The sequence below is a fragment of the Lynx canadensis genome, chromosome D1, assembly GCF_007474595.2.
Source record: "Lynx canadensis isolate LIC74 chromosome D1, mLynCan4.pri.v2, whole genome shotgun sequence".
In the NCBI taxonomy this organism is placed as follows: Eukaryota; Metazoa; Chordata; class Mammalia; order Carnivora; family Felidae; genus Lynx; species Lynx canadensis.
In genome coordinates this window covers 71,274,225-71,346,313 of record NC_044312.2, presented here as the reverse complement: position 1 = coordinate 71,346,313, position 72,089 = coordinate 71,274,225, and the positions used below count along the sequence as shown (strand labels likewise).

Below are 72,089 nucleotides of genomic sequence, written 5' to 3'. Positions count from 1 at the left end.
AGGCCACGGCGGCAATCAAGGTGTTGGAGCCACAGTGGGTGGGGACTACATCACTGGCTGTGGCCCACAGAGACCCCACTTAGATTCTCGCAGACATAGCAGAAACATTAGCCTGGGTACATTGTTTGTGATCCGGGCAAGGGTATCCTCAGTCCCCAAAAGCCTTTGCGTTGCATAGAACTCACCTGGCTTCTGACATGTCTCCTTCCCTTCCAACTTTGTGCCTCTGTGTTGAGGAAAACTAGCTTCCAAGATGCGTCCATATCGGGTTTCCTCCCGCTTAACTCCTGGTGCTGCCCCCACCGTGAGGGAGTAAGTTCACGACTGGGGAATTGGGGGTCTAACACTCCCTCTTCTGGGGATAACTGGGTGGCTTACTCAGTTAACCCTCTGACTTCGACTCAGGTCATGTTGTCCAGGCTCACAAGTTCGAGCCCAGGTGGGGCTCTGTGCTGACAGCTTGGTTACCGGAGCCTGCTTCCCATTCTGTGTGTGTCTCTTACACTCTGCCCCTCCCCTGCTCATCCTCCCTCCCCCTCTCTCAAAAATAAACAAACATTAAAGAATTATAAACAAACAAACAAACCTCGCTCTCCTCACAGCAGACTGGCAGGTTCTCCCTTCTATTGTGAACTACAAAGCTATTCTTTTCTGAGTCCATCCTGATTTACCAAGTAAAGTCAAGGAAGTTTGGACCTTTGTGTGTGTGCAGGTTGCTTAATTTATGTCCAACTATCTCTGAAACCTCTCCCAACTTAAGGCTAATGTGTAAGTCGCCAAGGAAAATACTGATTTTAAAATAGTCATTTGACTATTTTGCCCTTGATTTTGGAATCTTATTTCATAACTTGCTGTGAGGAGGATGTGTTGGGCTCCGTCCGCATCAGGACTTGAGTGCCCCAGTCTTGGCCTCATAGCCACGACCTCAGCTGGGGGAACGGTAGCAATATCTCCTCCTTGCTGTCAGTTCCTGAATACACAGGCTCTTGGCTGGACACTGGGCCCAGCTCCAGGTCCCACAAGATCATCTCCCACAAAGCCCTGAACACTGCTGCTGGCGGGCTGGGTGAACAAACCACAGAAGTGCACTCCCAAGGAAGTTTAGAAGATCAATGGCCAACAACTTCCTGATCATCTTCTGAGCCAGTTCCAGCCCTCTACACACAAACAGGGGGTACCCCTAGCAAAGAATGGTGAGCAGAGCAAAGGACAGGGCTCTGGATGGTGGATCCCAGGCTCAGTGAGTGCATGCCAGAGGCTACACACAGACAACCACTGCTGACCCAGTCTAGGACCTTGGCTCAGCAGTTGAGGTCCTGAGCTTTCCACCTGGAGGTGCGGGGCCAAACTGGTGAGGGTGGAATAGCAGATACTGTGTGGCAGGAGGGTTGGGCTCTGCCACTTGAGGCAGTCATAGGGGACTTCTCTCAGGTGCCACATACTTTGACAGAAATGATTTCCACTCCAAGACTCAAGGTTTATAACATAAGAACCCTATGAAATCATTTGTAAATACATGTATTCGTGGACCACATTTTGCTGATGAGAGAACCAGCCATAACCTTCGTCCAGTGCAGTGGTGACGAATGGATAAGAAATGACTACTCTAAGTAGCTGATACATGGCCACCTCACTTTGCAGGCTCAGGACTTTGCCTCTGGCTGCCGTGTGTGCCGTGAGCCTTCAAAGCCAACATTCATTTCTCACTCTGAAATCGTTTGTGGCTACAAACCAGAGGCTGGTGGTATGTGACAGGAATCAGGGTCTGTACCCAGAAGATGCTAGGGTGGCTTCCAGCAATTTCCAGCTTTACTTTAAAGGCCGGTCTCTCCACATGAAAAAATGCTCCACATCACTCATCATCAGGGAAATACAAATCAAAACCACAATGAGATACCACCTCACACCTGTCAGAATGGCTAATATTAACAACTCAGCAAACAACAGATGTTGGCGAGGATGTGGAGAAAGGGGAACCCTTTTGCACTGTTGGTGGGAATGCAAACTGGTGCAGCCACTCTGGAAAACAGGATGGAGGTTCCTCAAAAAATTAAAAATAGAACTACCCTACAACCCAGAAATTGCACTGCTAGGTCTTTATCTAAGGGATACAGCTGTGCTGTTTCAAAGGGGCACATGCACCCCAATGTTTATAGCAGCACTGTCAACAATAACCAAAGTATGGAAAGAACCCAAATGTCCATCGATGGATGAATGGATAAAGAAGATGTGGTACATATATATACAATGGAGTATTACTTGGCAATCAAAAAGAATGAAATCTTGCCATTTGCAACTATGCGGATAGAACTAGAGTGTATTATTATGCTAAGTGAAATTAGTCAGAGAAAGACAAATATCATATGACTTCACTCATTTGTGGAATTTAAGATACAAAACAGATGAACATAAGGGAAAGCAAAGATAATATAAAAACAAGGAGAGGGACAAAACATAAGAGACTCTTAAATATGGAGAACAAACAGGATTATTAGAGGGGTTGTGGGATGGGGGATGGGCTAAATGGGAAAGGGGCATTAAGGAATCTACTCCTGAAATCATGGTTGCACTATATGCTAACTAACTGGGATGTAAATTAAAAAAATAAATAAAAATTTTTAAAAATAATAAAGGTTGGTCTCTCTGCACATATATCAGTGGAACAGAGCAGAGAATTTTGGTAGGTGTTGCATAGAAACTGCAGCTTGCTTTGGGTAATATGGATTTTTTAACAATATTAATTCTTCCAAGCCATAGACATGGAATATATTTCTATTTATTTGTATCTTCTTTAATTTATTTCATTAGTGTCCTATAGTTTTGAGAGTACCGATATTTAACCTTGGTTGAATTTGTTCCTAGGTGTTTTATCCTTTTGGATGCAATTGTAACCATTGGTTTCTTGATTTCTCTTTTTGAACTTTACTGAATTCATTTATTAATTCTAAAAGATAATTTGTTCGAGTCCTTAGTATTTTCTTCATTTAATAATATCCAGTCACCTGCAGATGGTCACTTTTATGTTTTTGTTTCCAATTTAGATGCTTTATATTGCTTTTTGTTGTCTGAGTGCTCTAGATAGAACTTCCAATACTATGTTGAATAAGAGTGATGATAGTGGGCATCTTGGCTTGTTCCTGCTTTTAAAGGAAACACTTTTAGCTTCTCATCATTGAGTATTAATGTTAGCTGTGGGCTTGTCACATAGGACCTTTATTATTTTGAGAAATATTCCCTCTCTACACACTTTGTCGAGAGTTTTTATCATAAATGGATGTTGAATTTTGTCAAATGCTTTTTCTGCATGTATTGAGTTGATCATATTATCTTTATCTTTCATTTTGTTAATGTGGTATATCAAAATGACTGATTGGCTGACCCATCCTTGCATATCTGCAATAAAGCCTACTTGATCATGATATGATCCTTTTAATGTATCATTGAATTTGGTTTGCTAATATTTTATTGAAGATTTTTATATCTATGTTCATCAGGGTATTGGCCTGTCATTTTATTTTTTTGTAATGCCCTTATGTGGTTTTCGTGTTTTGGTAAAACTGGCCTTATAAAATGAGTTTGGAAGTCTTCCTTCAGCTTCATTTTTTTTGGAAGGGCTTGAGATGGATTGGTATTAATTCTTTTTTGGAATGTTTGGTAGAATTTGCCAGTGTAGTTTTCTAGTCTTGGACTTATGTTTGTGGGGAGGCTTTTGATTATTGATCCCATCTCCTTTTCAGAAGTCAGTCTGTTCAGATTTTCTGTTTCTTCCTGACTCAGTCTTGGTAGGTTGTATGTTTCTAGGAATTTATCCATTTCTTCTAGGTTGTCCTATTTTGGTAGAAAGTTGTTCATGGTAGTCTCTTACAGTCCTTTGTATTTATCAGTGTAGTATCATCAATTTCATTTCTGATTTTATTTATTTGAGTTCTGTCTCTTTTTTCCTTGGTGGGTCTAGCTAAAAGTTTGTTGATTTTGCTTGTCTTTTCAAAAAATCAGCTCTTAGTTTTATTCATCTGTTTACCTGTTTTTTTTAGGCCCTCTTTCATTTATTTCTACTCTGATCTCTGCTATGTCCTTCCTTCTACTAACTTTGGGCGTTGTTTGTTCTTTTTCTAGTTTCATGAGGTGTAATGACGGTTTACTTGAGTTTTTCTTGTTTCTTGATTCAGGTATTTATCACTCTGACCTTCCTTCTTAGAACTGCTTTTGCTGCATCCCATACATTTTGATATGTTGTAGTGTGATATTCATTTGTATTAATGTATTTTATGATTTCTCTTTTGATTTTTGTCTTTGACCCATTGGTTGTTCAGTAGCATGTTGTTTAACCTCCACATATTGGTGAATATTTCAGTTTTCTTCCGGTAATTGATTTCTCATTTTATACCATTGTGTTCAGAAAAGATGCTGATATAGATAAAGGGTTGTATCCAAAATCTTTAAAGAACTTACCAAACTCAACACCCAAAAACAAATAATCCAGTGAAGAAATGAGCAGGAGACATGAATAGACACTTCTCCAAAGAAGACGTCCCGATGGCCAACCGACACATGAAAAAATGCTCAACATCACTCATCATCAGGGAAATACAAAACAAAACCACAATGAGATACCACCTCACACCTGTCAGAATGGCTAACATTAACAACTCGGGCAACAACAGATGTTGGTGAGGATGAAGAGAAAGAGGATCTCTTTTGCATTGCTGATGGGAATGCAGACTGGTGCAGCCACTCTGGAAAACAGGATGGAGGTTCCTCAAAAAATTAAAAATAGAAATACCCTCCAACCCAGCAATTACATTACTAGGTATTTATCCAGGGGATACAGGTATGCTGTTTTGAAGGGGCACATGCACCCCAATGTTTATAGCAGCACTATCAACAATAGCCAAAGTTTGGAAAGAGCCCAAATGTTCATCAATGGATGAAGAGATAAAGAAGATGTGGTGTGTATACACACACACACACACACACACACACACACACACACACAATGGAGTATTACTCGGCAATCAAGAAGAATGAAATTTTGCCATTTGCAACTGTGTGGATTGAACTAGAGGGTATTATGCTAAGCGAAATTAGAGAAAGACAAATATCATATGACTTCACTCATATGAGGACTTTAAAATAGAAAACAGATGAACACAAGGGAAGGGAAGCAAAAATAATATAAAAGCAGGGAGGGGGACAAAACATAAGAGACTCTTAAATATGAAGAAAAACCAGGGTTACTGGAGGGGTTATGGGAGGGGGAATGGGCAGAATGGGTGGGGGGCATTTGGGGGTCTACTCCTGAAATCATTGTCGCACTGTATGCTGGCTAACTTGGATGTAAATTGGGTGGGTAAGTAAGTAAGTAAATAAATAAATAAATAAATAGAAAGAAAGAAAGAAAGAAAGGAAAAAAAGAAAGATGCTGATATGAGTTGAATCTTCTTACATTTGTTAAGACTTAACACTGTTGGCTTAACATAGGACTCATCCTGGGAATATTCTATGTGCACTTGAGAAGAATGTGTATTCCATTGCTTCTTCTGCTTTCACAGGGAATGTTCTTGCATAGAACATTCTGTAGATGTCTGTTAGATCTGGCTGGCTTCTTGAGTTGTTTAAATCCTCTATTTCTAGTCTTTTGTCTGGTTTTCTATCCACTGTTTTCAGTTTGGAATTGAAGTTTCCAACTATTATCATGGAACTGTCTATTTCTACCATTAATTCTGTCAGTTTTTGCTTCTATATTTTGCTAATCTATTACTACGTATATAAATAATTATTATATCTTCTTCCTGCGTTGAGGTTTTATTACCATATAATGTCTTTCTTTGTCTTATAACTTTTTAAGTTTAAAGTCTACTTTATCTGATATTAGTGTAGCCATCCCTACGCCCTCTTGCTTACTATTTGCATGGAATGTCTTTCCACCCTTTTACTTGTAACACATTTGTGTCTTTGGATCTAAAGTGAGTACTTTTAACACATTTATGTCTTTGGATCTAAAGTTAGTCTCCTGTAGCTAGCATATAGGTCAATCGTGTGTTTTCATCCATTCTGTTAATCTCAGCTTTTGATTGGAAAATTCAGTCCATTTACATTTAATATATTAAGTCTGATAAGAACAGACTTACATCTGTCATTTTGCTATTTTTTCCTATATGCCTTATAGCTTTTCTTTCATTTCCTGCATTACTGTCTTCTTTTAGTTTTAGTTGATTTTGTAGTATATATTTAAATACCTTTCTCATTTTCTTTCTTTTTTTTTTATCTATAGTTATTTTCTCTGTGGTTATCCTGGAGATTCTATTTAACAGCCCCTGGGTGGCTCAGTTGGTTAAGTGTCAGACTTCAGCTCAGGTCATGATCTCGTGGTTCAGTCTGTGGGTTCGAGCCCCACATCGGGCTCCATGCTAACAATTCAGAGCCTGGAGCCTGCTTCAGATTCTCTGTCTCCCTCTCTCTCTCTGCCCCTTCCTTGCTCATGCTCACTCGCTCTCGCACACTCTCTCTCTCTCTTTCTCAAAAATAAATAAACATTTAAAAAATTTTTGAAAAGCAGTTAACTTTGTTGCTCCTATATAATTCATGCATGATATAGACTCAACAACAACCACAGCAGCAGCACCATGACAACAACTGTAGGAGCAGGAACATCATAAATCCATTTTTTTCAGCCTGGGGGAGATTTAGAGCTGTCCAATTAGCTGGATTGTTTCCACTGAAAATTGATTGTACTGGGTTCCACATGTAAGGAGCTTGGAAAGTCATAGTAACAAATAAAAAGGTGAACAGATTGAAAAATCATCAGCTGTTGTAGGATCCTAAAGAGAGGTGAGGACAAAGGTGAGAACCCTGCCCAGGAGTAATGGCTTACCCGAGTGGAGAGTCACAAGGGGCAAGTCAGCAAGAACCAGTGCCAGGAACTAGAGATGGGGTGGGATAACCTGAATTGTGACAAATGGCTGGACAATTGTGAGAGCTAAAAATTCCAGGGGGACCTGGTCCTGGTGGGGTGGAGGGGTGTTCCACAATTCTGTGAGATTTACCTCTAAGAGCTCCACTAGGTTCTCACAGTAAGTATCAAAGAAAATCCCCTTGTGATTCTGTAGAGGAGGAGAAAGGAACCCTTTTGAAATATACTTATTTCTTAATAAGGTCTGTCCTCAGCAGAGACTAATTAATAGACCCTAAACTGCTGGGGTATTATCAGAGCCTAACTGACCAGAGGAAGAGAAATACGCAAGTCCAGTCAGCTCAAGCCTTCTACATGGTAGAAAGGAAATCCCAATTTTAGCTGATTCTAACAACCAAAACCAAAACACTGAGAACATGTGAAGTTTATAATGAGAAGCACAGGCCCACTAAAAGTCTGAGCCCTCGCTGTAGGACTGTAGAATGCTTCTTCTCCCCCTCTGTTCCTAATTGCCACCATTTGGAAGAAACCAACATGTCCTTTGGAAGGTGAATGGATAAATCAACTGTGGTACATCCAGACAACGGAATAGTATTCAGTGGTAAAAAGAAATGAGCTATGAAGCCATGAAAAGAGATGAGAGAAACTTAAATGCATATTCCTAATTGAAAGAAGCCAATCTGAAAAGGCCACATACTATATGGTTCCATTGATGGGACATTCTGGAAACAGTAAGACTATGGAGATAGCCAAAATATCAAAGGAGTTTTATTAGAGCAGTGAAAGTACCCTTTATGGTGCTATAATGATGGATATATATTATGATACCTTTGTCCAAATCCATACAATGTACAAAAGCAAGAGTGAACCCTGTTAACCTTAAAGATAAAACTTTTAGTTATTTTGGCAAGAAAAATGGGTTTATTTGGGAATAACAGAGAATTACAATTCTGGACATGCAACGTATGGCAACATAAACAGCAAGTCCAACAGAGGAGAGGAAAGTTATTTTATGAAAAAGGAAAAATTTGAGAGGGCTTGTTTTGAAGGAAAGTCCATTAGAGAAAAGCAAGAGTTCAGGTTTTTCATTGGCTGAGTTGCAGGGGTAGTTGATTTCTTATAGGAGAGGCAATGTACATCTTTTTATTGGATCTGTAATTGATGATTCTTTCCTCTTGAGGATTTTTCTGTTGGAGTCTATAATTGACAGTCCTTCCTATAATTGACCTTGAGTGGTATGGCTCCCCCTTCTGGTCTCCGAACTCTACTTTACTGATGTTTCCCTTTATTAATTTTCACAACCCTAAAACAAACTATGGACTTTGGGCATTATGCTCTGTCAATGTTGGTTCATCAGCTGTAACAGCAATATATCACTCTGGTGGGGGCTCTGGATAATGCATGGGTGGGGTCAGGGGTATGTGGGAAATCTCTGTCCCTTCCACTCAATTTTACTGTGAAATTAAAACTACTCTAAAAAGATAAAGTGCTTAAAGAAAATTGTATTATGTAAAGAAGGAGAGAAACCGAAGCTTTCCATCATCGAGTTTACTGAAGAATACAGGAAGAGAATCAATTGCTTCTGAATCATTTCCTTAAGGCATTTTCAGAGGGCAGTAAAGCCCCTACTGTGCGAGGGATGGCAGCAGTGGCTGCCAAGGAGAGGCAGGAAGTGTACCCTGGGGAGGATGGGGTTTCCTGAAAACTTTAATCAGGTGGATTGCTATGAACATTGGAGGAGGGGGACATCAATGTTTAATTAGTAAGCTTGATATAAAATTATCTTAAAGATGTTGCATGAACAATGAGCATGAAAACTGATATGACAATCATACTGAAATAAAAAGCAAGAAACTGAGTTCCAGCTGTATGTCAGGCACTATGTATATGTTATCTCTCTTATTCTCAAGAGTTAATAAGATGGGTATTATTGTCTTTTTTTATAGGAGAGGAAATAGTAAGAGAATTTGGCTTGAATTAATTATATTTTCCAGGTGCCACTGAGACTGAGATGCCAGGACATGGCTTATCTCTTGCAACATCAGGTAAGAGCTCTGGTCCTCTGGACACAGCCACTGAATCAGAGCAGGATGTGGAATGTCTGCCTGCTGCAGGGTCAACATATTTGTAGTGAGAAGCTCCATGGCCAGGCAGGAATCACTTACAGTTCCTGGGTCAACATTGGGGATATTGGCAATTTAGCTGCAGGAAAATAAAGGTTAATGCTGCCGCTTAAGCTAAGTCAACTGCTAAAAAATAAAACCCAAATCAGATACATAATAACATTCATGAAATAATTCTAAATGCTTCAAAGTCCAAACAAACAAAAATCCAATAATTTCCTATAGTTTTCATTATTTGTTGTTTAACCTTGCCTGAAATTGGGATTGATTGTGTAGAGTGTTTTGTTTGAACAGTGGATGCAGTGGGTGTGGGCAGGGGGTAGTGGAAAGAATGCTGGGAATCAGGAGGTGGGATGCTAATTCCCACCCCTAACCCAAATGGTGTGACTTTGAGACAATCATTTGGACCACTATTTACACGTTGGTCAGACTTATCTATTGGATTGGGAGAATTTGAAGTTACCTTCTAATTCTAACATTCTACAAATGTGGTGTAAACTTTATGCTGTCTTTGCGGTAATTCTCTGTGACAAGGTACTCACTGCTTGGCTTCCTCCATTTGCCCTGGCGGATGTTGTTGGTTCGTGGCCTCCTTCTTCCGTGTTCCAAATCAGCAATGGCTAGTTGAGTCCTTCTCACACTGCATCAGCACTCTTACCTCCTTTTCTCCTTCCCTCTTCCACCTGGAAGGACTCTTGTGATTTTACTGGGCTCATCCGGATAGTCCAGAGTAATCTCTCCATCTCAATGTCCTCAGTGGTAATCATGTCTTCAAAGTACCTTCTGCTATGTGAACTAACATATTCTCAGTTTCCAGGGATTAGGATGAGGATATCTACACAGATGTGTGAAGGGTGGGTGGGTCGTTATTCTGTCTACCACAATTAGAGAAGACTGGGCTGATGGGCAAGGACTAGAAGTCTTAGATGCATAGAGAAAGAAGCTGCTGTGGGCTGGAGCCAGGAAGTGGCTAAATAAGTTACAGAGTCCCTGATAAGGGTGTGCGTTTATTAGGGCATGGGACAAGGAGTGAGGAGATAAGATAACTCCTCTTTATATCACGGCTCTCTTCTATGCCTCCTCTGTTGCAAAGGAAGCCATCCTAAATATGACCTGTATGGCTGTCTGCATTCATTCGCTAGTGAGGTTGTGTCTGGAAATCACAAAAAGGGAAGCTATCGAGGAAATTGGTGCCAGTTTGGTGCAACTCCAATAGAGGTGGGAAATGGAAAACTTTGCCATTATAGAACTCTAGGCCTTGATAGGTAATTATGATGCTACCAAATAAACCCTAAATTTGGGACATAGACTTAGATAACCTCTGCTAGGCTTTTTTGACAATAAACAAACAGCAAGACTATTGACTGAACACTGGATTAAAACCCACCTGAGGAAAAAAAAAAAAAAACCTCTTTAAAAAAAAAAAAACAAAAACCTGTATTCAGTACTTAAATGCTTCACTGAGGTCGGGCAGGCAGTAGGGAGTGTTAAAATGTGTGGGGTGCACAAGAACCCCAAGACATTCTACCATCCAAGCTTGGGGAAGCTCTCTAATGTGTCCCTGCTCCCAGGAGAAAATGTGATTAATTATTCACACTCTGGTATCAGGACTTGCAGAGCTTTGATGTATGATTCTCTGTCCCCTCGGTAGAACATATCAACTGCCATTAAGAGCCTAGAATCAAGGAAATGATGTCCATGAATTTTAAGCTAGACAAGGAATGAGAAAGACATTTACAGCAGAAGGGAGGAATGGGATTTTGTGCTCATGGACCTTCCTGGACTCTCATAGTAGGAAAATAAGAAAATCCAGCTGACTTTCCTGCACAGTGGAGTCGACTTGCACCCAGGACTGTTCTCCCATCCCCACAGGCATCTTCTTTGCTGTAGGCCCTAGGAAAGGTTCCTTCCAAGGCCTGGAGACGATGTTTAGGGTGTCCTCAACTGCCAGGGAAAGAACTGAGTGTGGTAGAGGAGGACCAGGTCACTCTGAGAGGTGGATGGACTGAGCTGGTGACATCAAGGAATTACTCTGGCTGGGTTCCTCTTTGATGGTTAAAATTCTCCGTTGGCTCAAACTCACAGGTACAGAATGGCTCTCCTCTCCTGGCTGAAAACACTGTTCCATGGAAAAGAGGGATAGAAATAGGAACCTTTCCACTGAACCAGAAAACTCCTTGTAGAGATGACTCCCTTAGAGCACTGAATGTTCAGGAACCATAAAGTGCATTTAAGGGGATTTCGTCTCTAAGTGCAGTTGTCTGGGATTGGGAAGAGTCTGGCTTTGGGGTCTTAGGCAACTGGAGTTGAATCTTGGCTCTATATTTCACCTACTGTCCTTGAGCAGATGATACTCCCCTGGAGCCATTGTTTCTCACCATGTAAAATGGGGATAGTAATAACTACCTTGGCAAGAGTAAAGGTATTTTATATTAAAGACCAGACACGTTGCTTGGCATAGGGCAGATACTTAAGAGTGGTGACTATTATTATTACTATTATTATTATTATTATTATTATTAAAGCTTGTCTAACCACATCAACTCAATATGATAAATTAAATGACATCAGGAAATTTAAGAGAAGGGCAATGTGTAAGTCTTTAATTCTCAAAATCAACTGGCAAAACCACAACAGAAGGAATCTGCCTTCTCCAAACCTCTCAGATGCATGCCTGGCCATGTTGCAGGCTCACTGTCCAGCAAGATTAATGACCATTTGTCTTAAACACCTGGCACATTGCCTGGCATGAAAGAGGCACTCAAAAGTAGTGGCTATTATGGTCATTATAACAAAAGCTAACCCCTTCAAGTGCAAAATTATATCAACTTACATGGAAAACTAGATAAAATGCATCGCATACTCCTATACCTTCTTAAAAAAATATACTGAGTGTAATTTTATTCCTTTATTTATTTTGTATACATTATCATAAGAACATCATTTAATGTGTTGGGCACTAACATCTGCTTTCAGGGACTATAAGACATGTAGGGCTAATAGCCCCAAACTAGATAATATATTGCTATCTTTATTTGATGTTGGTCTAAAATTAATATAATTTTTCTTTATAATTATATATATATTATTTTTCTTTATAATTAATATAATTATTCTTTTTCTTCTCAAAAGGTTGTTAACTATCACTTTTTGCCTTTGTCATTATAACTGTCTTTTGTAAAATCCACTCACTCCTGTGTTCATTGGTATGCAGTGAAATGAACAGCAAAATAACCAAAACCAAGCTTTGCTGAATGCTGTAGGAACACAGAGCTGATAGGCATTGAGTAAGAACTTGTAAATACTGGTCGCTAACTATAAAAAGGGGTTTTGGACATCTACACAGTTAAACTGTACTGAAGAGAACAGAAACAGAGCTTGCCAGAATTATGTGTAAACACAGAGCAAAAAGATGCTGAGTAAGAATTTACAAACAATGGTCAGGAACTTTATGTCCTGCTGTAACAACAGCTTCAGCCAACTAACCTGTGCTCAGGAAAACAACAGAAAGTACCAAACAGGTTAGAGGTGCGTGTGTGAATTAAGAGCCTAGACATTGAGTGAGAACTTAGTTGCGGTCAAGGTGGCAGTCATGAATTGTGACAGCTGTTTCAGTTATCCAGAGGTGATTTTCTTGGTCTCTTCTCAGCTTTGTCTGATTTAAGGGAGGTCTGCAGGCAAGGGACACCTGATGAGTGGGTGTTTTTGCAGTTTCTTTCATGAGGCACAATCATGGCGAAGACGCAAGTCCACCATGTGGGATGAGCCCAGCCATCCAGGCTGTAATCCTCTGAGGGGTGTGTCCCTGGATAATTGGGCTCCGAGGGCACAAGTAGAAATGGTTGTCATTTCCAAGCAAGTATGTAATTGGTTTTTGAGGCTGGTGAAAGTTGGATCAGCTTTCAAATGTTCTGATTAAAGTCAGACTTTGGCCTCAAAGCCAAAGATCCCCGAAGACATTAAAGGCCCTTGGAAACCCCTCAGCCCTGGGCCAGTTGTCTTCGGCACATGTTTAAGCAGTAGTCAGACACACTTAAGCAACCAGTGCCTAACTTCTCTTCAACCCCAAGAAGTGCCATCCACAGAACTTCTAGTTAAAATGATAATGTAGGATAGGCTCCTCAAGGAGCCCTAGTGTTGAGCAGGGACCACTGGTTAGATAATGGTTGGTTTCTCCTTGTCATTGCTTTGCCTTTTGGTAAAGCTGGGAAGGGCTTGTGTCCTTTGCCTCAGAAGCCTCAGGAGTTTTCACTGGCCAAAATGCTACTAAGAAATCCTTTCTGCTGTCTCTATAGGAGACAGAGATTTTAGGTTACTTCAGGTGATGAGGCAGAATAGGGGAAGGTTATTGAGAAAGTTTATTCTTACTTTGTTTGATGCAATTATAATTCAAAAGATATATAAGCACCATTAAAGCAAGAATGCTTTCTATCTTGTTTACACTTGTATTCCTTGTGCTCAGAATGGAGTATATGCTCAAAAAACTTTTGAATGAAGTAATGAATTTCTACTGAGATTGAAGGATATAAGAAGTCCATGTAAAAATTCTCAAAACATTCTGGGAAACCCTGCTTAATTCATTATAGGATTGGAGTAGGAAGGGGCTAAAAGCTTTCTTGAGCTTCTAAGAGGTCCTGACAAATGCTAAACTTTTACAGTTCAGTCTTTGGAGAACTCATCCTTATGGTAAGTCATTGAAGTATCCATCCAGTTTTTGAAGTTTTTGTAAACAGTTAAAGAAACAAAATTGATTCTAGGAGTCAGTTATTTCTGTATGAAAACAGAAGGTTCGGGGCGCCTGGGTGGCGCAGTCGGTTAAGCGTCCGACTTCAGCCAGGTCACGATCTCGCGGTCCGTGAGTTCGAGCCCCGCGTCGGGCTCTGGGCTGACGGCTCAGAGCCTGGAGCATGTTTCCGATTCTGTGTCTCCCTCTCTCTCTGCCCCTCCCCCGTTCATGCTCTGTCTCTCTCTGTCCCCAAAATAAAAATAAACGTTGAAAAAAAAAATTTTTTTTTAAAAATAAAAAAAAAACAGAAGGTTCAACAACCAAACATTAATGCTGTAGTTCAGTGGCAATAAACTTTGATATTTAAAGGAAATGCAAATATGAAAACATCAAGTATTCCATAATTGTATTCTATTTTTAATTCTAATAAAAATATGGAAATGGTGTTTCATCTGATTCACCACAAAAGATATTACAATAATCTAATATGATAATTGCAAAAGAATGAATCAGAATCTTGGCTTCCGTTAGTGAACAGATATTATGTAGTAGGTATTCCAAAAGAAGAAGAAGAAAAAAAGCCAGGAGAAAAAATCTGTTGACAGAGAGAGTGACATCAGAAGTTTAAATACATGCTAAAAATTGAAATTTAAAAAGAATCCCTGAGTTTTACCCTAAAGCTATGTTTTCTAGAAATCTTATTGCATTAACATTATCTGAGTATTTGTTTTTTTTTTTTAATTTTTTTTTTTTCAACGTTTATTTATTTTTGGGACAGAGAGAGAGCATGAACGGGGGAGGGGCAGAGAGAGAGGGAGACACAGAATCGGAAACAGGCTCCAGGCTCTGAGCCATCAGCCCAGAGCCCGACGCGGGGCTCGAACTCACGGACCGCCAGATCGTGACCTGGCTGAAGTCGGACGCTTAACCGACTGTGCCACCCAGGCGCCCCCTGAGTATTTGTTAAAGACACATTCCCAGGCCCCACCCTATGCCAAATCAATCTGAATTTCCAGAAGTCAACTCTGAGCATTGAATAGTTACTATACTCTCCAGGTGATTTTGATGCAGAGCTAGTTTTGGAAATGAACACTAGACTGTCAGTCTTCACAATATAGCTTTCTTTTTTTTTTCTTTGTTTTTTCTTTTCATTGATCAAGATCAGCTTCTTTCTGGACACATTCTGTAATTTGTTTTATATTAGCAAAATTTCTGTGCTTCCTTTTATCTCCTAACTTCTTATCTTCTTATGGCATTTAATCAATGTGTTATGGAATTATGAAATTGAATTGGTAGAAGAATAGAGAAAAGGCAGCACAATATTTTAGTTCTCTCCACATTGTATCTTTAGATTTTGCTTTGTTCAAGTATTCTGTCACACAGAACAATAGACAGAGTTATATTCAAATGTAAATCTGTATTAACTCCCATCTCTGACATGAAAGATCCTAGGATACAGTTTTTTGGGGGAGGATATCTCCACTCATTTAGATTGAGCCTGAAGAGTTTTCTTATAAGCTTGACATGTAAATCATGACCCAAGCTTTAGACAGGTTTTTTTTTTTGTTGTTATTTTTTTTCAGTATATGAAATTTATTGTCAAATTGGTTTCCATACAATACCCAGTGCTCATCCCAAAAGGTGCCCTCCTCAATACCCATCACCCACCCTCCCCTGCCTCCCACCCCCCCCATCAGCCCTCAGTTTGTTCTCAGTTTTTAAGAGTCTCTTATGCTTTGGCTCTCTCCCACTCTGTTAAGTTTCTCAGGATCCACATAAGAGTGAAACCATATGGTATCTGTCTTTCTCTGTATGGCTTATTTCACTTAGCATCACACTCTCCAGTTCCATCCACGTTGCTACAAAGGGCCATATTTCATTCTTTCTCATTGCCACGTAGTACTCCATTGTGTATATAACCCACAATTTCTTTATCCATTCATCAGTTGATGGGCATTTAGGCTCTTTCCATAATTTGGCTGTTGTTGAGAGTGCTGCTATAAACATTGGGGTACAAGTGCCCCTATGCATCAGTACTCCTGTATCCCTTGGGTAAATTCCTAGCAGTGCTACTGCTGGGTCATAGGGTAGGTCTATTTTTAATTTTTTGAGGAACCTCCACACTGTTTTCCAGAGTGGCTGCACCAGTTTGCATTCCCACCAACAGTGCAAGAGGGTTCCCGTTTCTCCACATCCTCTCCAGCATCTATAGTCTCCTGATTTGTTCATTTTGGCCACTCTGACTGGTGTGAGGTGATATCTGAGTGTGGTTTTGATTTGTATTTCCCTGATGAGGAGTGATGTTGAGCATCTTTTCATGTGCCTGTTGGCCATCTGGATTAGACAGGTTTAATTAACATTGAGAACCTAGACTTAGGACAAGATTTTGGTTCAAATCCCAGCTGTGACACTGTGATTTTAGAAAAAAATCGCTTAATTTTTAATTAATTTTAATTACGATTTAGAAAAGTTGCCTTCACTTCTCCACATTAGATTTCATCATCAAGTGAAGATACAGTGTCTCATATGGAATAATAGTAATAATAATAGCTAATAATCATTAGGTACTATATTAAATGGAAGGTAAGTAGGAAAACAAAATAGTGTCTCATCCATTAAAGAAATATTGCTGATCATGTAACTGCCACAGTTTTTAAATTTAATAGGGAGTAAATTGAGTGTTACATCTGCAGAAAGAAAGACAAACTGATGATTCTAGTCAAATATATTTTTAAATTTTTTATTTTTCAAAAAAAGGTTAAGTTTATTGATTTATTTTGATAGAGAGTATGTGTGAACAGTAGAGGGGCAGAGAGAGGGGGAGAGAGAAAATCCCAAGCAGACTCCTCACTGTCAACACAGAACCTGACATGGGACTTGATCCCACGAACCATGAGATCATGACCTGAGCCAAAATCAAGAGTCAGACACTTAACTGACTGAGCCACCTCGGTCCCCCAGTTCTAGTAAAATATCTTTTCAGAATCATATCAAAGGAAAGGTAACAAAACTTGGATATCCTTGTTTCAAAAATCAACAATACCATTTTATTAAACATCTATGTGGAGTTGAAGAAGTTATCTCTTGACTGGCAGATTGTATTTTCCAGCAGTGCCTGCAATATTATTTCCCATCCCACCTGCTTTAAAGAAAAAACAAAAACAAACAAACAAAAAAACACCTTGCTATATTCCCATTAGGAGATGGAGTTTATTTCCCTTCCTCTTAAACTGGATAGACCTTTATGACTAGCTCAATGAATACAGGTCAGCAGGTGGCACAGAAAGACACTTCTGACGCCATGTTGTAAAAGGCAGTCCAGTTTTCTCCTAGGTCTGACTCTTAGGATTTCTGCCTTTGGAATTTCTCATTGCATGAGAAAACCAAGGCCACACGGAGAGACCCATGCAGAGGGAAACCCAGGATTCCCAGCCTTCAACCCCAGCTATGCTCCCAACTGACAGCCACCAAAAACCAGTTGATTAAGCCAACTTAGAAACGTGTCCTCTTGCACTCAGTCAAGGCACCCCAGCAGATGCCAAGCCCTGCCCAAACTGTACCTTTCTAAGCTAACAGAATAGTTGTTTTGTTTTAATTCACTACGTTTTGGAGTGGTTTTTTATGAACCAAAAGATTTTCAGAAGAGTACATTACTGAATTCTTTAGAACTTTAGTATTGATATAAATGTTTACTATTGATATAAATCAATACTACATGTCAGCATTTATTTAATGACCATGTGAGTTATTAGGGTGGAGAAACAGGCATCCAATTCAACTAAAAAAATATTATTCAAAGCAGTGCTAGGATTCCTGCTCGGATTTGTATATTTATAGAATCTGTATATTGTAAGAATGCTTTTCCTCCCTCTCTTTTTATTAGATGTTGAATAAATGAATGAAAGAATGAATACTGAAGATAGCCTAGTGTATGATTCTATTTGGGGTAAAGATTAGGAGTAATGAAGAGATTAGGGAATTACTCACAAAACTCTGATAATAGATGAGTTGTTTGAGATTTAAGCCAATCACAAGATGTAGCATATCTAGCACCCAGATCTTGTTTTTTTTTTTTTGCCTTTATCAGTTTCTGGTCTTCCTTCAATCCTCATCATTAAGGCTACTTTCTCTAGGAAGCTTTTGAACCCTGAAGATGGTCAAATCTGCTTGCTATATGTCCTATAGCTCCATGCAGCTTCCTTCTGTAATGCTCATCACACCTGGCTTAAGGTGCTTTCAACATGAGGCCATGTCTTTCTGGGTTGCTTCTCCACCACCAGCACACAGTATTGTAGCCACTACACTGGGGCTATTCATTGGTTTTAATTACAAGAAATTGCTCTAGGACACATTGTGTTTGTGTTTCTCATTGGTTTTAGCATTTTACTTTTTTTGGCCATGAGTTTCTTTCATTTAGCATTATTAGATGGTTAGAGATTTTATAAATTCCCTATCTACTCCTCCAGAGTAAGTACAACCAGTGGGAGAATGGGGCTTACTCACAAATATAAAATTATATTATCTGATTAAGTAATAGAATAAAAAAATGACAACTAACCTGATTCTCTTAAGTGTCTCTGTGGACACGTGCTTGGAGAACACATGTGTTTATTATCCCTTCTTTTATCTTACCCCACCTCCCTTCTCTCTTTGCCTAATTCCTATCTGTTTTTTGTATCTCAGCAGGGCTATCACTTCAGACAATTTGCACTTAGGCTGTGTAAATGAAAACTTCATTCTCAGTGTCAAGTACAGTGGTGTCTAACACATGATAGGAGATCAGTAAATGTTGTTGAATTAATGAATGACCGAATGAACAAAGGAATATTGGAAAGATTTGATGTAGGATCTTATTCAGGGGAAAGATCAGGAAACCAGGAGGGAATCAATCCCAAAACTATTTTATGTTTTTTGACATTTAAGCTGGTCAAAAGAGGCAGCACACCTAGCACTCAGAAACTGGTTTCTAAATACCATTCTCCAATAAAATGAAGGAGGAATCCTTGGAGAAATGACTGATTCTAGGACTGGGACAGGGCAAATACGGATGAGTCTGGAGCATCATGTAGTGTCAGAGAGTAAGGAAGTACTCATGTGGCCATAAGTGTGGGCTGAACTAAGTGACTCTCATATAACAGAAAGAGTATGGAAAGGGAAAGAAGAAACTTCACAGATAATACCTTAACCAAGCACTTATGATTAATATCACAAGGAATACATATTTTGTTATCTTGGCCTCTCTGACACGATCAATGAAAAGGGTACCACTTCAGGGATATTCTTCCTCCAAGATCCCTAACCTCTATCTAATTGTGAGAGAACAGCTAACTTAGTTTGGGGGGCAGTGTAAGAAATACCTGGCCAGTGTATTTGAAAGTATCCAGGTCATGAGAACAAGGAAATACAGAGAAGCTGTTAAAAAATCAGAAGAGACCAAGGAGAACTAATAACGAAATGCAGTGTAGTGTCCTGAACCAGAAAAGATATTAGTGGAGAAAACTGGTAAAATCTGAATAATTTTATACTTTAATTTTATTGCAATAATGTTAAATTTCTTAATTTTGGCAAATGGACTGTGGTTATAAAATTGATAACGCCAGGAGAAAACAGGATAGGGTATATGGGAACTGTTTGTACAACTTTGCAAATTTTCTGTATATCTAAATTTATTTCAAAATTTAGTTAAAAAAAAAAGATTCCAACTAAGCTTGGCTGCAGTGTCCATTTAGAAGGAGAATGGGCGGTGGGGAGGAAGGAGGCTGGTCTGATTTGAAGTCTGTGAAATCTTTCTCCTCCAGCAGTGCATATATAATGCTACCCTTATCTGCATAGTGTTTTAAATTGTATAGAAGGATTTCACACCCTTAGACTCACTTGTCCCTTTCCATCTAGAGAAAGGATAGTCCAGGAAAATGCTTAAGTTCATAGGGGACTAAAGTGAGCTTCTCGTCAAGACCTTACGTTAAAATGAGTAATCTCACATTTAATGCTTGGGATTTGGCATCTGTAGAGACCAAAGTGTGGACTCTGAAAGAAACTGATCTGGAAGAAGACTGTGACATCATTAATTAATACACACTAAGGAAAGAATCTGACAAGGGTGGCAAACAAGTCCAGAAAATGGATACGAAAACATTATGAATGTGTCAGCATGTTTGCAGGAGGCACCAGAGGGATGTATATATATATATATATATATATATATATATATATATATATATACACACATATATGTATATACGTATACATGTATATGGAAGTTGTCAGTGAAGACACACGTATATACATATATATATATATGTATATATATGCCTAAGCTGTGTCTCATAAAGCTGGTCAGTGGGACGTTCCTTTGGTAGAGATGATGCTTCAAGCTATTATAGTTCCTTGGCTGGATCTGTTCTGTCTCAACAAGTAATTAAGGCACAAAGAAAGGAAATTGATTACCCATGTAGTCAGTCCTGTGGTAGATAATTTAAAACCGTTATGTTTTTGAATTCTCTCAAAACATTATGAAGTAGACATTACTGCCCCCAGTTACAGATCTGTACAGAAGAAACAAGCCTGGTTACATAGTAAGTAGCAGAGCTGGGATTCAAATCCAGGTGTGGCTCATGCTCTGGCCCATTTCATTCCAGCCCCACTTGGTAAGTACACAGGGAGATGCCTCTCAGCCCCACTGTGCTCTTTAGCCATCCAACCTGATGGTAGGATGTTGGGAACTCCTGGCAAAAACTGGATGACTGCTCTGGGATTGCATTATGGAGCACTCATTGTTTAAAGGCAGAAACCCCATTTACTTTTTGAAGACAACAAGCTGTGTATTGAATGGACAAGCACTGTTGAGTGGCCTCCCCAATATCCATTTCCCCTTCTCTTGTTAATTCCCCTGATATTCACCATTAATGCCAACCCTACCCAGCCCAAGCCCTCTTGGCTAAAGCTGACCCCACCCCTGGCCTTGAAGGCAGGACATGTGATTCAAATTAATGTGACCCTGCTGTCTGGCCCCAGAGTTTGGTGGAGGGATGGGCATGCTGGCAAAATTGGGTCAAAGAGCATGAGGATTCATTTGCTGGGAGCCTCTAGGAAATATGCCTCTTAGCTCTTCTGAGAGGATTTTAGAGAAATTCTTTCCTTTCTTCTGTGACAGGAAAGAAGAAACATGTAGCACAGGGTATGGATGTGGAAGCATCGCAGCAGATCACTTTGCCATAGTGAAGGGGAGTCAGCCCTTGGGGAAAGTTGTGTGTGGATCAGACAAGTGGGAATAAACCAAACATTGTTGTTCCCACATTCCTAATGAGCTAATCAATCTCTTTTATGACTTAATCCAGTTTGTGTTATTTTTTTTCCCTCATTTTTAAATCTTATTTACAACCGAAATCGTCTTCACTGACAACTTCCAAATTAAATTTTATGTTCGTTAGCCAGTAAGTAGGGTAACCATATAATTTCCTGTAAAACCGTAACTTTTTTCAGAGACTATGAGCTATTAATAATTATAGAGGTGCAACAGGTGTGAACTGGGACCATCGTGGACAAACTGAGATGTGTGGTCCCTCTACCCCTGAGGTATATGCTGCTTGCAGTTCTGTCTAGGAATAAGCCGTGAGACTTTTTGCAGTTGATTCTATATCTCTGGGTACCAGTTTTTCAATATGTGAAATGAAATGCGACATTCCATGAGCGTACGTGGTTTGTCTCTAGTCTGTAATATTCTGAGCTCAGTGCTGGAGTGGGATTCTCAAGGATGGAATGTTCCTTAGGGCAGAGATAGTAATACTAACAACAATAATAGTAGCCAGTATTACTTAGCTATTGATGCAGAAATGCTGCATATCTAACAGCCACAAAAATCTCAGTGGTTTACATTAACATTTATCGTTCTTGCTGATGACTCTGCAGGTTTGGTTGATCTCAGCTGTGCTTGCTTGGCCAGGCTGAACTGCAGACTTTGCCTTGGGCTCAGAATGCTCCATCTGTGTGCATTCTTGTACACAAGCAGAAAGAGCAATGAACACTTGGCACATGCTCTTTTAACCATACAGGATGGACGTTCCAAGATGCTAGGATAAACCAAGAACATTTAAAACCTTAGGTCTGACATCTGTTACTCACATTCTTTTGGCTATAGTGAGTCGTATTGCTGACCAAGCTCAGTAATATTGGAGCAAGGCCATACACTTTACTCCAAGAAGGAGACACTGAAAAATCACATAGTTAAGGACTTAATTATATAAATCCATTAATAGGGTAGAAATGAAGATTTGGTTACAATAATCCAACCTAAAATCTACCATGCATTGGACACTGAGTGACCAGGCACTTAAAATACATTGTATCATTAATCTTCACAACACTTTCATGGGACACATGTTAATATTTGCTTGTTGGAGGAGTGTTTCCCTAGTGTGTGCCTGTTGGGCTAAACACAGTGGTTCCTTTGTAAGAGTTCTGATATTTAGTTACCTGGAAAGCAGGCAAAGCAGCTGGAGGACTCTGTTAGGCATGAAGAGGTAGCTGGAGTTGTTTCTTAAACTCATGTAAGCAAGATGTACATTTGATCCCAGAGCAGCCAGTGAACAGGAGAGCCTTGGTTTAGGTTAGAAGAGAACTTCCAGTATGGACGCTCCCTCTCCTTCTCCAATTCCCTGACCTCATCAACCGTGGGCCTCACCTTTCAGTATTACTTCCTATATGTCAGTATTAAACCTTGTCCCTTCCTGTCCCCCTAGCACAGGCACAAACGCTATGGCAGCTACACAGGCTTAGCACACTGAATGTTTCCACACTGGATTTTGCTATTCTACCATTTTCATAAAACTATTACATGAATATTCAGGAACCACCAATGAACAAAATTAAAACTGTAAAAGACTGTAATATACAAAAATCGTAAGAGACTACATTTGATGTCTAAGTGTTCTAATGACAGGATTATGAGCAACAAGGAAAAGTTGAATGGGGGGAAAACTGGGACAAGAGTGACTTCCAGTCAATGTTCAGTTCCCTCCACTTCTTACAGATTCCTAAGACCATTTTGATGTCATAAACTTGGAGCCCTAAACTGAGTCTTTTGCCAAGCAAGTATCTTTTAAAGGAATGAATAAAACCTTTTTCTTCCTATTTAACAAATAATGCCTTCCAACAATTATAAATATCATGACACATAATTCTATTTCATTTAATTCTTGCTGAATATTTACTGTAAGCCAGTCAAGAAGCTAAATGCAAGTGACAACCTTGGGTCAGGGTTATACACAGTCCAGTGTAGAAATAGCACATATATACAGATATAACCTTAATGAGATGTTGACAGTGCTTTATTTGACTTATGAACAAATTTTACGAAACATGGAAGAGAGAGGAATTAATTCTTGTAGAGGCAGGAGCAGAAAGAGTAGGGGTGCCATTCAATCTCAGCCTTGAAAACTAAGAACAGTAAAAAGGACAATTTGGGACGAGTTTCAGAATTTAAAATATCACAGAGAAATAAAAACACAAACCATCTCCCTCAGAGCCCCCATGCCCTGCTTAGCTGCCTCAGGTACTGTCCTGGGATAACGAGGTTTACAAGTTAAAACGTCTCTCCCCAAAAGGTATGTTGAAGTTTTAACCCCTACCATCTCAGAATGACTATATTTGGAAATACGGTCTTAGCAGAAGTAATCGGGTTTAACTGAAGTCATTAGTGTGGTGTCCTTATAGAAAGGGGGATTTGGACACAGGCAGACATGCTCAGGGAAGACGGTGGGAAGGGACTCAGGGAGAACCCATGGGAACAAGGAGGATTGATGAGTGACGCATCTGTAACACAAGGAAGGAACAGCGAAGAAGCCGGCAAACCAGAAGTTAGAGGCAAGGGAGGGTTCCCCTACGGCTTTCAGAGGGGGCATGGCACTGCTGACACACTGATTTTGGGGTCTAGTCCCCAGAACTGGGAGACGACAAGCTGCTGTTGTTTTAAGATGCCCAGTTTGTGGTACTTTCTTAGGGCAGCCCTAGGAAACTAACACAGGGAGTTAAGAAGTTGCTGTCAGTTAGGGTTCTGGACTGCCCACCCCTATCTCAAACACACTGGCTTTCGTTTTATGCTTCTGCTCCGGGTTCTGTGTGAGAAGTGGGGTTCTTTCATAGGGTAGACACGAAAACCACAGTTCTACAGCTTGGGAGTGTGTCAGTTGGACATTTTCCGTTGCGAATCCCCAAAGCCTCAGTCACATGCCTTGAGTAACCGAGAGGATTTAGGACCTGTATGATTATAAAAGTCTGGAGGGGGTGTGAGGTTCGGTGCAGTTTGACAGAGACGTTGATCAAGGCTCTCGACTCTGCTTCTGTGCAGTGTCCTGTGAAGTTTTCACGTAAGGGTTTCCTCGTTGGGCTGGCTCCTCCTTTTAAGGTTGCAAAACGGTGCCATAGTTTGGCTCTACTCCACAGCACGGCAGGCAGAGGAGGGAGAACAGCTCTGCCCCGGTGTTCCAGGCATGGTTTTGAGGTTCTCACTGATTCCTTGAGCCTGCACTGATGACTTAGGCCTGTGTTCTGGCCAACTGTGCCGGGAGGGAAGGATTTGCCCTGATTGGCTTAGCCCACTGTTTCCATGAACCTTGCTACCTAACAAAGCACCCCAAAATGTAGTGGCTCAAAACCAGAACAGCATATGCGTTTGTGATTCTGTGGGCCAGGAACTTGGGCAGGACTGAGGTGGGATGGCTCACTATCTTCCACGTGGAGTTGGTTCACTATCTTCCATGTGGTGGGTCCAGTTACACAGTTAGAGTCACTTGGCAAGTCAGCTCGGGGTTGGCTGGCCTGGAGGGTGTCTGTCACAGACGTGCTGCTTGTCTGGGCCACCTGGGTTCTCCTGTCTTGGGTGTGTTTCCCCAGCAAGCCAGCTTGGGCTTACTCATTCTGTCTTCCTCTCTCTCTCTCTCTCTCACACACACACACACACACACATACACACACACACACACACACACACACACACACACACACACACACACCACACACAGCATTCCATGAGGGTGAGAACAGAAACTGTAAGGACTCTTGACTTGGAAACTTGAGACCTGTGTGATGTAATTTCTGTCACATTATATTGGACAAAGCAAGTCCTTACCTTGTGATGGAACATCTGTAAGAATTTGTGATGTTTAAAATCTATCACACCACCCTTCCAGCTGGAGGACGGGGACCCAAGTCACCCAACCATATAGCCCCTGAACAGAGTGGACATTAGGGAGAAAACTGGCTAGCAGCTGGAGAGGAGTCCAAAAGGTAGATGGAAATGAGGTTGTGGGGGGCTTATGTATGCCTTGCTAGGGGGACTTTATTTTCAAGGCCTGTGGTTCTCATTCTTTCTTCTCTGACAAAATAATGAATGATTCTGATGCATTCCAATTAGTAAACATGAGTCACCATGGTTGGTTTTCTCAACCTGCAGAGTGGGCATGAGTAATGTTTCCTACAGGGGCTGCACGAAACCTTCCTTCCTCTTGGGGAGTGGGCCTGCCTTGATTGTAACTCACAGTTCCAGGCAATGGGGAGCCACTGATGTCTTGTTCCCAACTGAAGGGCAGATTTTCTGCTCTGAAATTCAGTCTTAAGGTGCTTTTTTAACAGCTCTGAGCTATACTCACACCCTCCTTCACTTCCCCCAGTGTGCACATATGCTACTCATGAGGGATTTTCTTATATCTAAGAGCACACTATTCCCAGAAGTAACATTTCTTACTGCTGGCCTAGTCCGTGGAACCCAGTCCACTCCTCGGTGCTCACACACCATTCTCATTCACTGCCATGGAACTTTTTTTCTTTTTTCTTTCTTTCTTTTTTTTCTTTTCGGACCTTAACCAGGACAGCCCAGTCCACCCAGTGTTTATACATCAACCAGGAGACTTGCTACCATCTAGTTCTCTTTCCTCCGAGAAGTCTTCTATAAGCGTCCTGCAACAATCATCATACTGATCATCCTACTGATACGATCTCCAATGACTGGAAATAAGCACGAATATACTGACAAGGGAAGTGTAATGTATCTGTGGCATCTGAGCTGCAAATCACTGAGTGTCCTCCTATGTGAATATATTTATCTCTGCTGCTAGGCTGTACACAAGTTGTAAAGGAAATATGGGATTTACCTTGTTTATGGTGAAAATAAATCTCCATTGAATAAGTGAATTAAGGATGGATAAATAAACAAGATAACCCTGTGCTCATCCCTCTAAATGGATTGGTTGAGTAACATGAAAAAGTTCCTTGTTGGATGACTCAAGAGTCCTGGATCCCAGGAAGGCACCAGTGAGAGTTGACATCAGGCACCTTAAACTTGGATCCTCCCCATACACTGGGGGAAGATATCTGAGCCCAGAGGAAGCGTTTGAAAGAGTTGAGAACTTTTCTCTTAAACTGAGTATGAATAGCATTATGAGGAATATTTGGAGGACTAGGACAGAGCCAGGGAGAAGATCAGGGAGAGGGGATGGAAGAACTGAACAGGGAAGAGGGAAGCCCTCCATTAGTTCCCCTTGGGCCTCTCCAAATTGAATCCTGTCGCAGACTATGAGTCTGGAGTTCTCTCTTGTCCAGCAAGGGAGCGGATGCAGAATTGAATACGAGAGAAGTTAATGTCCAGGAGGAGACAAGAGCCCTGAACAGGAGTTTCATCTCCATGTTTATTGAGTACACAAGATATTACTCACGTGGTGAGCATGTAGAAAATAAGATCTTACACACGTGAATGTGAAGAAAACAATCACACAGTAATTATTAACTTGTGTGTGTAAGAAGCAAAGGATCTGGGGGGCAAGTGGAGTTTGTGATCAAAGTATAATTGTACATTGGCGTCAAATGGAAAGTAATTTCCTGCAGGTGATATGACAAGTTACTCGTGATCCCATTACAAAATCTTGCTAGCTAACCTTGGGTGCTTTATCCCATGGTGGTGACTTTCTGCCCTAAGCTTTTTTCTAACCCATTTATGTAAGTAGTACCTATTTCCCCACAAAATCCCATCCTGGTGCCTGCAACATTTTGTGCAGGGTTCTTGGCTGTGCCTCCCTGACCAGGAGTAGGTAGTTTACAAGGAAGACTTGAAGCCTTAAGTGTCTGTCCCTTAATTCTGTGGCTCCTGCAACCACTGTTCCATATGAGCAGCTCACTTCTTCTCCTGCATTCCATTGGAGACAGCCCTTGCTCACCTCCATTTGGCTAAAGGACCTGGGCTTTGGAAGAAACAGAGGCTATTTAAGTGAATTATTTAATTAGAACCAGGAGCAAGGGGCACTGTGCCATTGTCTGGCAGTCTAATCCCAGGACAGCTCCAGATGACTGGGATTATTTAATCTGCAGAATCCATTAGCCTTTCAATATGGGGATTGGAGGGCAACAGTAAATATTACAGAAAGTGGTTAAGGGGTGTGGCCTAACTACAGTTTCAAGAGCAGCCCTTGGGCAGGGAGGACGCATCTGGGAGACAAGTAATAGAAGATGAGGAAGGAGGTACAGTGCAAGGTAGATCTGGGTGGCCCTCATACCTGCCCATCATGGACTTCTCACTTTAAATGCCCATTGGAATCTTCTGGGAATTTATGAAATGCTCATATCTGGTTTTAACCACGTCCTCCAGGTTCTGATTAAATTGGTCTAGCTTGTGGCCTGGACATCAGAGTTAGGATGCTCCAGATGAGGAGGCTGAAGGGAATGGAGAGATTTTATCATTTCATAGTGGAGAGTGGGAGGGACCCCTACAGAGCACAGCTTCTCAGGTGAAGCACAGCCCAAGAGGGAAAGATACCTACATGGACTAGTGACAAAGAAAGGGCCTTACATTTTATGTCTTGAGTTCCCAGGACAATTAATAGTCCCATTTACCACTCTTCTTTCCCTTACCAGTCATATGGCCTTGGCCAAGTGTTTTTTCCTCACCTGTAAGATGGGTATCATCACCTAATCTATGTATTTCCTATTATTGCCATAAAAATCAGGGTTGATGAGGATGCTGTGCAAACGGTCTAGGATGGGAGAGAAGAAACAGCAGAGCTGCGTCTCCACTCCATGGCTTCCATTGAGCTTAGAATGAACTTCAAACTCTACTCAGGCCCACAGACCCCACATGGTGGGGCTCTTGCCTACACCTCCAGGTTCAACACTTGCCATTCCCATCTGTGTTCACATGTTCTAGACACGCCGGCTTGTCTCTGCTCTGGAATACCGAGTCCTTCCTTCTTTCTGCAATTTCTGTCTCCTCCACCTGGATTGCAAGAGCCCTACATATTCCAATGTAACCTCATCTTTTCTTGTGGTTTTTATTATCGCAATGCACTCAACTAGCAGCAGGGTAGGCAGTGACTGCTCAGTATGGAATTAGAAGTATGGATTGTGACTGAAAAGGAAGGAGTTTATAGAAAAGATGTTGAGTGGGGAAAACTTGATTTTTGTGTTGGAGGAGAGACTTGAGTATTTTTACTTCAGAGGGAGGGGCCAGCAGGAGGGAAACTTGTCATGTGGGGAAAGTCTGGTAATCAAGGGATCAAATTCCCCCAGCACTTTCTCCATGCAAAATCCCTTTGAAGAGATAAAACATGTGATTGATTCCTAAGGAATCTGGTTCTCACTTAGCTTCCTTTTTTTCCTATCACTTTATGGATTTCTATACTGCATCACAAATACTTCCTTATGCATCTGTGTGTGAACGGTGAGCTCAGTGAGCAGAGGGGGATAGGTCTTCCTCATTGGATCCTAGTGCTGAATACAAAAATGATAAGTGACATGGGTGCCCTGGAGCAGCAGGAATCCACTCAATGAATGGAAGAAGGAGCAATGGAAAAGAGGGAACAAGGCGGGAACATGGAGTGTGTGGATGCTGAAAGAAACTTCATGAGAGCTTCATGATTGGGAGGGAAGGAGCAGGAGCAAACACTATTGTTCTCTGCTCCCTCATAGTCCTTGTCTACATTCTAGCATATTTTACAGAGCTATACTCAAACATCTGCATAATTGGACATTTAGTTTTACCAAACAGTATTTTGAACAACACCTTACACTGGCTCATAGTCTTCACAATTATTGTGAGAACTGCACGACATTTTATCCAGTTAATGTACCGCAATTTATGTCACTGTCTTCACTGTCCCTGTTGTTGGACATTCAGGTTGTTTTCAATTTCTGCTATTACAGAGAATGCTACAGGGAGGAGCAGCATACAGAGGGATTGCCCTTCTCCTGAATTAGCTCCTCATCTAAATTACAGTGAGTGAAATTACTGGGTCAAAGGGCAGGAACCTTCTATGGTTTCAGTACCTACTACTGTGTTCCTGTTTTTTATCCACAGTCATAAAGTCTCATCCGTTTCATTGTAAACAATGGTGCTAGTGCTATTATTATACCTTTCTTGACAAGTTAAGGATATAAAAACATACCTCATTATTTAATTTGAATTTGGTTACAAGATGAACATTTACCCCTATTTGCTTTCTGTCTATATTTTGCATTATGGCATTTGCTGTCAAGGGAGCATTTATTGATACTTCTACATTAGAGTAAACTTTTTATATATTAAACATAATGATCCATTTCTATAACATTTGAATGAAATGCTTTTCATGCTGTTTACTTTTTCACTGTGATTAGTTGGTTCTTGTACAGAAATTGTCTTTTGATCCTTTTCTGAAAGAAAAGATTCATAAATTAAAAAATTTTTAATGTTTATTTATTATTGAGAGACAGAGAGAGACAGAGTATGAGCAGGGGAGGGGCAGAGAGGGAGAGACACAGAATCCAAAACGGGCTCCAGACTCTGAGTTGTCAGCACAGAGCCCAACATGGGGCTCAAACTTGTGAACCACAAGATCGTGACCTGAGCCGAAGTCGGAGGCTTAACCGATTGAGCCACCTAGGGGCCCCTATGATTTATAAGTTTAAATGCTGCCATCACCACCACCACCACCACCACCAACAACAACAGCAACAACAAAAAGCTTATATGGGGCACCTGAGTGGCTCAGTTGGTTGAGCATCCAACTCTTGTGTTTTTTTTTTTTTCATGTTTAAAAAAATTTTTTTAAACATTTTATTTATTTATTTATTTATTTATTTATTTATTTATTTATTTATATATTCATTCATTCATCTATTTATTTACATCCAAGTTAGTTAGATATAGGGCAATAATGATTTCAGGAGTAGATTCCAGTGATTCATCCCCTATGTATAATACCCAGTGCTCATCCCAACAAGTGTCCTCCTTAATGCCCATCACCCATTTAGCCCATTCCCCCCTCCCACAAGCCCTCCAGCAACCCTCAGTTCTCTGTATTTAAGTCTCTTATGTTTTGTCCCCCTCCTTGTTTTTATATTATTTTTGCTTCCCTTTCCTTATGTTCATCTGTTTTGTATCTTAAAATCCTCATATGAGTGAACTCATATGACATTTGCCTTTCTCTGGCTGACTAATTTGACTTAACATAAAACCCTCCAGTTCCATCCACGTAGTTACAAATGGCAAGATTTCATTGTTTTTGATTGCCAAATAATACTCCATTGTGTGGAGTACACACACACACACACACACACACACACACACACATCTTCTTTATCCATTCATCCATCGATGGGCATTTGGGCTCTTTCCATACTTTGGCTGTTGTCGATAGCTGAGTGTCCAACTCTTGATCTTAGCTCAGGTCATGATCTCACGGTTCATGGCTTCAAGCCCTGCATTGGGCTCTGAGCTGGCAGAGTGTAACCTGCTTGAGATTCTATCTCTGCCTCTCCCCCGCCTCAAAATAAATAAACTTAAAAAAAAAATTTTTTTTAACGTGCAAAAACTCTCAATCCTATTTCGTGCAATTTTTGGACAGTTCTTCCACTAATTTATAATTTTTAAACATACATTTTGAATATAACTTAATGTTTGCCCAAACGGATAATCCAGTGGCTGTTTACAGTCAATATGTAAGAGTTAGGGAACAAACTTGCTAAAACGAGCAGACAGGCCCTTGTCTTGAAGCTGTGTTGTTTTTACTGACAATGCATATTATTAGGTATAATAATTATGGCTATAGGGTTATGGGTTAATAATTAGGTTATAACCATTATGATGGTGGTGAGCATGATACAGATCATGAATAGAGAAAGGTTTATGCTCTGTTGGCTAGGATTGCCTTGTGATTTTCATGTGCCTTAGGCATTTTTGCTTTTATTTTATAACTGTGTGTAATAAAGGTAAATACAACCCAGGCTGGATTCATTACTACATGTTCATTTTCATTCTTAAAGTTTTTTTTTTTTTTTACTTATTTGAAAATGAAAACATTTTTGTGGGCCACTAAGCTATGCCTGCTGTGTCTAATGGATATCAACCCTGTCCCACAGTCACCTCTTAGCACAAATTAGCTCTCTTTAGCTAAATTATTGGGTCTACTCTGTGCCTTTGCATTCAGTTCCTCAAATACACATTTTTACCTTATCATAACCATAGTATTTTAAACAATCATTACTTTTAAATATGTTCTAACAGCTGTTAAAGCTGATCTGTACCCCAAAGCTCTTCTTTTTAGGTCTCTGGACCACTTATTTTCTAAGTAAACTTTATTTTTTTTTAAATTTTTTTTTTCAACGTTTATTTTATTTTTGGGACAGAGAGAGACAGAGCATGAACGGGGGAGGGGCAGAGAGAGAGGGAGACACAGAATCGAAACAGGCTCCAGGCTCTGAGCCATCAGCCCAGAGCCTGACGCGGGGCTCGAACCCACAGACCGCGAGATCATGACCTGGCTGAAGTCGGACGCTTAACCGACTGCGCCACCCAGGCGCCATCTAAGTAAACTTTAGAACTCCTCTGTTTATCCCAAGAGAAAAATCCTCCTGAAGTTGCATTGTATTTGTAAGTTATCTCAAAGAGATAGGACATTTGTATAAAGACACAACAATGTGATGTTCCATTCTAGATTTAAGATAGCATGACCATGCTACAAAGAGGGTTCATGAGCAGTGGTGACAGAGGCAGGAAATAGGGGAAGAAGAGCCTGCAGTCTTCCGGGGTGAGCTCTGAACTAGGGGTGCTCAGTGAGGCTGGGACACGAGCTCCCATGAGTTAACATACTCCTAGCCTTGTAGGTCAAGTGCTAGTTTATTCTTTGCATTAGGGGAAAGGGGGTGCCCTTGGGCAAAGATTGAAAACCATCATTTAGCCGAACGTACCTTCTCCTAGGCGGATATTCTGAAGTGGCTGTAGCTTGGTAGCCCTTACTACCAGTCTTACATATAAGTTTAACAAATTTTTTCCCCCAAAAAAATTGGGGGAGAAATTCTTATCTTTATTATCAAGCCCAGCCTGCAGCTCCCCCCCCCAAGCCTAGCCCACCCAAGGCAGACAGCTAGTAGGGGTCTGTATGTGAGACAAGAAGAGGTACCAGTTCTACTCAAAATGTGTGCACTAACTGGACTGGGGACAGAGCCTAGACAATCTGGATGGAGGGTGGGTCCTGTGGGGTCATGCCCCCAGCTGCCACTCCTGCCAGGACCACAGGAGCTTGTACCATCTGAGAGATGGGAGCCACGGGGACGCCCTCAGTGGCAAAACTGAACCAGGTGGCTCTGGGGCCAGCAGCTACAGTTTAGTGTTACCTTCCTTAATGCTGCTATTCAGCAGCTCAATGACTGGGGCTCTGCAGATGATGAGCAGTTTCGGTCCCAATGGGCCAGGGGAGGCTGCTCTGTCAGCCCTGGGGAGAGGGTTTCTACCTCCCAGATGTACTCCCCATCAGGCTGCTCGGCAACAGGATGTTTTGCAACCTCTGGCTGGTCTGCAGCATTTCTAGAACCACTGCTGGCCTCACTATCACCTGCTCCCCAGGGCAGCACACCAGCAACTAAAACACATATAACATAAAATTCACTATTTAAATCATTTTAAGTGTACAGTTTAGCGATATTAAGTACATTCATGTTGTTGCACAACCATCACTGCTATCCATCTCTAGAACTCTTTTCATCTTGCAAAACTGAATCTTTGTATCCATTAAACAGTAACTCCCTATGAACTCCTCTTCCCAGCCCCTCACCATTCTAACTTTTCTTTCTCGCTTTCTTTCCTTTCCTTTCTTTCCTTTCCTTTCTTTTCTTTCTCTTTCCTTCCTTCCTTCCTTCCTTCCTTCCTTCCTTCCTTCCTTCCTCCCTCCCTCCCTCCCTCCCTCCCTCCCTCCCTTCCTTCCTTCCTTCCTCTCTCTCTCTTTCTTTTATGTTCTTTTCTTTCTGTTATTTCCCCTTTTCTCTCATGCCCCATGCTTTGAAAACTACCATTCTACTCTACTACTAAGAATTCAGCTTTTTTTTCTGCTCAAGATTCCATATATAAGTGAGACCATGCAATACTTGTCTTTCTGAGTCTTGATCATTTCACTCAGCTGTATAATGTCCAGATTCATCCATATTTTTGCAAATGGCAAGGTTTCCTTTTTCTTAAAGGCTAAGTAATATTTTATTGTATATATGACCACATTTTCTTTATTCATCCATTGAAAGACATTTAGGTTGTTTCCATATCTTGCCTATTGTGAATAATTTTGCAGTGAATGAACATGAGAGTGCAAATACCTCTTTAAGGTCGCAAGTTTATGTCCTTGGATATATATTCTAAGTGGGATTGCTGGATCATATGGTTGTTCTCTTTTTAATTTTTCAAGGAATATCCATACTGCTTTTCATAATGGCTGTATCAGTTAACATTCAGCAGTATATAGGGGTTCCCTTTTTTCCACATCCTTACCAAAACTTCTCTTTTCACTTTTTTATATTAGCCATCCTAACAGGTGTGAGGCAATATCACTTTGTGGTTTTCATTTGGTTTCCTGCTGATTAGTGACTCTGAACATCTTTTCACACACCTTTTGGCCATTTGTCTTCTTTGGGAACATGTCTGTTCAATCCTGCCCATTTTTATTTTTCAAGTGTTTTTTTTTTTAAGTTTATTTATTTTGAGAGACAGAGAAAGAGAGCATGAGCAGGGGAGGGGCAGAGAGAGAGAGAGAGGGAGAGAGAGAGAATCCTAAGCAGTCTCTGGACTGCCAGTGGAGAGCCTGATGTGGGGCTCAAACCCACAAACCATGAGATCGTGACCTAAGCTGAAATCTAGAGTCAGACACTTAACTGACTGAACCACCTAAGCGCCCCACTTTGCCCATTTTTTAAATTGGGTTATTGGTTTTTTGCTGCTGAGTTGTAAGAGTTCCTTATATGTTTTGGATACGAATCCCTCACTGAATGTATGACTTGCAAAAGTTTTCTCTCATTTTATAGATTGTTTATTCATTTTATTGACGTTCCCTTTACAGTGCAGAAACTTCAATTTGACATAGTCTCACTTGTGTTTTTGCTCTTGTTGACTATCCTTTTGGTGTCTGACCCACAAAATCACTGTCAAGACCGATGTCAAGGAGTTTTTCCCCATGTTTTCTTCTAGAAGTTTTACAGTTTTAGGTCTTAAGTTTAAGTCTAATCTTTTTTTGATTGGATTTTTGTATGTTGTGTAAGGTAGGGATCGAATTAAAAGCCACTTTTAACCTTCTGCATTGGGTGCCTCCATTGTTCCATAAACTTCATGATGTGGCATGTGTTTATAGCTTCTCACAGTTTATTTTCATTTCTAATGTACCCACAAAATAATAAACATAATCCAAAAATTATTTGTGCATGATTTTATTTCTGGGTTCTCTATTCTGTTCCATTGATCTATGTGTCTATTTTTATATCAATACCATACTGTTTTGATTACTATAGCTTTGTAATATAGTTCAAAAGCAGGAAGTGTGATGTCTCCAGCTTTGTTCTTTTTCCTGAAGATTGCTTTAGCTCTTTGAGTCTAATTTTGTTCCATTAAATTTTAAGATTTTTTTTTCTAATTTTTGTTTCTATTTCTGTTAAAACTGCTATTGGAATTTGGACAAGTATTGCATTGAATCTGTAGTTCATTTTGGCTGTATAGACATTTTTTAAAAAAATTTTACTCCACCATTATTTTTTTTTAAGTTTATTTATTTATTTTCAGAGAGAAAAAGAGAGTACAAACAGGAGAAGGCCAGAGAGAGGGAGAGAGAGAGAATCCCAAGCATATTCTGCATTGATAGCTCAGAGCCCACTGTGGGGCTTGAACTCATGAACCATGAGATCATGACCTGAGCTGAAACCAAGAGTCAGACGCTTGAGCCACCCAGGTGCCCTGGCACCCCGGATCGATAGAAAATTTTTTTTCTTTTTTTCTATTTTTGTTTTATTTAATTTACATCTAAGTTAGCATATAGTGCAACAATGATTTCAGGAGTAGATTCCTTAATGCCCCTTTCCCATTTAGCCCATCCCCCATCCCACAACCCCTCCAGCAACCCTCTGTTCTCTATATTTAAGAGTCTCTTATGTTTTGTCCCTCTCCTTGTTTTTATACTATCTTTGCTTTCCCTTATGTTCATCTTTTTGTATCTTAAATTCCACAAATGAGTGAAGTCATATGATATTTGTCTTTCTCTGACTAATTTCACTTAGCATAATAATACACTCTAGTTCTATCCGCATAGTTGCAAATGGCAAGATTTCATTCTTTTTGATTGCCAAGTAATACTCCATTGTATATATATGTACCACATCTTCTTTATCCATTCATCCATCGATGGACATTTGGGTTCTTTCCATACTTTGGTTATTGTTGACAGTGCTGCTATAAACATTGGGGTGCATGTGCCCCTTTGAAACAGCACAGCTGTATCCCTTAGATAAAGACCTAGCAGTGCAATGTCTGGGTTGTAGGGTAGTTCTATTTTTAATTTTTTGAGGAACCTCCATCCTGTTTTCCAGAGTGGCTGCAGCAGTTTGCATTCCCACCAACAGTGCAAAAGGGTTCCTCTTTCTCTGCATCCTCGCCAACATCTGTCATTGCCGGAGTTGTTAATGTTAGCCATTCTGACAAGTGTGAGGTGGTATCTCAGTGTGGTTTTGATTTGTATTTCCCTGATGATGAGTGATGTGGAGCATTTCTTCATGTGTCGGTTGGCCATCTGGATGTCTTCTTTGGAGAAGTGTCTATTCATGTCTTTTTCCCATTTCTTCACTGGATTATTTGTTTTTTGGGTGTTGAGTTGGATAAGTTCTTTAGAGATTTTAGATACTAACCCTTTATCTGATATATAATTTGCAAATGTCTTCTCCCATTCTGTTGGTTGCTTTTTAGTTTTTCTGATTGTTTCCTTCATTGTGCAGAAGCTTTTTATGTTGATGAGGTCCCAATAGTTCATTTTTGCTAGACATTTTTAAAATATTAATTCTTTCAATCCATAAACATAGGATATCTGTTCATTTATTTGTGTCTTCCTCAATTCTTTTCATTAGTGTTTCACAGTTTTTAGTGTAGTTTTGTAGTTTAGTAGTTTCAATATCTTTTACCTATTTGGTTACGTTAATTCCTAAGTATTTTATTCTTTTTGATGCTAGTGTACAGGGGATTTTTTTTCTTAACATCTTTTTTGGGTAGTTTATTGTTAGAATATAGAAACACAATTGATTTTTGTGTATTGATTTTATATCCTGTATCTTTATTGAATTCATTTATCAGTTCTAACAGTTTTTTTGATGGAGTCTTTAGAGTTTTCTATATAAGATTATGTCATCTGCATGCAAACAGTTTTACTTCTCACTTTCTGATTTGGATGCTTTTATTTCTTTTACTTGAAATGCTCTGGCTATGAATTTCAGCACTATTTTGATTAGAAGTGCTGAAAGTGGGCACCTTTGTCTTGTTCCTGATAATAGATGAAAAGCTTTCAGCTTTTTGCCATTGAGTATCATGTAAATGACAGAGTGGGCTTGTCATACATGGCCTTTTTTTAATGTTGAGGTTGACTCCTCCTAATTTGAGAGTTTTTATCATGAAAGGATGTTGAATTTTGTCAAAAATTTTTCTGCATCTATTGAGATGATCATATGATTTTTAAAAACTATATGAATAAATAAAGATTTCTTTTCTTTTTTTTTAATGTTTACTCATTTTTGAGAGAGACAGAGACAGAGTGCGAGCAGGGGAGGGGCAGAGAGAGAGGGAGACACAGACTCAAAAGCAGGCTCCAGGCTCTGAGCTGTCAGCACAGAGCCCATTGTGGGGCTTGAACTCATGAACTGTGAGATCATGACCTGAGCCGAAGTTGGGCACTTAACCAACTGAGCCACCCAGACACCCCTAAAGATTTCAATAAATACAATTACATAGACAATTATAAAATCTAGTTTTGTGGTAATAATGGTTTATAACTGAACTTTTTGTTTTCTACATGTTTTAGCAGGTCAATAAAACTTTTAAAAAGATTTTATTTTTAACTAATCTCTTCACCCAATGTGGGGTTCGAGCTCACAACCCTGAGATCAAGATCACATGCTTTACCAACTGAACCAGTCAGGCGCCCCTCAGATTAATAATTTTTATTTATTTGTTTATTTACATTTATTTATTTTTGATAGAGACAGAGCACAAGTCGGGGAGGGACAGAGAGAGAAGGAGACACAGAATCCGAAGCAGGCTCCAGGCTCCAAGCTGTCAGCACAGAGCCTGACGGACGCAGGGCTCGAACTCACAAACCGTGAGATCATGACCTGACCCAAAGTCAGACGCTTAACCGACTGAGCCACCCAGGTGTCCCTTTATTTATTTTTTTAAAAAAGACACATTTATTCAGCATCGTGATCAGATTATTACATTTAGCAATCAATAGCATGGGTGCAAAAAAAAAAAACTACATTAAAATCCTTTTTTGAACAGAAACTAAAATAACCTCTTATGCAATTACTCACAAATACAGCCCTTGAATTTTTGTCCATACACATGAGTATTGTCTAAAACATGTCTTCTTTGTAGCAGCTAGGCCCCACCACCACTGTGCTTGACTGAGCTCAAAACTCTGTTGTAACCTGTAGCTTCCCTGTCACTTCTCTGGCTCTCCTCTCCTGCTAAGCTCTGTTTCCTGGAAGTAATTAAAACCTTCTGCCACTCCCATAGCCACTGCTGCTGCTGGAACCACCATAGCCACCTTGGTTTCATGGTTTGGCACAGTATTGGCCTCCACCACCATACGGGCCAGGGCTTCTGCCTCCAAAACTTCCTCCTCGTAGGGGCCCAAAATGTCAAGATTGATTGTTGTAATGGCCAAAATCATTATAGCTTCCACCACCTCCAGAGTTGCTTCCATCATTACCAAATCCGTTACAGCCATCCCCACTGCACCTATCCACCAGCACCTCGACTACCACCAAGGCCACCTCGCCCACCGAAGTTTCCTCCACGGCTGGAGTTGTCATTCCCACCAAAACCACCTCTATGGCCACCACCAAAATTTCCAGAACCACTTCGACCTCTTTGGCTGGATGAAGCACCAGCCATCTGTTGCTAAATAGAGGTTTCCTTACTTCACAGTTGTGGCCGTTCACAGTATGGTATTTCTGAATGACAGTCTTGTCTACAGATTCATGGTTGCCAAATGTTACAAAAGCAAAGCCTCTCTTTTTGCCACTGCCTCGGTCGGTCATGATTTCAATCACTTCAATTTTCCCATGCTGTTCAAAATAATCTTTTAGGTGATGTTTTTCAGTGTCTTCTTTAATGCTACTGACAAAAATCTTTTTCACAGTTAAGTGGGCACCAGGTCTTTTAGAATCTTCTCTCGAGACAGCCCTCTTTGGTTCTACAACTCTTCCATCCACCTTGTGTGGCCTTGCATTCGTGGCTGCGTCCACCTCTTCCATAGTGGCATGCACACGTGACAAACCCAAAGCCTCTGGAGCACTTGGTGTTGGGATCTCTCATTACCACACAGTCCGTAAGCATTCCCCACTGCTCAAAATGGCTCCTCAGAGTCTGTCTCATTGGTTGTTTCAAAGCTCAAACCTCCGATGAAAAGCTTCTGCAGCTGTTCAGGCTCTTTGGGAGACTCTGACTTAGACATGATGGCGGTGGGAGGGGAGACTTTCACAATGCTTACTCGGCGGCGTCCACGGGCAGAAAGACCAGATTAACAATTAAAAAATTTTATTTTTCTAAAAGCCAGTATTATTATAACAGTGTTTATCTCCACATTTGGCTTTTTTTTTTAATAATTAAACAAACTAATACATTTAAAAGAATTGTTCCTGTATGCTTTTGGACGCACACATATCAGGATGCAGTGTTGTGACATCAACAAGCAAACTTTGCTGTTAAAGAAGAGGTTAAACTGGTATAAATTCAAATTAGATTATAACCTTCAGATGTTAAATGTAACCTGCATGGTAACCCCAAAGAAAACTACTGTAGATTGATTATACACCAAAGGAAATGTGAAATTACACATTTCATTTAAAATTTAATCACAAAAGAAGACAGTAATTCAGAAAATGAGCAACAGAAGAGTTATAAGGCATTTAGAAAACAACAAAATTATACAAGTAAGTTTTTCTTTTATCAGTAACTATTTTAAATAGAAGTGGATTGAACTTTCCAACCAAAGGAGATTAGCTGAGTGGATAAAAACACATGATCCAACTATATGCTATCTACAAAAGATTCATTTTAGATCCCAAAACACAAATAGATTGAAAGTGAATATATGGAAAAATACTGCAGAAATAGTAACCAAAAGAGCAGGGATGTCTAAACTGATATCAGACAAATTATACATTATTTTTTAAATGCTTATTTATTTTTGAGAGAGTGCACATGCATGTGAGCAGGGGTGGGGGAAGGGCAGAGAGGGAGACAGGATCTGAAGTAGGCTCTGTGCTGTCAGCGCAGAGCGTGATGTAGGGCTCAAACTCATGAACCCTAAGATCCTGACCTCATGACTTGAGCCAAAGTCAGATGCTTCACTGACTGAGCCACCCAGGTGCTCCAAACCAAGTATACTTTATAAAGTTTCCAAAGAGACAAAGAAGAATATTACATGTTAATAAAACGCTCAGTACAGCAAATATATATAACAGTTGTAAATGTTTACATGTCTAATGACAGATCATCAAAATATGTGAAGTAAAAACTGACAGAATTCAAGGGAGCAATAGTTCTGCAATAATAGTCCAAGACTTTACTGTACCACCACTCTCAGTGTAGATGCAACAACCAGACAGAAGATAAGTAAGCAAATAGAGGGCTTACTAGAATAAACTAAGGTAGATCTGACAGACATCCATAGAACACTCTACCCAAGAACAGCATACGTATTCTTCCCAAGTGCACTTAGAACATTTTCAGGGTAGACCATATGTTAGGCCTCCAGTTAAGTCTCAGTAGCTTTAAGAAGACAGATACCGTGCAAAGTGTCCTCTCCAGTCACATCAGAATGAAGTTAAAACTCAATAACAAAAGAAAAACTGGAAAATTCACAAATTTGTTGAAATTAACATATCCTTAACCAACAAATGGGTCAACATAGAAATCACAAGGGAAATTAGAAAATACTTAGAGGCAAATGAAAACACAACAAACTAAAATTTGGTACAGTGAAAACAGTGCTAAGGAACAAAGCTATAAATGCTTACATTAAAAAATGAGAGTGACATTAGCATCATGGTGGCATAAGACATTAGTCTTTTCTCTCTCCCTTTTTAAACAACTAATTAGACATTCATCCACAAGCAAAATATCTCAGTAAGAAGTGTTGGACCCAGTTTAATATGCCAAGAGACCTGGATAATTCTTGCCCACCAGTGCATCTAAAAACAGGCAGACAGATTTTGGATCTCGGTAAAGATTTTAGAGTCAACAAAACTGCTGCACCCCCTCTCACTGGCCAAGAAAAAAAGCCTGGAGAATGCTGACCTGGAAAGATATCCTTGGGTGAGAGAGAACTTACAGAGGTTCAGCCTGCCTGAGGGGAGATTCTAGAACACCACTAGAGCAGGAAAGATACAAGTTTGGTCATAGTGGAGAGGGAAGAACTCTGCCAGAGCCACCCTTCCAACCAAAAGAGACACTTCACAGGGCCACACTGTTCATCCATGGTGACCTCTCCTGTGGAGGAGGTAGAAATTGGTGAGTTCCTGGCTACCTTACTTGTGTGGTGGTGACCAGAGAAATCTGTTTGTATCCAACAACATGCAGCCCACTGAGGTGAGACCTCATGACTAAGTGGAGGCAAGACAGAGTAAGAAGCAGATAAGAACATCAAAGTAATTCAGTTCCTGGTGACTACTTCAGGACTTCAGCATGAACTCTGCTGATAAGGCTCTGGGAGTACAACCACATTAAGATCTCCCCACTGGGTCCACAGGCACTCGTATGCCAACAGTGCTAATGCACACCTCCCAACATGCACACGCATGTGCACACACACACTCTGTGACAAGATCCTTGTGTGCTCCCAAGTGCAATGGTAATAGAGGTCCAGTAATCAGAGTACTCTCAGGAAAATGGAACAAGGCTATGGACAAGGGAGAAACCACCACTTTTTGGAAAACCAAAGAGAGGCATCCAGCAGCAAGCCTGGTGACTTCTAAGAACAAGAAAAGATGTAAAAGCTTAAGAATACTGCCACAAGAGGAAGAAAAAAGAGTGGGGCAGGTCTACTCATTCAAAAGCTGAGGAAAACCCACATATAGCAGCACCAATCAACAGTACCCCATATGAAGGCAACCAATAAAGATTTAAAGAAATGTCTACTATTTCAAGTAGCAATGTAAAAATATAAGGGACATGAAAAATCAAGGAAATATATCATCCCCAAAAGATATCAATAATCCTCAAGTAAAAGGTGTATAGTATGATCTAACAGATAAAGAACTCAAAATAGCTACTTTTAAAAAAAACTCAACAAGTTAATGGGGCATGTGGGTGGCTCAGTCGGTTAAGTGTCCGACTTCGGCTCAGGTCATGATCTCATGGTTTCTGAGTTGAGCTCTGCATGGGGCTCTGCATGCAGAGCTCCAAGATCCAAGCCTGGAGCCTGCTTCAGATTCTATATCTCCCTCTCTGTCCTTCTCCCACTGGCACTGTGTGTTTATCTCTCTCAAAAATAAACATTTAAAAAAATTAAACTCAACAAGCTAAAAGAAGACTCAGACAATGCAATGAAACAGAAAAGAAAAGATAGAGAAAAGAAAAAGATCAATCTGAGTTCTTTTTTTCTTAAACGTTTATTTATTATTGAGAGACAGAGAGACACAGAGTGTGAGCAGGGGAGGGGGCAGAGAGAGGTGGAGACACAGAATCCGAAGCAGGCTCCAGGCTCTGAGCTGTCAGCACAGAGCCCGACATGGGACTTGAACTCACAAACTGCGAGATCGTGACCTGAGCCGAAGTCGGTCGCCTAACCAACTAAGCCACCCAGGCACCCCCTGAGTTCTTTATGAAAGAGAAATCATAAAAAGAACCAAACAAATTCTGGAGCTGAGGAATTCAATGAATGAGATGAAGAATGTGATACAATAAAATAGAATGAAGAAATAGAATAGAAGAGAGATGCAGCAGACAGCATCTGTATTAGAGTATACTAGATTAAAGAATAAATGACTTAAAAGACAGGAGTTTTGAAATGACACAGAAGAGAACAAAGAAAAAAAGAGCAGAGAAAGCCTCATGATCTAAGAGAATCCATCAAAAGGACAAATACCAAAACAATCAGGATTCCAGAAGGAGAAGAGAAGGAGAAGGGGCAGAAAGTTTATTTAAAGAAATAGCTGAGAACTTCCCAAACTTGGAGAAAGACTTGAATATCCAATTTCAGTGAAGCTAATAAATTACCATATTATCTAAATGCCAAAAGACCTTTCTCCAAAACACATTATAAGGAAACTGTTAAAAATCAAAGAGAAAGAAAGAATCCTAAACACACAGCCAGGGAAAAAAGTATAACCTCCAAAGAAACCCCCACTAGGCTATCAGTTGATTTCTCAGCAGAAACCCTTCAGGCCAAGAGAGGATGGAATGACATATTCAAAGTGTTGGAAAATAAAAACTGCAACTAGAATACTCTATTCAGTGAAGTTATTCTTCAGAGATGAAGAAGGAATGACTTTCCCAGATAAACAAAAGCTGAGGGAGAAATGCTGAAAGAAGTTCTCAAAGCTGAAATGAAAAGACAATAATCAGGGACATGAAAAATTATGAAAGTACACAACACCCTGGTATAGGTGAAAAATATACAGGCCAGATTTAGAAACCTCTAAAATAGAATGGTTGGTCACCCACTTAACTATAGAATAAAGGTTAAAAGAGTATTAAAAATAACTATAGTAACCATAATTTCTTAATGAATACACAACATAGAAAGTAAGTGTGACATAAAAAGGGGGGGTGGGTAAAAGGTGGAGCCTTTGTAGGAGATTGAAGATAAGTTGCTATCAGCATAAAATGGAACATTTTATCTGTAAAATGGTTTATGTAAACCTCATGGTAACCACAAAGCAGGAATCTAAGGTAGATTTACAAAAGAAAAACAGGAGAAGCAAAACATACCATCCTAGAATATCGACAGTTTACAGAGGTAGGCAGAAATAGACAAAGAGCAATGCCAATACAAAACAAACAGAAAACAGTCAATAAGGCAAACATGGCATTTCTAAGTCCTTACATATCAATAATTACCTAAATATAAATGGATTCAATTCACCAGTCAGAAGGCACAGAGTGGCTAGATGGATTGAAAAAAACAAAACAAGATCCAACTATATACTACCTACAAGAGACTTACTTCAGTATTAAGGACACACATAATCTCAAAGTGAAGGTATGGAAAAATATATTCCATGCAGTGGTAACCAAAATAAAGCAAAGGTAGCTATACTTATATCAGAGAGTATAAACTTTTAAGCCAAAAACAATAATGAAACAAAATGATAAAAGGGTCAATTCATCAGGAAGATATAACAATTAATTATACACACTATTATATACACATATACACAGTTAATATATACACATCCAATATCAGAGCACCTAAACATATTAAGCAAATACAAACATCTGAAGGGAGAAATGGACAACAATACCATATGAGTGGAACTTTAATACTCCACTTTCAGCAGTGGGTATGTCACCCAGACAGAAAGTCAACAAGGTAACAATGGACTTGAACCATACATTAGACCAAATGAGATTTGTAGATTGTTCCTTCCAATAGCAGAAGAATATACATTCTTTTTAAATGCACACAGAATATTCTCAAGGAAAGATTATATGATAAGCGATAAAACAAGCCTCAGAAAATTTTAAAATATTAAAGTCATACCAAGTATCTTTCCTGACCACAATGGTAAGAAACCAGAAATCCACAACAGGGAAGCTGGAAAACCCACAAATATGTGGAAACTAAACAACACATTCTTGAACAACTAATGGGTTGAAGAAATCAAAGGGAAAATAAAAAATATTTCAAAACAAAAATGGAAATATAACATCCCCAACGGACCTATGGGATGATATGAAAGCACTTCTGGGATGGAGCTGTATAGCAATAAACACATATATTAAGAAATTAAATCTCAAATAGCAACCTAACTTTATACCTCAAGGAATTATAAAAAAAAAAAAAAGAAAGAAAAAATTAAGCCCAAATTTATCAGACGGAAAAAATAATAAAGATAAGAGTGGAAATAAATGAAATAGAAACCAGGAAAGTAATAGAAAATGTCAACAAAACTACAACTGATTTTTCAAAACGATAAACAAAATTGATAAACCCTAGCAAACCTAAGAAAAAAATAGAGAAGACAAATTAATAAAAAATGGTTGATACTATCAAATTGATACTACCAAAATACATAGGATCAATACACAACTGCTATGAACAATTATATGCCAACAAATAGATAACCTAGAAGAAATGGAGAAATTTCTAGAAACATACAACCTACAAGACTGAATCAAGAAGAAAAAAAAATTGGGGGGCCTGGGTGGTTCAGTCAGTTAAGCCTCTGACTTCAGCACAGGTCATGATCTTGCAGTTTGTGGGTTCAAGCCCCGCATTGGGCTCTGTGCAGACAGCTCAGAGCCTGGAGCCTGCTTCAGATTCTGTGTCTCCCTCTCTCTGTGACGCTCCCTTGTTCACACTCTGTCTCTGTCTCTCTCTGGAAAGTAAATAAACATAAAAAAATTTTTTTTAAAGAAAAACAAATTGAATAGACTAATAAGTAATAAGATTGAATCAGTAATCATAAAGCTCCCAATTTAGAAAAACCCCAGGACCAGACTGCTTCAATGGCAAATTGTACTAAACGTTTAATGAAGAATTAATGGCAGTCCTTCTCAAACTCTCCCAAAAAATTGAAGAGGAGGGAACACACCCAAACTTATTTTACAAAGCCAGCATTACCCTGAGACCAAAGCCTGCAAGGACACTACAAGAAAAGAAAGCTACAGACCAATATCCCTGATGAGTACACATGAAAATTCTCAACAAAATGCTACCACACCAAATTTGAGAACACTTTGAAAGGATTATACTCCATGACCAAGTGGGATTTATCCCTGGAGTGCAAGGATGTTTCAATATATGCAAATAAATAAATGTGATATACTACATTAATAGAAAGATAAAAGTCACATGATTATCTCAATAGATGCAAAAACAGCATTTGACAAAATACAACATGGTTTCATGATAAATTATACCCTCAACAGACTGGGTATAGAAGGAACAAGACTCAACATAATAAAGGCCATATATGACAAACCCACAGCTAATATTATACTCAGTGTTGTAAAAATTGAAAGCTTTTCCTCTAAGTTCAGGAAGAAGACAAGGCTACCCACTCTCACCACACTTACTCAATACAGTTCTGGAATTCCTAGCTAGAGAAATAAGGAATAAAGAAATAAAAAGCATCCAAATCAGAAGCAAAATGGTTATTTGCAGATGATATGATCATATATATAGGAAATCCCAAAGACTCGAACAAAAAATTCTTGGAACTAATCAATAAATTTCAGTTACAGGATATAAAATCAATATACAGAAATCAGAAATCTATACACTAACAGTGAAACATCTGAAAAAAGAAATGTAAAAAACTGTTCCATTCACAATAGCATGAAAACCAATAAAATATCTAGGAATAAATTTAACCAAGAAACTGAAAGATCTGAACCATGAAAGCTACAAGATTTTGTTGGATGACATTGATGAAGATACAAACAAATGTAAAGATATTCCATGTTCGTGGATCAGAAGAATTAATACTGTTAAAATGTCCATACTACCCAAAGCAATGTATGGATTCAATGCAATCCCTGTCAAAATTCCAATGGCATTTTTCACAGCAATAGAAAAAACAACCTTAAAATTTGTATGAAACCACAAAAGAAACCACAAATCCTGAGAAAGAAGAACAAAGCCAGAGTATCACACTTCCTGGTTTCAAACGATATTGCAAAGCTATAGCAGTTAAAACAGTATGGTACTGGTGTAAAAAAAAAAGACATACTACCAATGGAACAGAACAGACAGTTCAGTATTAAACTCCCACATATACAACCAACTAATATTTGACAAGGATGCCAAAAAGCAATCCAAGGGGAAATGATGGTCTCTCTAACAAATGATGTTGGGAAAACCAGATAACCACATGCAAAAGAAAAAAGAAAGAAAATAAATTGAACATCTCTCTTACACCATTCACAAAAATTTACCTGAAATGGATTAAAAACTTAAATGTAATACCTGACATCATAAAACTCCTACCAGAAAACATAGGGGGAAAGATTCTCCACATGGGTCTTGATAATAATTTGGGTGGATATAACACCTAAAGCATAAGCAACAAAATAAAAAATAAACAAGTGGGACTACATGAAACTAAAAAGCTTCTATACAGCAAAAGAAACCATCAACAAAGTGAAAAGACAACCTACAGAATAGGAAAAAGTATTTGCAAGCCATATAACTGATAAGGGGTTAATGTCCAAGATATATAAAGAAATTGTACAACTCAATGGCAAAAAGCCCAAATGATCCACTTTTAAAATGAGCAGAGGACCATTTTCCCAAAGAAGATATATGAATGGCTAACAGGCTAACACATGAAAAGGTGTTCAGTCTCACTAATCACAGAAATGCAAATCAAAACTACAATGAGATATCACTTTATACCTGTTAGAATGGATATGATCAAAAAGAGATAACAAGTGCTGACATGGATGTATAAAAAAGGGGATCTTTGTGCACTGCTGGTAGGAATCTAAACCAGGGCAGCCCCTATGGAAAACAGTGTGTAGGATCCTCAAAAAACTAAAAATAAAATTACCATATGATCCAGCAGTTCTGCTCCTAGGTATTTATCCAAAGGAATTGAAAATGCTATGTCAGATTGATATCTGCACCCCATGTTCATGGCAGCATTATTTATAAAAGCCACAATATAGAAACAACCTAAGTGTCTGCTGACAGATGAATGAATAAAGAAATTGTAAGGTATATATTCAATGAAATATTATTCAGTATAAAAAGACGGAAATTCTGCCATTTGCAACATGGATGGATCTTGAGGGCATTAGGCTTTGTGAAATAAATCAGAAAAAGACAAATACTGTATGATCTCGCCTATACAGAGAATCTAAAAGAAAAAAACACCTAACTCAGAAAAAAGACCTGATCTGTGGTTACCGGAAGCAGGGAGTGGTGGAGAGGGAATTGGAAGAAGGTGGTCGAAAGCTACAAGCTTCCAGTTATAAGATAAATAAGTACTAGGGATGTAATGTACAGCATGACCATAGTTAACACAGTTGTATGGTATATATAAAGTTAGGAGAATAAAGCCAAAGTGCTATCACAAGGAGAAAATTTTTCATTTTTTTTTTGTTTTGTATGTGTATGATATAGTGGATATTAACTAAATATTATGGTAATCATTTCACCATATAGGTAAAAATCATTATGCTATACACTTTATCTTATCCAGTGCTATATGTCAATTTTATCTCAGTAAAACTGAGAAAAAAATATTGCTTTGGCTGTGTACAACATTATAGAATAATTGAATACTTTTGTTAGCAAGGTACAGCTTATATACAACATATATATAGATCATGTATTGAAATGCACAAGCAAAAAAGTTGATGAAGAGGCATCAATTTCTGCCTGAGAGTTTCCAGCGTCTCAACCTGCCCTACAGATTTTAGACTTGTCTGTTCTCGGATCACACAAAGTATTTACGTGAAATTGAATATACACATAAATATATTTGAAGTGATATCACCTACCCAGGAAAGCTTTTCTATCTGGATTAGGTTAGAATACAACCTCCTGTGCCTACTCCAAAGATACTGTTTATCACACTGTGCTCTAATTGCCCCCTTCCTTCATGCCTCAAATACCAATCAAGCATCTACCATACTTGATTCTATGTTAAGTGTTACAGTGGAGAGCAAAACGGATGCAGTCCCTGTGTGAATGGAACTTTCAGTCTAAGGGGGGGTAGACATTAACCAAATAACTACGCTATTAGATATATAAACTAAAACAAGTAGTGAGCTGAAAGAAAGGTATGACCACTCTTTAAAATCAAATAAATATAACCTAGACTCAGAGAGTGGCAAGTCTGGAGAGGCTTCCTTGAGGAAGCAATGCTCAGCAGAGATCTGAAGATGAGTAAGACTTAACTGGAAATAGAGAATAAGGGGAGACCAGACCAGTGGAAAAGATACTGTGACTGGAAGAACATGCAGATTCTGACAAATTTAAAAAATGCCAATGTGGGGGCGCCTGGGTGGCGCAGTCGGTTAAGCGTCCGACTTCAGCCAGGTCACGATATCGCGGTCCGTGAGTTCGAGCCCCGTGTCAGGCTCTGGGCTGATGGCTCGGAGCCTGGAGCCTGTTTCCGATTCTGTGTCTCCCTCTGTCTCTGCCCCTCCCCCGTTCATGCTCTGTTTCTCTCTGTCCCAAAAATAAATAAAAACGTTGAAAAAAAAAATGCCAATGTGACTAGAACTCAGAGTGGGAGGGAGAGCATAGTGAGAATTCAGACTGGAACGATAGTCAGGTGCCACATTATATGTAACTTTGTGGACTGTATTAAGGGTTTTGTACAGGACCTGGCAGATCGTTGACTATCTCTGTGAAGGCAAGAAACCACACATACAATCTTCCTAGATTTACAGATAAGCCAAGATCTCCAGGAAGTCTCAAAACTACCCCCTCTTTATGGAAACAATTAATCTTATCATTGCCCTGGCAAGCCAGAGTAGGAGAGATGAAGCCCAGATTTATAGCGCTTGGCTCAGGGCCCTGCCAGAGACAAGGGCAAGACTTTTGTTAGCTCTACCCATCACTTACACGCAGCAGCTATTACAAGAATATCCAGAAAAGTTTCATCAAGAGCAGAAATATCTGAGGATCCAAATAATTGAAGAGCCTTACCCCCTACTCCAGAGGCATTCTTGAGAATGAATTGTTGATTGTCTAGGATAGATCCAGGTAAAGACATGGCTCTTAGAAAGTTAAGTCAAGCTAGGACTTCATAGTGAAGAAAACAGAATTTTCTTGAAATTTCAACAATTACGAACCAGTCCTTGCTTCCAAGGTATGCTCTTAGTCACAGCCAATTCTCCCTGGAGACAGCCAAGTGAAGCAGGAGAGCAGAAAAAGTAAATTCTCTCCTGCTACCAGAGGAGTTTTCTAACAATTAGAGTGATCCAAAGATAGAATGAGCTACCTCAGAAGATAGTGATCTCAAAACTTCAAAAATAAGCTAGTAGGCCACTTGGGGTGTTATAGAGGAGATTCAAGCTTATGGGTTGGTCTACATGAACTTAATGGTTTCTTCCCACCATGAGAATCTCAGAGGCAGAAAGAATAATGTGAATGAGTAACCATAGGATAGAGAGAACTGAGAACTGAGCAAGAGAAAGAGGCTGCTTGTAAAAAGCATTCAGTTATAAAGAACAGAAGGGCTTAATTTTGTTTGGAGTAGAAGCAGTTTATGCCATTGTACCTAATCTGATCTGGGTTTGGGAATGAAGAGGAAGAAATCTAACAGTGCATTCTTTCTGGGAACTGTGGCTTCCAACTTGAAATTAGGTCTGCACATCTACCCAACTCCAGTGAATGTGCTCTTCAGATTTTGGTATTGGGCTAGGGTTATTATGGTGAAGATGGATATTAGTTATCTGTAGCTGTGTAGCAAATTATCTCAAAATGTAGCTCAGAAGAACAAATATTTTATCTTGTCACACAGATTCTGAGACTATCTAGGAGTGGTTCAGCTGGGTGGTTCAGGCTCAGGGTCCCTCTCTACATAGATAAATAGGTAGATAGATACAAATATTTTATACTCCAGCTCTCACCTGGGTCTAGAATCATATGCAGGTTCAAACAGGGCTAAAGAAGTCTCTCCTAAGCTACCTTATTTGGTTGTTGCAGACTTTATTCCTGGCTATTGGACAGAGACATGGACCCCTCCATAACCTGCTTTAATGGCCTCATGACATGGCATCAGGCTTCCCAAGGAATAAGTGATTCAAGAGGGAGAGAAACATGAATGAGTGAGTGAAATAGTGCCCACAAAGGAAGCAGGACTATTATCTACAATATAAAAGATCTCCTATAACAGACAAGCAGCCCCCCCTCCTAAAAAAAATGGACAAAGTATTTGAACAGAAATTCCACAAAAGAAGATAAACAAATGGCCAAAAAACACACGAGGAGATACTCAATTATCACTAATCATTAGGGAAACAAAATTAAAACCCACAATAAGAGATGGTTACAGAGTAATAATAATAGCTAAAATTTAAAAGACTGAAAATACTGAGCATTGGCAAGGACATGCGGAATGAGTTAAGTGATCATAATATACTTCTGCTGTAGTGTAAAATGTCAGAGCCATTAAAAAAAACTTTACTTATACACACATTTACCATACCACTTCCAGTAATTTAAGAATAATGAATTCAGCTTTTCACAAAAGACTGTACATAAATGTTTATAAGAGTATCATTTATGATAGCCAAGTCAAGAAACAATTCATTTGTGGGTCCATCCAACAAATTGTGTACACATGAAATATTTCTTTTTTTTTTTAATGTTTTAATGTTTATTTTTGAGAGAGACGGAGAGAGAGAGTGTGAACAGTGGAGGGGCAGAGAGAAAGGGAGACACAAAATCCGAAGCAGGCTCCAGGCTCTGAGCTGTCAGCAGAGCCTGATGCGGGGCTCGAATTCACAAACCATGAGATCATGACTTGAGCTGAAGTCGGACGCTTAACTGACTAAGCCATCCAGGCGCCCCAACATGAAATATTTCTTAATTCTCCCTCTTCCCAGATAATTATATATTGATACACATAGCAGTATAAATAAATCTCAGTCATTATGCTAAGTGGAACATCTTAGGGAAAGAACATACATACCATCTGTCTATCTCTGGGAAAATGAATCTGCAATGATAGAAATCAGGTCAATGATTGTATGGGATAGGGGTTTGAGAGATACTGACTTCAGAGTGTCATGAGGAACATCTGGGACAAAGAAAATATTCCATACCTTTTTCTGTGGTGATGGTTACATGGAGAACATTTGGCAAAACTCATGGAAATGTAATTTAAAACATATAATGTTTTATTGTGCAACTTATACCTTATGAAACTTGATTTTAAAAATAAGAAAAAAGGCTCTTGGGTGGCTCAGTTGGTTGAGCTCAGTCCACTTCGGCTCAGGTCATGATCTCATGGTTCATGAGTTCAAGCCCCACATCAGGCTTGCTGTTGTCAGCACAGAGCCCACTTCAGATCCTAGTTCCCTCTCTGTCTCTCTCTGTGCCTCCCCACTTCTCTCTCTCAAAAATAAATAAATATTTTAAAAATAGGAAAAATGTTCAAAATATTTAAACAACAATTTTAGAATGGGAGGGATAATTCATAGAAACAAAATAATATTTGGAAACTTTATTGCTTTCTACCCAGGCAAAAATACCATATATTATTCAACGTTTATTTATTTTTGGGACAGAGAGAGACAGAGCATGAACGGGGGAGGGGCAGAGAGAGAGGGAGACACAGAATCGGAAACAGGCTCCAGGCTCTGAGCCATCAGCCCAGAGCCTGACGCGGGGCTCGAACTCACAGACCGCGAGATCGTGACCTGGCTGAAGTCGGACGCTTAACCGACTGCGCCACCCAGGCGCCCCCAAAAATACCATATATTAAATAGCATACTTAATCACATGGATATAGATATAGATATAGATATAGATATAGATATAGATATAGATATCTACAAATGTAATTTTATGCCTTAGGGAAATTTTTCTGGTATTTTTAAATCATTATGGGAAAGGATCTTTTAATAAACCTCATAGAAAATTTCAATTTCTCATGTAAAAAATTATAAAGATCATTTGATCAAAACTCAGTGCAAAAGCATAGAACTGATAACTGAAGCATACTTTTAAAAGCTATTTTAAATTAAAAAAAAAAAACTACTACACAACTTTTGAGTCAAAGTGGAAGTCAAAACAAAAATTATAGACTTTTAAAGGCAAGATCTTTACATCTCATAACATGTTATACAGTTAAAGGATGAACTCAGAGAACAAAATAATAAACATATAATAAATGTATAATATTTAAGATAGTGGTAAATTCTATGAATAAGAATAAAACTGAATAAGGTAGACAGAGACTGATCAAAGAAGGAATACCATTTTGGTCAAGGAAGCCTTCACTGAGAAACTGACATTTCAGTAAAGTTCTGAAGGAAAGGAGGGAGGCAATCATACAGACATTGAGAGGACAGGATTCTAGGGTGAAAAATAATTAGCAAGTGCCAAGACCCTGAGGAAGCTGGTAGTGGAGCAAGCGATGGGTAAATTAGTAGAAAGGGAAATCAGAGAAATGATGTGGGATCAAATCATATAGTACTTCTTAGGCTACCGCAAGGACTCTAACTTGTATTCTAGTGGATGGGAAGCCTGTGAAAGGTTTTGAGCAGAGGATAAACATGATATAACTTATGTTTTACAAGGATCATTCCAGAATTGTCTATGTAGCAAAAAGGGTAGAAACAGGGAGATCAGGTGGGAGGTTGTTGTAATAATCCAGGTAAAACATGATGGAGACTTGGATCAGGAGAGACTCAGTGGAGGTGGGGGAGAATTGGTTAAATACAAGTAATCAAGGAAAAGAGAATATAGGCCATCTGATTTAATAATTCAACTCAGAAATCTAAAGAGACCAGCTAAACAACCTTTTCAATCAACTGAGTGAAGGTAATTAAGTGGGCAGGAAAGAAATGAGTGAATTAGAAACCAAAAAGATATATAGTGAAAGATATACATAGAAATAAAAAATAAATAAATTATGTTCTTTGTAAAGTCTGATAAAATAAATTTTTGGTAAAGTAAGTAAGGAAAAAGAAAAGGGAAAATACAGATATATAACATTCAGAATGGAAAAGAAGACATAAACAAATATGAATACTTTAAGCTATAATGAAAAGATACAATTTGCTAATCATGCAAAAATTCAAATTAACAAGTTGCACAAAAATATAAGTGAATCAAGGATAGAATATTTTTATATTCTTTGGGTAAATACATAGTAGTACAATTGCTGGATCATAGAGTAGTCACCCCAATATTTTATAGCTCATTACCTACAATAGCCAAATTATGGAACCAGCCCAAGTGTCCATAGACTGATGAGTGGGTAAAGAAGTGTACACACACACACACACACACACACACACACACACACACTGGAATATTAGTCAACCATAAAAAAGGAATGAAATCTCACCATTTGCAATGACATGAATGAAGCTAGAGAGCATTATGCTAAGTGAAATAAGTCAGTCAAAGATGAAACCATATGATTTCACTCATATGTGGAATTTAAGAAGCAAAACAAGCAAAGGGAAAGACAAGAGAGAGAGAGGCAAACCAAAAACAGACTCTTAACTATAGAGAACAAATTGATGGTCACCAGAAGGGAGGTGAGTGGGGGGATGGGTTAAATAGGTGATGAGGATTAAGGAGGGCACTTTGTGATGAGCATTGGGTGATGTATGGAAGTGTTGAATCACTGTATCATACATCTGAAACTAGTATTACACTGTATGTTAACTAACTGGAATTTAAATAAAAACTTCAAAAAAATAATAGAATAATAATAGAGTAGACTGACCATAGTGGAAATTGAAAAACCTTGTTAAGAATTATGTTATAAAAGGAACTCTGTGAGAAAGTTTTAGAAGTGTATTATATAAAGGCACAGATAGTTTCCATGTTATTTACATTGACCTAAAACGGAAGAAGTTCAAAAGTTTGCCAACTCATTTGATAACTTTGGCAGAGCCCCAATACTAACTTTAACAATAGTAGTACAAACTCCTAAATAAATGACAACAAATTGAATTTGGAAGCACATTTTATTTATTTATTTTTAAATTTTTCTTTATTTTTTTTGCAATATATAAAGTTTATTGTCAAATTGGTTTCCGTACAACACCCAGTGCTCATCCCAAAAGGTGCCCTCCTCAATACCCATCACCCACCCTCCCATCCCCCCCATCAACCCTCAGTTTGTTCTCAGTTTTTAAGAGTCTCTTATGCTTTGGCTCTCTTCCACTCTAACCTCTTTTTTTTTTTTCCTTCCCCTCCCGCATGGGTTTCTGTTAAGTTTCTCAGGATCCACATAAGAGTGAAAACACATGGTATCTGTCTTTCTCTGTATGGCTTATTTCAATTAGCATCACACTCTCCAGTTCCATCCATGTTGCTACAAAGGGCCAGATTTCATTCTTTCTCATTGCCATGTGGTACTCCATTGTATATATAAACCACAATTTTTTTATCCATTCATCAGTTGATGGACATTTAGGCTTTTTCCATAATTTGGCTATTGTTGAGAGTGCTGCTATAAACATTGGGGTACAAGTGCCCCTATGCATCAGTACTCCTGTATCCCTTGGGTAAATTCCTAGCAGTGCTACTGCTGGGTCATAGGGTAGGTCTATTTTTAATATTTTGAGGAACCTCCACACTGTTTTCCAGAGTGGCTGCACCAATTTGCATTCCCACCAACAGTGGAACAGGGTTCCCATTTCTCCACATCCTCTCCAGCATCTATAGTCTCCTGATTTGTTCATTTTGGCCACTCTGACTGGCGTGAGGTGATATCTGAGTGTGGTTTTGATTTGTATTTCCCTGATGAGGAGCGACGTTGAGCATCTTTTCATGTGCCTGTTGGCCATCCGTATGTCTTCTTTAGAGAAGTGTCTATTCATGTTTTCTGCCCATTTCTTCACTGGGTTATTTGTTTTTCGGGTGTGGAGTTTGGTGAGCTCTTTATAGATTTTGGATACTAGCCCTTTGTCCGATATGTCATTTGCAAATATCTTTTCCCATTCCGTTGGTTGCCTTTTAGTTTTGTTGGTTGTTTCCTTTGCTGTGCAGAAGCCTTTTATCTTCATAAGGTCCCAGTAGTTCATTTTTGCTTTTAATTCCCTTGCCTTTGGGGATGTGGAAGCACATTTTAATACATACCCTCTGGCCAGCCAAAACAGTGTAGAGATTTAAGACACCAGACTCTGGAACCAGATAGCCTAGGAACAGGTTTGCTATGGATCTGCTAGCTGTGTGGCTTTGGTCAATCTATTTAATTTCTCTGTATCTCAGTTTCATTATCCATCAAATGGGGCTTCTGATAGTAACTACTTTATGCAGTCATTGTAAAGATTAAGAGAGTAATTCTGTGGGGGCACCTGGGTGGCTCAGTGGGTTAAGTGTCCAACTCTTGATTTTGACTCAGGTCATGATCTCACAGTTCGAGAGTTTGAGCCCTGCATCAGGCTCTGTGCTGACAGCTCAGAGCTTGCTTGGGATTCTCTCTCTACCCCTCCCCAGCTTCCCCCTCCCTTTCTGTCTCTCTCAAAAATAAATAAATAAACTTAAAGGAGTAACTCTGTGAAGCACTTATTATAAGCCAAGCATATAGTAAGCACTCAAAAATATTAATGACTATTAATTTCTATGTTTGGAGATATATTGTTCGTATTAGCAAGTCAAAGGAGAAAAACCATAAGGTAATGTTGTTAGATATCAAAAGTATTTTGATAACGTTTCATATTCATTTATTATTTTAAAAAAGTTCTAGTATACAGTAAGAAGAAAAATATTTTCTTAAAATAATTAAGAAGCTCCATTTGAAATCTGTAGCCTTCATCATCAAGGATGCCTATTATCACCAACATTGTCATGATGTGATACAAAAAGAACAAAAAATATGAAATAACATTTATTATTATTTACAAATGATACATTCATCTACCTAGAAAACCCAATGCCAGTCTAAATCCAAACCGGATTTTTAAACAATTGGTAATTATTCTAACTTTCTTCTAGAAGAAAAATAATGTATAAAAATTGCCAAGAGCATGTTGAAACAGAGAAGTATTGGGGTGCCTAGGTGGCACAGTTGGTTAAGCAATTGACTCTTGATTTTGCCTCAGGTCATGATCTCACACCTGTGAGATCAAGCCCGGGGTCAGGCTCTGTGCTGACAGCAGGAGCCTCCTTGGATTCTCTCTCTCTCTCCCTCTCTCTCTGTGCCCCTCCTCCACTTGTGCTTGCTTGCACACTTGCTGTCTCTCAAAATAAATAAACATTAAGAACATGGGAGAGAGAGAGAGAAGTATGAGGTGCTTTTGGCTTATACGAGGCCTCATCTTTTACAAGTGCAAGAGATATACATATCAACACAAGAGAAAAGAAAGACCAGAAGAAGATAGCATATGATAAGGGTGGTGTTTCAAATCATTATGAAAATTGTTGGCTAATTAATAAATGTTTTGTGAAAAGTAGACATAATCTTATTATTAATAAAATCTGTCACTCCATTGCATTTGTAAATACTGTATGTTTTCTGAAATTCATCATATTGTCAGGCGATATTTGCAGAACCAAATTTGAACCATGCGTTTTGGAAGTGATTCCAAAAGCCGAAGGCTTATTGAGTAGGGTACATTAATTCTATAATAAGAACTCTTGATATACATATTTCACCTGCAATTCTGTCAGTTTTTATTTCACATAATTTGAGGCTGTGTTGTTGGATGCATGTGTGTCTATTATCAATAGATATTCTTGCCACTTTGCTCCTTTTCCCACTAGATGATCTCTTTCCTTTTCCAATAAGGTTTTTTTCCTCCTGAATTCTATTTTAATCATATATAATGAAGCTCAACTTGTTTTTCTTCATATTTGTCTTATGTATCTTTTCCTACCCATCTATTTTAAATAATTTTGAATCCTAAGTGTTTATTTCATAGAAAAAAAAAATCATTGCTAGAGCCTTAAAAGAAAGTGCAACCTGATAGTCTTGGTCTTTTATTTGGTGACTTTAATTAATTTACAATTATTTTAAAGCTATGTGAATACTTATTACTGCCATCTTTTCTCAAATTGTGCATTAACTATATGTCAGGGGTCTTTTTCATGAACAGGTCTTTTTTTTTTTTTAATTTACATCCAAATTAGTTAGCATATAGTGAACAATGATTTCAGGAGTAGATTCCTTAATGCTTCTTACCCATTTATCCCATCACCCCTCCCATACCCCCTCCAGTAACCCTCTGCTTGTTCTCCATATTTATAAATCTCTTATATTTTGTCCCTTTCCCTGTTTTTATATTATTTTTTTCCCTTCCCTTATGTTCATCTGTTTTGTCTCTTAAAGTCCTCATATGAGTGAAGTCATGATTTTTTGTCTTCTTCTGACTAATTTCACTTAGCATAATACCCTCTAGTTCCATCCACATAGTTGCAAATGGCAAGATTTCATTCTTTTTTATTGCCAAGTAATACTCCATTGTCTATATATAACACATCTTCTTTATCCATTCATCCATCGATGGACATTTGGGCTCTTTCCAAACTTTGGCTATTGTTGATAGTGCTGCTATAAACATTGGGGTGCATGTGCCCCTTCGAAACAGCACACCTGCATCCCATGGATAAACACCTAGTAGTGCAATTGGTGGGTCATAGGGTAGTTCTATTTGTAGTTTTTTGAGGAACCTCCATACTGTTTTCCAGAGTGGCTGTACCAGCTTGCATTCCCAATGAACAGGTCTTTCCACTGAACAGAACAGATTCTGTTTCAGTATTAAAAATGTATGCATTCTTAAAAAAAAAATTTTTAAAAAAGGGGGCGCCTGGGTGGCTCAGTTGGTTGAGCAGCCGACTTCGGCTCAGGTCATGATTTCGCGGTCCGTGAGTTCAAGCCCCGCGTCGGGCTCTGTGCTGACAGCTCAGAGCCTGGAGCCTGTTTCAGATTCTGTGTCTCCCTCTCTCTGACCCTCCCCCGTTCATGCTCTGTCTCTCTCTCTCTCAAAAATAAATAAACATTAAAAATTTTTTTTAAATGTATGCATTCTTTTTAAATTTTATGATATGTCCCTTAATATAAAAGACCTATACTTATGACATTTATTTTTACTAAACATGAGTATAAATGACCGTCCATATATTCCAGTACTCAGTTTAGAAAATGATACCTAAGGAAACAAAACCATGGTGGGTGCTGCCTTTATACCCCCCTTCATGACATCTTCTTCCCACCCACTCAAAGTTAATAACTTTTAAAAATATGATATTTATTCTCCTTGTACGTAACTATATTTTTGCTACATATATATGTATCCCTAAATTATGTATAGTAATGTTATGCATGTTTTAAATTCAATACAAATGGTACCATCTGTATGTACCTTTTGCAACTTACTTTATTTTGCATCCAACATTATATGTGAGATTTATCCAGGTTGATACATATATTTATATTCATTGTTCTGTAGTGTATTGTACATATCCATTATATGAATAAACCACAATTAGTTTATCTAAGGTATAGATTATCAGATAGATAGATAGATAGATAGATAGATAGATAGATAGATAAAGAGATAATAACGTATGTGAGTTTCAGAAGCAGTAGACTGGAACCAAAACAAAATGAACATTATTTTTTTTAATGCTTATTTATTTTTTGATAGAGAGAGTGAGAGGGGGAAGAGGGGCAGACAGAGAGGGAGAGAGAATCCCAAGCAGGCTCCATACTGTCAGCGCAGAGCTCGATGTGGGGCTCAAACCCATGACCCATGAAATCATGACCTGAGCCGAAACCAAGAGCCGACCGCCCAACTGACTGAGCCACTCAGGTGCCCCAAAGTGAACATTCTTACAATGATTTTAAGGAGATGAAATGCAAATGAACTCATAAAAATAAATGGATAAAATTGCTAAGTTGGACATTAAGCGAATTGACATAAAATCTCAATAAGAGGAAAAACAAGCCATGGTACTAAAAACAGTTCCATCAACTGATGACCCCTGTATTAGTCTGCTCTGGTAGTCATTACAAAATAACACAGATTAAATAGCTTAACAACAGAAATATATTTTCTCTCAGTTCTGGATGCTGGAAGTGCCAGATGAAAATCCCATCAGCATTGATGTGTAGTGAAATCTCACTTTTATCTTACACATGGCTGTCCACCAGCTGTGTCCCCACCTGGCCACTTCTCTGTGTGTACATGGAGAGGGAAAGAGAAAGATCTCAGCTATCTCTCTGTTTTTCTTTTAAAATTTTTTAAATGTTTGTTTATTTTTGAGACAGAGAGAGAGACAGAGTGTGAGTGGATGATGGGAAGAGAGAAAGGGAGACACAGAATCTGAAGCAGGCTCCAGACTCTGAGCTGTCAGCTCAAACCCACAAACCGTGAGATCATGACCTGGGCTGAAGTCAGACATCCAACCGACTGAGCCACCCAGGCGCCCCTATCTCTCTCTGGTTTTATAAGGCCTCCAGTCCTATCAGATCAGGACCCTACCTTTATGACCTCACTTAATCTTAACTGCTCCCTAAAGGCCCTATCTTCCAATACAGTCACATTGGGGGTTAGAGCTTCAGCATATGGATTGTGGAGGTACGTGTTCACTCTCTAATACTCCCAAATCTTATATCCCATTTAGCTTTGCCACAACATTATTATAAAGCAACCTCAAAATCTTAGTGGTTTACAAAAGCAAATATTTATTTTTCTTGGTCATGGGCAGGTAGTAGGGATGAGTGTGATCTCAGCTGGTGTTGGTTGCGTGTGAATCTAGACTGCAGGTCAGGTTTAGGTCCACAGGCTTCATTTTGGAGTCCAGGCTAAAAGGGCAAAGGACACCTAAGCATGTACTTTTCAGGGTGATGCCAGTACCACAAGAGCACAAAACCCAACCACATAAACATGTTTCAAACCTCTGCTTGTACCACATCTACCAGCATCCCATCAGCCAAATCAAGTTACTAGGCTAAGCCCAAAATCAAGGGTCAGGGATGTCCATTTCACCTACATTGTGGCCATGGTGAGAATAAACACACACACACACACACACACACACACACACACACACACTACCATGGGAGCGATAGTTCAACAGGCACAGCGTAGATTCTCAAGCTCCGAGTGTTTGGCATGAGTCTTAATGACACTAGAAGACATTGTTTTGCTATGATGGCCCATGTGGGTTTTGCGTAGTAAAGACTGATGCTGCAGCCACACCATCCATAAGCTAAAAGTCTTTTGTCTCTTCATGTTGTGCTTTGATTCCTCACCCACTCCTTACAGCGCTTCGTAAAGTTCTGAGCCAGTGCACCCTGCTTTTGTTTGGAGAGTTCACATTGGTCACACTCTTTCACTCTGTGAGCTCTGAGTCCATTGAGAAGTATGGTGGGAATTCAATGCAGTATTGGCTTTATTATGGTGAAGTTGCCTTGGATCCCAGACTGAAATGGTTTCTCATCTGTTTCCCCTCCTGATATGACTCCCTAGTCATAGGTATTACTCCTAGAGAGCACCCTGCCTGTCTGCTCTGTTTACAGCGTGGGGAGGAAGCAAAGCTGGTCAGATTAATACAGAGGAGGAGAAATATAGAGCAAGAAGGGTGCTCAAACTAAAGACACAGGCCTTGTGGAGGCAGGAAGCAGAGTCACTGATAACTGGTGGCCACTGCGGAAGCCTCCAGGCTTTTGAAGGAGTCACTCTCTAGGTGACCGAATTCACTGAAGATGAAGGCCCTTGGACAGTTTGGCTTGAAGAAAATCAGGCCCAGAGGGGACCTGGTAGTTGACCATGAACATAAAAAAGAAGACATAACTCCATTACTTCTCTCATTCATTCAATAAATAAATATTTGAGTCCTACCTTGTGCCAGGCATACTGTTCTGTGTATTGGCAATTCAGCAATTAACAAAATAGCCATATCCTTGTCCGTGTGGTACTGACATGGTTTATGGAATGGGGTACAAACATTAAATAAAAAATGTAGATAATATATACTCTGACAGAAGGTAATAAATGGTAAAGACAGAGAAAAAAGGGAGGGAAGAGGGTTAGGGTGTGTTGGCAAGGTGAGGTACAATTTCAGAAAGGATGGCCAGGGTAGGTGATATTTGAATAAAGATCTGGAGGAAATGGGGCCATGGGGTTAGAGCATTGTGCAACAGGTGAGGCAAGTGCAAATACTTGAGGGGGTAGGTGCCAGGGTTGAGGAATAGTAAGGCCAGTGTGTGAGAGGAAATACAAGATGAGGCCAGACAGGTCATGGGGCTGGTGGTGAGAGGAGGGAGGGAAGATCAGTGTGGACCTTGGAAGTCCCCACAATGATCCAGGTGCTTATTCCATGAAGTGGGGAGTCAGTGGAATACTTTGTGCATAATGAAGACATTTGGGTGATTTACCTTTACAGCGCCAGTTGGGCAACAGTGTGGAATACAGACTGAATGGGAACAAGGGTCATATTCTGTGTGCTCCTGAGAAATCATTAGAGTCAGTGGATATAAGGGGGTGACTTTACCAACTAAAGAACCTCACCTAACTGACTATCCACCAGTGAAACCGGGTGCTCAGTCACCTTGGGAGTCAGCAGCACGTAACTGACAGTCCCAGTAGATGTGAGGGTTGTTGACGCTGGGAAATTCCTACATCAAATAAGGCATTAAACTCTGACATCCCAGATTCCTTCCACTAATGAGCATCTCTGGTGCCACAGCATGTATCACCCTAATCTCCCCCAGTTAGAATATAGGCTCCATGAATATAAGGAGTTTTGTCCCTTCTGTTCATTGATCTATCCTGGTGCCTTAAATAGTGTCCAGTAAATAACAGCCACTCAATTAGCATTTGTAAATGTTTGAATGTCCCTATTAAACATATTGCAGGTTTTTAGGGGTGCCTGAGTGGCTTAGTCAAACATCTGACTTTGGCTCAGGTCATGGTCTCCTGGTTTGTGGGTTCGAGCCCCATGTTGGGCTCTGTGCTGACAGTGCAGAGCCTGCTTGATATCCTTTCTCTCTCCCTCTCTCTCTGCCCTTCCCCTACTCATGCTTCCTCTCTCTCAAAATAAATAAATAAACTTAAAAAAAATATTGCAGGTTTTTGAGCATCATACTTTTGTTCTCAGCACCTCAGAGAATAAGAATAGTTGGTTGGATGGCACCTGATGAATTTCCAGGCCTGCCAGTCAGTGTGGTTGCATTTCACACTCTGAGCCATTGTTTCTAAAGGGCTTTGCAGGCGATAGGGTGTATGAAGGGTGCTTATGGGGAGGGACGGCAGGGATGGGCAGTGGCAAAGCTGAGTCAAGGGGAAGTACACAGAGAACCTCTGGTGCTAGGGATCTCTGAACATGAAGGTGGATTGTCTTGGAGATGTCTCGAGTTCTTGTTCCATTAAAGGTGTTTCCTTAAAATCTAAAGATACAGGATACAGAAGACCTATCCCATCCCAAGCATGTTGCCTTTGCTTCGTGGTCAGCCTGGTCAACAAAGTGTTCACAGGTCTTTAGGCTTTCCTTGGAAAAACACCATAAATAGCAGTAGGGACGCCTGTTAAGTGTATTTAAAACCTCTTTTTTTTTTTTTCTCGTCTTAATGAAGTTCACCAGTGACAGTATTTTTTCAAACAAAGAGTTCTGTGTGGGCACAAGCATTATTATGCGTCCCCAGACACCCACCCAGCAGCTATGCCACTTCCCCCTGAGGTTTAACAGGATCGCCAACATCAAAAGGTAGGCTGACGGGGCTCACCTTTGCCACCAGATAAGCCAGTGAGACCTGCTGTTACATTTATTGAACAATCAATACAACAAGATACACAGTAGGTCTTTGCAATGATTTTATTTCATAGTTAGCTTTAGTTTACTTCAGTGTATGTGCTGCCGAAGCGAGCATAGCTTTAGTTTATTTCAAACTAAAGAGAATGTTTTTAATATTAAGCATGCATTTATATGTGTCTTCCATGCTCTGTATCCGATGAGTTGCTTTCATTACAAATTAAAAGTAGACTTTGCTTCATGATGACCTGGAAAAAAACAATAACAGAATTTTGTAACTTTATTGTGAAAATATTGAAATCTATTATCTCATTTACTCTTATATTAATACTAGCTAGTAGATATTGTTGCCTTTGATGCACAAATAGGGAAATTGAAGCTCAAAGAATGTGTGACCCGTGGTCATATGGCTAATAGAAGGCAAATAATTCTTGACTCCAAATGTATGTTCTGAATTCATATGTAAATATACCAAAAGTATGTCCCTACCTTTCAAACTCAAACGATAGAATATTCATAATTATAACTTCATGGGACAGACATTTAAATAGATTTGTATTTTCTAGAAGATTATCCCAGTATCACAGGGAGATACTGGGAAAATGGAGGAAAATGAACCTAAATTTTAGGAGTTTCAGCTACTGGAACTCCCTCTTCTCTTTCCAGACACTGGTTGGGCACATTGCCCTGTGGATTTTTCTACTACATGAGCTTAGGGAGGGTTAAAGTGTGGACTGCATCCCTGCAATACCCAGTTTTCCAGCCTCCCATCTGACAGTACAAGGGCAGTCACCTTCCTGGAGTTGTTTACTGCTTAAGTCCAAGGTCCCTGCGGCGCCTGTTGTAGACTTTGAAGCCCATAGAGGTAGGCAGCAAGTTGGTGTTTGCCACGCTTCCGGCTTTGCTCAGCAGGCCTCCCAGCCAGTGGGCCACACAGGTGGCAGAGTTGCAGGTTCTCTTCTGGACAGTGACTCTGATTAGCAAGGTGGAAAAAGAAGAGAAGACCTGTTAGAGACTGGAACAGATACCTGCCACATAGAACCATCATCGTAAAATTACTGCTCTGAGAGGCACCAGTTAACCTTGTGTCTTTCCTCAATCACAATTATCACTGCAGAAATACACAGGCTCTTGGGGAAAATGCCATGATCACTCCCACAGACATTCCCAGGGGTGTCAGAAAACCCAAGGTGGCTCCGGGTGAGTGACCATGGAACACAGAGCTGTAACAGCCTGTCTTTCCTGTATAAATAAACTACAAATCAAGAAAGGCTTATGAGACACAGAGAATTATGGCCCCAAACTGATCCTAACACGAGGATTGTCTGGAAGTCACATCCCACTCAAAGGCATCAAATATCCCTTGTTAGAAATACAAAAATTCCCCGACTTACCTGGAAGAAAAGGTGATTTTACAGCGTTGGGTCCCCGAGGTGCTTACCTGTTCTTTACTGCTCCTGTTCTTCCTACTTGAGGTTGGTCCAAGGACTAGCTACTCCACCCTGCACCCAGCTACCACAGGGCTGAGGCTACTTCTAAGCACAGGTCCCTGAATCTGGGAAGCCTGTGGTGTGGGCCAGAGCAATAACCACCACCACTCAGGTCTTTTGAGAAATATACTTTTATTCCCCATCGGCAAACACATTCACAAGCAGGACTGAGAAGCCGTGCTGTGATTCCTCAGGGGAAGCACAGGGCTGCCCCCCATCTCTTCCTGCGTGATTCTCTTCTGGCCTGTTCCTCTTGCTCTCCTCCCATCTGAGGTTCCAGACATCCACTGCCATAAAGAAAGCCACCGATACCAGCAACCCGAGAGGACCACATGTATCACGATATAGGAAGGAAGGAAGAAAGGACATTAGAAAAGAGAGGGAGGGGTTTAATAGGCATCCTGGGTCATGCCATCGTGAGGGCCGTGGTCTCTGTCCAAGCTGCTGGCCATGACCCTTTTCTTGCCGGGTGCTCCGACCCCAATTGCAGTCTGAGGGAACGTGTGAAACTTGTTGAGGTCCTGTGTGTATGTGCCCAGCACACAGGTGCTCAGATTACTGCACCGCTTAGCTCGGAAGCTGTCCAGGCTGCAGGGAAAAGACATGCCAGGTGGTACCATGCACCAGGTCTGCCCCTGTGGCGATTGCCCAGAAGGTTAGACCAGGGAGGGGGCACTCTGAGTGGGGGCAGGAGGGGCAGGCAGGAGGGCAGCTCACACATCCTCCATTAGGAGAACTCCGAGGTTTGCTGAGCCAGGGCAGCGTGGGGCAGGGTTGCAGCGGGGAAGGGGTGCCCTTTCCTAGCCTTCCGCATGCCGCTCAGTCCTTCTTGCTCTGCAGAGAGGTCCTTAGGGTAGATGCAGGTGCAGCACATGCCAGGCAGTGCCGGGGCCGGGCCAGGGGCTGGCGTGAGCTCCAGGCTCAGGGGACACGGGGAGGTGGGGCTGGGGAAGGGTGTCTGGCCCCATGACAACATGCACGTCTCCACAGATCCTACACATCTCAAGCCCCCAGACCTACCTCAGGTACTGCTCTACCTGACCCCACCCTCTGCAAGGCCTTTGGCTTCACCTTGCAAATGTGCAATGAAGGCTCCATGTGGATGTGAGAGAATGTCAAGTGCAGGTTTACAAAGAGAAACCAATTTCTAAAATCTCCTGGGATCTGTGGGGTCCATCTGCTGGCCTCACACTTACCAGTCCTAACTCCTCCAATGCTGGGAAATCTCCTCATTGCTTTCAGACCAGTTTCCGGAGAGAGGGATTTCATACCTTCCCCAACTGCTTTCAGAAATGGATCTTTTTACATGTGGTCTAACCATAGTCTCTGTGTGGGACCTCTGTTTTCAGTGGTGCATGAGAATAGCTGGGCCCCAGGCCGAGGAGAGCCATGGCACTGTGCTGACCTCCTGTCCAGCCGTGTTCCATCTTACCTCTTAGGATATGCCTTCCTTGGCAGGACAGGAGGGAGGGGATGCCCTGAGCCAAGTGGAGTGGGGATCCTCACCTGGAGCCCTCGGTCTCCTGCTCCTGCTGCAGTTCACTGGCCTTCCTCTGCACAAAGTCCTTCACCATTGCAGCCAGCAGGAGGCGCAGTTCCTCCTCATTGAGCATAGCAGCATCCTGAGGACTCTCCAGAGCAGACCTGGGGAGGGGAAGAAAACACAATAGAAGCTCTGGGTCGCTGCCTGTCTCTCCCAAGATAAGCAGCCAGGCTTCCTAGTAAAAGCACCAGAAGCATTCTGTGAGATCAATGAGTTATCTGAAATTTATAATAAAGAATATTGTATATCAGTGCTGTTTTTCAATTATGTGCTACACACCTTATATCAGAAAATATACACTCCCCTTTGCCCAGCTCACCAGTAGGTAAACTTTCAGCACACCACAATTTTGAGAATGGAATTGTCTGATCCCAGGAGGAGTGACCTCCAGGCAGGGCTGGCTTACCTGAATGGTGCTGCCTGGAGCATGCCCACCTGGTACAGGGCCAAGATGCCAAGAATCAGGAGAGGAGAGAACTTCCAGAAGCCCATGGCGCTTCTCTGCAAGGGAAAAATAATGTCATTTTCTGTGCCAGTTTGAAGTTCTATGAGCCCAAGAACCTGGACTCTGGTCCTGCTTCTTTCTACCTGTAACTCCCTGGCATGGTGGCTTCAGGCTGGTAATGCCATTCCTTTCCCCAGTGTTTCCTCACTGGGGAAGTGGACTGTGGGAAGATCCAGTGAGACTGAAGCAAGCTATCCTAGCAGATAGCTAACTGGGGAAAGAGGACTCAGTCCATAGCCCCCTCCCCACCACCTCACACACTACATTACCTGCTGGCCAGGTCTCCATTGAAGACAATCCTGGGACAATCTCCTGTTTCCTACCCAGAGCTGTACTCCCTGTGTAAGGCTTTTGATCATATCTGGCCATGGTGGGGGGCGGGGGGGGGGAGTTAGCTAAAAAGGGAGTATCTGCCCCATTGGAATCTTAGGGAAACTGAAGAAACAAATACTACTGCTCACCTGCTCTGCACTCTAGTAGAGAATCCCCTGCAAGAATCAAGTTTAGCAGAGTCTCCTGGAAACCAGGAAAAAAGCTCCCAGGACTCACTACTGGGGCTTTCCTTCCCGGGCTGCCGGCCCCTAGTCATTGCACCTATTTGCCACCCACTGGTGCTGGTCCAGGTTCCGAACCGATTTCCCAGGGACCACTAGGCACAAGACATAATCCCGTGAGCACCCTTGTGTCCTACTGTGTGCACAGTGCCTGCGGAGCTCCAGCGTCCTGAGCGCAAGTGTAGCAAGAGACAGCGAGACTGATGGAAAGATTAGAGCGGGAAGTCTCCGAACTGAGACAGCTCAGTGTACCTGGGGTTTGAATAGCGGAGTAACAGATTTTGTGACGAAGAGACCCAGACAGAAGTGCCCAGAGACTCAAAGATGGGCAGGAAGAGCGGATACAAGAACAACTAATGCAGAAGAGGGAGAGAAGAAGAGGGAGAGAAAGAATCATACAGCAAAGGCAGGAATCTCGGGGCTCACCTGGCAGCAGGCAGCAGGTGGCTTGGAGCCCAGGCGGTGGCAGCTGCGGTAGCGTTGGCGTCGGGCGATGGCGCTGTGGAAGTGTCAGGGACACTTGAGCAGAGCAGTGGCTCAGCTGCCTCCCAGCACCAGCAGCTGCTCTTATTCCCGCCGCTCTGGGTCTGGGTGGGGGGGGGGGGGTCCAAGAGCTCTGAGCAACCAATGAGGGAAAAGATCACGTACCCCAGATGGATTGTGTCACCCATTTGCGTCTAGAACCTAGAACATTCAGCGGGACCATCCCACTTGTATTTGCATTGAGGTCATTGATGCAAGTGGAGGGAGGGAGAGGGATGGGACCAAGAAGGAACATCCTTATAAAGTGAGCAGGAAGTTGAGGGCAGTTTGATGTCATGGTAAATTTCACCGGTGCAGTTCCGCTGCACAGGTTTTGAACATGTGCCCCACTCCGTCCCTAGCTTGCTTTCTTACGGGGCAAGATCCAGGAAGCAGGGAATCCTGGCTCCTCAAGTCTGACCCAAGACCTCCCCACCCCCAACCCCCGTCCAGTGGAGGCTTGGAGGGTTGACAACGTGCATCAGTGTTGATTCTGGGCTGGAATTACTCTGAGGGGCAGAGTTCCCGGGAAGTCAGAGATAGAAGTGATAGCAAGAACTTTGTCAGAACTCAATTCCATCTGTGCCAATTCCATGCTGTAGAATCAAGGGCAGGTAACTTCTTAGCACCTCAACGTACTCACCTTTGAAATGGGGACCATAGTCCCATTTTGACAGTGTGGTGTCCTTAGTAACCATGTACCTGTCCCATAACAAGGTAGAGATTTAGAAGAACACTCAGGCCCAAATGGGGGATTCTGTGAAATCGCGATCGGTTTTCCTTCTTCCCACCCTATGTGGCTTCCTGGACTCCTGCTGAGTGGTCTGTCACGTGCGTAGGAGTGGAGAGCCCCGCTGTGCCTCAGCATAAGTGTGTAAGGCACCAATGCTTCCCAAGCCACCAAACAAACCTCCAGCCCTTCCCTCTTCCTATCCACTATCCATCACCCCAGGTCCTCAGCCTGCTGGAGCCATTTGCTCAGCTGCCCCTTGCTTCCGGCTGCTGTTTGCCAAGTTGTCCCAATGGCGTGCAGTCCCAGCCCTGCGCCCACATCCCCCGCACTTCAGTCCTCCTCTAGAGAGCAGAGAATGCTTGCAGGTACTGAAGAGTCCCTGCGGACACTAACACTCACATTCAAAGCTTTCACACACACAAACTCACTTCTATCTCCAAATCATGTGCCCACTCCCCAGAGCTCAGGCAGGCACAGGGGTCTGACACACGGGACACCCTGTGGGTTCTCTCTGAATCGTAGCCCAGCCTGCCTCCGAGTCTCTCCCCCATAGGATCGCGTGCACACATGGCATGATGCTGATCTGCTCTCATCAAATGCACTCACTCTCATTTTTCAAAAAAAAATATTTATTTTGGGGAGAGCACAAGCAGGGAAGGGACAGAGAGATGGGGAAAGAGGATTCGAGGCGGGACAGAGAGATGGGGACAGAGGATTGGAGGCGGGCTATGTGCTAACAGGCTGACAGCATTGAGCCCGATGCAGTGCTCGAACTCACAAATCGGGAGATCGTGACCTGAGCAAGAGTCGGATGCTCGACCGACTGAGCCGCCCTGTGCCACCGCACTAACTCCCAATTTTAAGCGTGCTCTCTAACATGCAATTATTCAGCACCAGATCCTCTCCGGGACCTATCCCAACTGGAGGGTTTTAGGACCTCTCCACCTGATCTTTCACTCCTCTCCTGCCTGGAGGTCCAAGGTCCTGACTTGCTGCCCTCCGCACAGAGAGTGCCGAGAAAGCGGCTTCTCACTGTTCCGAGGATCTCCGGGTGTGAGCGAGCAGCGCGTCCAAGCCTCAGCCTCTACACACTTTCCCAGCGCGGCAAGCATAACCGTGGCGGCAAGTCTGGTATTCCAGCCACAGTGGGTGGGGACTGCATCACAGGCTGTGGCGGGCAGGCAGAGACCCCAGTTAGGTGGTTTTCCCAGGCAGAGCAGAAATCCTGCCCGGGTACGTCCTATGTGATCCAGGCAACGTACCCGGGCAACGGTGCATCCCTATCCTCAGTCCCCAGAAGCCTTTGCGTTTCATAGAACACACCTGCCTTTTGCCACGTCTCTTTCCCTTCCAGTTTTGTGCCTCTGTGTTGGGGACACCTAACTTCCAAGATGCTCTATTCAGCATTCCTCGCTCTTAACTCCTGGTGCTGCCCCCAACGTGAAGGAGTAAGTTCGGAGCTACAAAACTGTTCTCTGAGTCCACCCCTGATTTACCAAGTAAATTCAAGGAAATTTAGACCTTCGTGTGTACAGATTGCTAGCTTATGTCCAGCTATCCTTAAATCCTCTCCCAACTTAAGGCTAATATATAAATCGCTAAGGAAGGGGCACCTGAGTGGCTCAGTTGGTTACTTGCAGGGACTCTTGGTTTCGGCTCAGGTCAGGATCTCACGGTTCCTGGGTTGGAGCCCTGCATCGGGCTGTGTGCTGACACTGCCGAGACTGCTAGGGATTATCTCACATTGTATCTCTCTCTGCCCCTCCCCCGTTCTCTCTCTCTCTCTCCACCCCCCCCCCAAAATAAAGAACTTTAAAAAATAAATCACCAAGGAAAATACTGATTTTAAAATCGCAATTTGACTGTTTTGCTCTTGATTGATTTTGTAATCTTATTTCGTAACTTGGTGTGAAAGGACCCACGTGTGGGCTCCGTCTGCATCGGGACTCTAGTCCCTGTCTTTGGCCTCATAGCCACGACCTCAGCTGGGGGAACGGTAGCAATGTCTCCTCCCTGCTGTCAGTTCCTGAGTACACAGGCTCTTGGCTGGACACTGAGCCCAGCACCAGGTCCCACAAGATCATCTCCCACAAAGCCCTGAACACTGCTGCCTGGAAGCCTGGGTGAACAAACCACGGAAGTGCATTCTCCAAGAAGTTTAGAAGATCAACAGCCAACAACTTCCTGATCATCTTCTGAGCCAGTTCCAGCCCCCTTCACACAATCAGGGGACCCCTACAGCCATCACTGCCATGGTGGAAGGTATCTGCCAGTACAACTAAGACTACAGGTGCCTCACAGGTACCTCAATCAGATCCCTGACAAGACCTTGTCCATGAGCATAGCGGATGCCTTCACCATAGGGGCACCTCCGACACAGGACACAGTAAGACCCCCTACACACCCCTCTCAAGAAGGACCATGGCACCCCTAGTACCCGCATTGTAGGTAGTCTGCGGGCTGTGCCCCAAGCGATCCGACCGATGCCCTCCTGGACGACAGACTGAGGGCAGTCAGTGTCACCAATTTTGGATGGGGCCGGAATCCCCACTAACTTTCGTCCTGTCCTGCCTTGTTAGCTGAGCTGGGAATTTTCAGCGAGTCAGGGATAACCTCAGTCCCGCTGACTATCCTCTCATTCTCCTTGCACGAAATAATTTAAAGAGAGAAAATAAATCCAAAACCATTTTCTACTGAGCTACATGCCTGATTATCAAGTGAAAGCAAGGAACAAGTTCAGACCTTTCTGTGTGCAGATGGCTTAAACTGAGACAGGCAATCCTTGAAACTTCTCTGGGCTTCTTATGGGACCGCCTGCACACACAGCCTGACAACGATCTGCTCTCATCATACCTGCACTAACTCTCAATTTTAAGCGCACTCCCGAAACACAGTTATGCAGCACCTCAACCCTCTCCAGGACCCAACCCACCTGGAGGGCTTTAGGACCCCTCCACCTGATCTTTCTACTCCAAGCTTGCCGGGAAGGTCGGAGGTTCAGACTTGCTGCCCTCAGCAGGTGGATTGCCTAGAAAGAAGCTGTGCATTGTTGCCAGAATCTCCCAGTCTAAGAGCAGAGTGTGTGATTCTCAGGCTCTACACACTCTCCAGCACCGCTGCAGGTGCGTCGGCAGCCGCGGGCTGCAAATACCCCGCCCATAAGGCGGGCTGTGAACGTGGTTGGTGGGCCTGCATCACGGGGCTGTGCTTGCAGGCAGAGACCCCAGCCAGGCAGAAACCGCTCCGAGTGTGCCGTGAGTGACCAGAACCACAGTGCACCCCCACCCTCGGTCCCCAAAAGCCTCAGTGTTTTAGGACACGTCTGCCTTGTGCCCCATCTCTTCCTCTCCCAGGTTGGTGACCTCTGTGCTCAGGGACACCCTGCTTCCAAGATGTCTTTAATTCAGAGTGCCTCCTTTTTAACTCTTGGCGCGGCACTGCCATGAGGGAACAAAAGCTTGGGGCTGGAGAACTCTGTGCAGGTTATGCTGGCAAGGCTGCAGGGGAACCCAGGAATGGTCAATAGGATGCAAGTGTGCTTAGGCACAGAGTAAAGATTGGTGAGCAGAGCAAGGGACAGGGCTCAGGATGGTGGATCCCAGGCTCAGTGAGTGCATGCCAGAGGCTACACAGACAACCACTGCTGACTCAGTCTAGGACCTTGGCTCAGCAGTTGAGGTTGAGCTTTCCACCTGGAGGTGCGGGGCCAAACTGGTGAAGGCGGCAAGCAGATACTGGATGGCAGGAGAGTTGGACTCTGCCACTTGAGGCAGTCATAGGGGACTTCTCTCAGGTGCCACATACTTTGACAGAAATGATTTCCACTCCAAGTCTTGAAGTTTCTAAATAAGAACGCTATGAAATCATTTGTAAATATGTA

The 72,089-nt window shown here is 41.0% G+C and overlaps 1 protein-coding gene and 1 pseudogene across 2 annotated transcripts; both read right to left on the bottom strand.

Moving 5' to 3' along the window:
- Nucleotides 1–37,763: 37,763 nt before the first annotated feature.
- LOC115525500 lies at nucleotides 37,764–38,820 on the bottom strand (annotated as a pseudogene).
- A 24,844-nt stretch (nucleotides 38,821–63,664) lies between these two features.
- Nucleotides 63,665–66,387, bottom strand: LOC115525659 (calcitonin receptor-stimulating peptide 1-like). 2 transcript variants are annotated; one of them, XM_032595020.1, is made up of 3 exons: nucleotides 66,302–66,387; nucleotides 65,859–65,996; nucleotides 63,665–63,835 (listed from the first exon to the last, which is right to left on the bottom strand). In XM_032595020.1, the coding sequence occupies exons 1-3, from the start codon at nucleotides 66,385–66,387 to the stop codon at nucleotides 63,670–63,672; spliced, it is 390 nt and encodes a 129-aa protein (XP_032450911.1). In that variant the 3' UTR covers nucleotides 63,665–63,669. The 2 variants fall into 2 exon arrangements, with proteins under 2 accessions (XP_032450911.1, XP_030188804.1); XM_030332944.1 differs by lacking the exon at nucleotides 63,665–63,835 and adding an exon at nucleotides 64,742–64,940.
- Between the last annotated feature and the right edge of the window lie 5,702 nt (nucleotides 66,388–72,089).

What these genes read in the sequence shown, in the direction of transcription:
- LOC115525659 (XM_030332944.1), bottom strand. Translation starts at nt 66,387, where the DNA reads ATGGGCTTCTGGAAGTTCTCTCCTCTCCTGATTCTTGGCATCTTGGCC. An exon ending in CTCCAGGCAGCACCATTCAG is followed by an intron (nt 65,997 to 66,301) that starts GTAAGCCAGCCC and finishes TCCCCTCCCCAG; the next exon opens with GTCTGCTCTGGAGAGTCCTC. An exon ending in CAGGAGACCGAGGGCTCCAG is followed by an intron (nt 64,941 to 65,858) that starts GTGAGGATCCCC and finishes TTTTCCCTGCAG; the next exon opens with CCTGGACAGCTTCCGAGCTA.